Raw genomic sequence first — 72,089 nt, 5'->3', positions numbered from 1 at the left:
GAGCGAGCCCTGAGGCCTCCATCCATGATACTACAGGCAGTATTGCTACTGGAAGGAAGGCTGCACTGGCAACAAATCCACACTGTCTTTTTGCAAAAAAGGGACTCTATGAGGTTGCTTACTCCCCTATTTTGTAGCTACAGGGACTGATTTGGAGCCAGCACCCCAAAGGCTTCCTCCAAAGGGCTGCACATATGCGGCTGTGTCAGCCCCATGTCACAATGCCAGCACCTGGCAACGCAGTGGTCACGAGGCCCCACGCAGGATCCAGAGGAGCAGCCTCCCGTGTCCACTGCCAGAGCTGGCCCGGGGGCAGCCCCAGCACATCTGACAGGAAGCACTTGAGGAGCTGCTGGAATCACAGGCCAGGGGCTGAGGGAAGAAAACCTTGCATGAGGCTGCTGGAGGTTCTCCGCTGCAAGACAATCTGCTGGCAGGGCCACCTTCCAAGCTCGGCTCATGGATGCAAATCCTTTTCAACTGGATAGCAGTGGCAAGACCAAGGCAATTCCTTCTTGAGGAGCACTGCACAGCTCACCATCCTCATCTCCTACAGAGCAACGCTCAGGAGCCGTAAGAGATAGGATGTCGAGGGCTTGCAAGGGCTTGCAAGGGCTTGCAGTGCTTTGGAACACCCACTGGTGTCCTACCCAGGGACAGCAAGGATTCTTGCCCACAAGCTCCATCAGCTCAGAGGCACTTGGGCACTCTGGCAAGTCCGCGACATAGCTCCAGCTCAAGGGAGGATAGGGCTTGGGCAGCTCCTGGGAAGCATGAGCAGCCTGTGGGACATGGAGCCAGGTCTGGCTCACATGCTCAGGAAACAGCCCATGGCCAGCACTGGGCTCAGCAAGGAACTTTTTGCCCCGGGGCACATTGGCACTGGTCCCTGGCAGTTTTTTGCCTTCCTCTGCAGTTCTCAGCACCGTCCCTTGCCACCATTTCTTTGGGCCATTTGGCCTGGGAGCCGGCTGCTCATGCTCCACCATGCTGGCAGCCGCAGCTGCCACTTCTCAGCTCTCCCTGCAGGTAACACAAGCGCCTGGCAGGGACCAGAGCGCTTCTCATGCATCCCTGCCCAAGAAGCACAGCAGCCAAACAAGTTGTGGAAGGCAAAAAGTCTGCTCGTCATCGCTACATGTCACGCTTTGGAAGAGATGCCACGGTACCACTCACCTCTTCTTCCTCTTCTTCCTCTTCTTCCTCTTCTTCTTCTTCTTCTTCTTCTTCTTCTTCTTCCTCCTCTTTTGTGCATGGTCAGTCCCACAAGTCCTTGTCAAGGTTTCCCTCTGCAGGAACCGCGCACAGCTTGGCCTCTATTCCTGCTGCTGCTCTCTGCAGCTCTGGGACTTGCCTTTGCCAGCCTGCAAGGGATCTTTTCTCAGGCTAAACTGAAGCATGCCTCAGCCTACTCCTGGCTACACTTGGGCTTGAGCTAATGCTTGTGAGCCTGGGTTCTGAAACAGAGTCACAAAGGGAAAAAAAATGACACGAAGAAACATCAGATGAATTAACATCAAATCAAGAAAATTAATAAATTAACAACAAAATAAAATAAAATTCATTGTGTTATGTGTCCTTGAAATTGATTTTGGAACTGAAACCCCTCTGTCCTTTCAGGCAAACAGTCTCTTAGATATTGGACTGGCGGACAGGAGAGAAGAGGAGAGGAGAGGAGAGAAGAGGAGAGGAGAGGAGAGGAGAGGAGAGCAGTTCTGCTCTGTCAGGCCTGCAGTTCTGCGTGACAAGCCCTGAGCGAGCCCTGAGGCCTCCATCCATGATACTACAGGCAGTATTGCTACTGGAAGTAAGGCTGCACTGGCAACAAATCCACACTGTCTTTTTGCAAAAAAGGGACTCTATGAGGTTGCTAACTCCCCTATTTTGCAGCTACAGGGACTGATTTGGAGCCAGCACCCCAAAGGCTTCCTCCAAAGGGCTGCACATATGCGGCTGTGTCACCCCCATGTCACAATGCCAGCACCCGGCAACGCAGTGGTCACCAGGCCCCACGCAGGATCCACAGGAGCAGCCTCCCGTGTCCACTGCCAGAGCTGGCCCGGGGGCAGCCCCAGCACATCTGACAGGAAGCACTTGAGGAGCTGCTGGAATCACAGGCCAGGGGCTGAGGGAAGAAAACCTTGCATGAGGCTGCTGGAGGTTCTCCGCTGCAAGACAATCTGCTGGCAGGGCCACCTTCCAAGCTCGGCTCATGGATGCAAATCCTTTTCAACTGGATAGCAGTGGCAAGACCAAGGCAATTCCTTCTTGAGGAGCACTGCACAGCTCACCATCCTCATCTCCTACAGAGCAACGCTCAGGAGCCGTAAGAGATAGGATGTCGAGGGCTTGCAAGGGCTTGCAAGGGCTTGCAGTGCTTTGGAACACCCACTGGTGTCCTACACAGGGACAGCAAGGATTCTTGCCCACAAGGTCCATCAGCTCAGAGGCACTTGGACACTCTGGCAAGTCCGCGACATAGCTCCAGCTCAAGGGAGGATAGGGCTTGGGCAGCTCCTGGGAAGCATGAGCAGCCTGAGGGACAAGGAGCCAGGTCTGGCTCACATGCTCAGGGAACAGCCCATGGCCAGCACTGGGCTCAGCAAGGAACTTTTTCCCCCGGGGCACATTGGCACTGGTCCCCGGCGGTTTTTTGCCTTCCTCTGCAGTTCTCAGCACGGCCCCTTGCCACCATTTCTTTGGGCCATTTGGCCTGGGAGCCGGCTGCTCATGCTCCACCATGCTGGCAGCCGCAGCTGCCACTTCTCAGCTCTCCCTGTAGCTAACACAAGCGCCTGGCAGGGACCAGAGCGCTTCTCATGCATCCCTGGCCAAGAAGCACAGCAGCCAAACAAGTTGTGGAAGGCAAAAAGTCTGCTCGTCATTGCTACATGTCACGCTTTGGAAGAGATGCCACGGTACCACTCACCTCTTCTTCCTCTTCTTCCTCTTCTTCTTCTTCTTCTTCTTCTTCTTCTTCCTCCTCTTTTGTGCATGGTCAGTCCCACAACTCCTTGTAAAGGTTCTCCCTCTGCAGGAACCGCGGACAGCTTGGCCTCTATTCCTGCTGCTGCTCTCTGCAGCTCTGGGACTTGTCTTTGCCAGCCTGCAAGGGATCTTTTCTCAGGCTAAACTGAAGAATGCCTCAGCCTACTCCTGGCTACACTTGGGCTTGAGCTAATGCTTGTGAGCCTGGCTTCTGAAACAGAGTCACAAAGGGAAAAAAAATGACACGAAGAAACATCACATGAATTAACATAAAATCAAGAAAATTAATAAATTAACAACAAAATAAAATAAAATTCATTGTGTTATGTGTCCTTGAAATTGATTTTGGAACTGAAACCCCTCTGTCCTTTCAGGCAAACAGTCTCTTAGATATTGGACTGGCGGACAGGGGAGAAGAAGAGAGGAGAGGAGAGAAGAGGAGAGGAGAGGAGAGGAGAGGAGAGCAGTTCTGCTCTGTCAGGCCTGCAGTTCTGCGTGACAAGCCCTGAGCGAGCCCTGAGGCCTCCATACATGATACTACAGGCAGTATTGCTACTGGAAGGAAGGCTGCACTGGCAACAAATCCACACTGTCTTTTTGCAAAAAAGGGAGTCTATGAGGTTGCTAACTCCCCTATTTTGCAGCTACAGGGACTGATTTGGAGCCAGCACCCCAAAGGCTTCCTCCAAAGGGCTGCACATATGCGGCTGTGTCACCCCCATGTCACAATGCCAGCACCCGGCAACGCAGTGGTCACCAGGCCCCACGCAGGATCCACAGGAGCAGCCTCCCGTGTCCACTGCCAGAGCTGGCCCGGGGGCAGCCCCAGCACATCTGACAGGAAGCACTTGAGGAGCTGCTGGAATCACAGGCCAGGGGCTGAGGGAAGAAAACCTTGCATGAGGCTGCTGGAGGTTCTCCGCTGCAAGACAATCTGCTGGCAGGGCCACCTTCCAAGCTCGGCTCATGGATGCAAATCCTTTTCAACTGGATAGCAGTGGCAAGACCAAGGCAATTCCTTCTTGAGGAGTACTGCAGAGCTCACCATCCTCATCTCCTACAGTGCAACGCCCAGGAGCCATAAGAGACAGGATGTCGAGGGCTTGCAAGGGCTTGCAAGGGCTTGCAGTGCTTTGGAACACCCACTGGTGTCCTACACAGGGACAGCAAGGATTCTTGCCCACAAGGTCTATCAGCTCAGAGGCAGTTGGGCACTCTGGCAAGTCCGCGACATAGCTCCAGCTCAAGGGAGGATAGGGCTTGGGCAGCTCCTGGGAAGCATGAGCAGCCTGTGGGACAAGGAGCCAGGTCTGGCTCACATGCTCAGGGAACAGCCCATGGCCAGCACTGGGCTCAGCAAGGAACTTTTTCCCCCGGGGCACATTGGCACTGGTCCCCGGTGGTTTTTTGCCTTCCTCTGCAGTTCTCAGCACGGCCCCTTGCCACCATTTCTTTGGGCCATTTGGCCTGGGAGCCGGCTGCTCATGCTCCACCATGCTGGCAGCCGCAGCTGCCACTTCTCAGCTCTCCCTGTAGCTAACACAAGCGCCTGGCAGGGACCAGAGCGCTTCTCATGCATCCCTGCCCAAGAAGCACAGCAGCCAAACAAGTTGTGGAAGGCAAAAAGTCTGCTCGTCATCGCTACATGTCACGCTTTGGAAGAGATGCCACGGTACAACTCACCTCTTCTTCCTCTTCTTCCTCTTCTTCTTCTTCTTCTTCTTCTTCTTCTTCTTCTTCTTCCTCCTCTTTTGTGCATGGTCAGTCCCACAAGTCCTTGTCAAGTTTCTCCCTCTGCAGGAACCGTGGACAGCTTGGCCTCTATTCCTGCTGCTGCTCTCTGCAGCTCTGGGACTTGCCTTTGCCAGCCTGCAAGGGATCTTTTCTCAGGCTAAACTGAAGAATGCCTCAGCCTACTCCTGGCTACACTTGGGCTTGAGCTAATGCTTGTGAGCCTGGGTTCTGAAACAGAGTCACAAAGGGAAAAAAAATGACACGAACAAACATCACATGAATTAACATAAAATCAAGAAAATTAAAAAATTAACAACAAAATAAAATAAAATTCATTGTGTTATGTGTCCTTGAAATTGATTTTGGAACTGAAACCCCTCTGTCCTTTCAGGCAAACAGTCTCTTAGATACTGGACTGGCGGACAGGAGAGGAGAGGAGAGGAGAGGAGAGGAGAGGAGAGGAGAGGAGAGGAGAGGAGAGGAGAGCAGTTCTGCTCTGTCAGGCCTGCAGTTCTGCGTGACAAGCCCTGAGCGAGCCCTGAGGCCTCCATCCATGATACTACAGGCAGTATTGCTACTGGAAGGAAGGCTGCACTGGCAACAAATCCACACTGTCTTTTTGCAAAAAAGGGACTCTATGAGGTTGCTTACTCCCCTATTTTGTAGCTACAGGGACTGATTTGGAGCCAGCACCCCAAAGGCTTCCTCCAAAGGGCTGCACATATGCGGCTGTGTCAGCCCCATGTCACAATGCCAGCACCCGGCAACGCAGTGGTCACCAGGCCCCACGCAGGATCCACAGGAGCAGCCTCCCGTGTCCACTGCCAGAGCTGGCCCGGGGGCAGCCCCAGCACATCTGACAGGAAGCACTTGAGGAGCTGCTGGAATCACAGGCCAGGGGCTGAGGGAAGAAAACCTTGCATGAGGCTGCTGGAGGTTCTCCGCTGCAAGACAATCTGCTGGCAGGGCCACCTTCCAAGCTCGGCTCATGGATGCAAATCCTTTTCAACTGGATAGCAGTGGCAAGACCAAGGCAATTCCTTCTTGAGGAGCACTGCACAGCTCACCATCCTCATCTCCTACACAGCAACGCTCAGGAGCCGTAAGAGATAGGATGTCGAGGGCTTGCAAGGGCTTGCAGTGCTTTGGAACACCCACTGGTGTCCTACACAGGGACAGCAAGGATTCTTGCCCACAAGCTCCATCAGCTCAGAGGCACTTGGGCACTCTGGCAAGTCCGCGACATAGCTCCAGCTCAAGGGAGGATAGGGCTTGGGCTGCTCCTGGGAAGCATGAGCAGCCTGTGGGACAAGGAGCCAGGTCTGGCTCACATGCTCAGGGAACAGCCCATGGCCAGCACTGGGCTCAGCAAGGAACTTTTTCCCCCGGGGCACATTGGCACTGGTCCCCGGCGGTTTTTTGCCTTCCTCTGCAGTTCTCAGCACGGCCCCTTGCCACCATTTCTTTGGGCCATTTGGCCTGGGAGCCGGCTGCTCATGCTCCACCATGCTGGCAGCCGCAGCTGCCACTTCTCAGCTCTCCCTGCAGCTAACACAAGAGCCTGGCAGGGACCAGAGCGCTTCTCATGCATCCCTGGCCAAGAAGCACAGCAGCCAAACAAGTTGTGGAAGGCAAAAGTCTGCTCGTCATTGCTACATGTCACGCTTTGGAAGAGATGCCACGGTACCACTCACCTCTTCTTCCTCTTCTTCTTCTTCTTCTTCTTCTTCTTCTTCTTCCTCCTCTTTTGTGCATGGTCAGTCCCACAACTCCTTGTCAAGGTTCTCCCTCTGCAGGAACCGCGCACAGCTTGGCCTCTATTCCTGCTGCTGCTCTCTGCAGCTCTGGGACTTGCCTTTGCCAGCCTGCAAGGGATCTTTTCTCAGGCTAAACTGAAGAATGCCTCAGCCTACTCCTGGCTACACTTGGGCTTGAGCTAATGCTTGTGAGCCTGGGTTCTGAAACAGAGTCACAAAGGGAAAAAAAATGACACGAAGAAACATCACATGAATTAACATAAAATCAAGAAAATTAATAAATTAACAACAAAATAAAATAAAATTCATTGTGTTATGTGTCCTTGAAATTGATTTTGGAACTGAAACCCCTCTGTCCTTTCAGGCAAACAGTCTCTTAGATATTGGACTGGCGGACAGGAGAGAAGAGGAGAGGAGAGGAGAGGAGAGGAGAGGAGAGGAGAGCAGTTCTGCTCTGTCAGGCCTGCAGTTCTGCGTGACAAGCCCTGAGCGAGCCCTGAGGCCTCCAGACATGATACTACAGGCAGTATTGCTACTGGAAGGAAGGCTGCACTGGCAACAAATCCACACTGTCTTTTTGCAAAAAAGGGACTCTATGAGGTTGCTTACTCCCCTATTTTGTAGCTACAGGGACTGATTTGGAGCCAGCACCCCAAAGGCTTCCTCCAAAGGGCTGCACATATGCGGCTGTGTCACCCCCATGTCACAATGCCAGCACCCGGCAACGCAGTGGTCACCAGGCCCCACGCAGGATCCACAGGAGCAGCCTCCCGTGTCCACTGCCAGAGCTGGCCCGGGGGCAGCCCCAGCACATCTGACAAGAAGCACTTGAGGAGCTGCTGGAATCCCAGGCCAGGGGCTGAGGGAAGAAAACCTTGCATGAGGCTGCTGGAGGTTCTCCGCTGCAAGACAATCTGCTGGCAGGGCCACCTTCCAAGCTCGGCTCATGGATGCAAATCCTTTTCAACTGGATAGCAGTGGCAAGACCAAGGCAATTCCTTCTTGAGGAGCACTGCACAGCTCACCATCCTCATCTCCTACAGAGCAACGCTCAGGAGCCGTAAGAGATAGGATGTCGAGGGCTTGCAAGGGCTTGCAAGGGCTTGCAGTGCTTTGGAACACCCACTGGTGTCCTACACAGGGACAGCAAGGATTCTTGCCCACAAGGTCTATCAGCTCAGAGGCACTTGGGCACTCTGGCAAGTCCGCCAGATAGCTCCAGCTCAAGGGAGGATAGGGCTTGGGCAGCTCCTGGGAAGCATGAGCAGCCTGTGGGACAAGGAGCCAGGTCTGGCTCACATGCTCAGGGAACAGCCCATGGCCAGCACTGGGCTCAGCAAGGAACTTTTTCCCCCGGGGCACATTGGCACTGGTCCCCGGCGGTTTTTTGCCTTCCTCTGCAGTTCTCAGCACGGCCCCTTGCCACCATTTCTTTGGGCCATTTGGCCTGGGAGCCGGCTGCTCATGCTCCACCATGCTGGCAGCCGCAGCTGCCACTTCTCAGCTCTCCCTGCAGGTAACACAAGCGCCTGGCAGGGACCAGAGCGCTTCTCATGCATCCCTGGCCAAGAAGCACAGCAGCCAAACAAGTTGTGGAAGGCAAAAAGTCTGCTCGTCATCGCTACATGTCACGCTTAGGAAGAGATGCCACGGTACCACTCACCTCTTCTTCCTCTTCTTCCTCTTCTTCTTCTTCTTCTTCTTCTTCTTCTTCTTCTTCTTCCTCCTCTTTTGTGCATGGTCAGTCCCACAACTCCTTGTCAAGGTTCTCCCTCTGCAGGAACCGCGGACAGCTTGGCCTCTATTCCTGCTGCTGCTCTCTGCAGCTCTGGGATTTGTCTTTGCCAGCCTGCAAGGGATCTTTTCTCAGGCTAAACTGAAGAATGCCTCAGCCTACTCCTGGCTACACTTGGGCTTGAGCTAATGCTTGTGAGCCTGGCTTCTGAAACAGAGTCACAAAGGGAAAAAAAATGACACGAAGAAACATCACATGAATTAACATAAAATCAAGAAAATTACTAAATTAACAACAAAATAAAATAAAATTCATTGCGTTATGTGTCCTTGAAATTGATTTTGGAACTGAAACCCCTCTGTCCTTTCAGGCAAACAGTCTCTTAGATATTTATACTGGCGGACAGGAGAGAAGAGGAGAGGAGAGGAGAGGAGAGGAGAGGAGAGCAGTTCTGCTCTGTCAGGCCTGCAGTTCTGCGTGACAAGCCCTGAGCGAGCCCTGAGGCCTCCATCCATGATACTACAGGCAGTATTGCTACTGGAAGGAAGGCTGCACTGGCAACAAATCCACACTGTCTTTTTGCAAAAAAGGGACTCTATGAGGTTGCTTACTCCCCTATTTTGTAGGTACAGGGACTGATTTGGAGCCAGCACCCCAAAGGCTTCCTCCAAAGGGCTGCACATATGCGGCTGTGTCACCCCCATGTCACAATGCCAGCACCCGGCAACGCAGTGGTCACCAGGCCCCACGCAGGATCCAGAGGAGCAGCCTCCCGTGTCCACTGCCAGAGCTGGCCCGGGGGCAGCCCCAGCACATCTGACAGGAAGCACTTGAGGAGCTGCTGGAATCACAGGCCAGGGGCTGAGGGAAGAAAACCTTGCATGAGGCTGCTGGAGGTTCTCCGCTGCAAGACAATCTGCTGGCAGGGCCACCTTCCAAGCTCGGCTCATGGATGCAAATCCTTTTCAACTGGATAGCAGTGGCAAGACCAAGGCAATTCCTTCTTGAGGAGCACTGCACAGCTCACCATCCTCATCTCCTACACAGCAACGCTCAGGAGCCGTAAGAGATAGGATGTCGAGGGCTTGCAAGGGCTTGCAGTGCTTTGGAACACCCACTGGTGTCCTACACAGGGACAGCAAGGATTCTTGCCCACAAGCTCCATCAGCTCAGAGGCACTTGGGCACTCTGGCAAGTCCGCGACATAGCTCCAGCTCAAGGGAGGATAGGGCTTGGGCTGCTCCTGGGAAGCATGAGCAGCCTGTGGGACAAGGAGCCAGGTCTGGCTCACATGCTCAGGGAACAGCCCATGGCCAGCACTGGGCTCAGCAAGGAACTTTTTCCCCCGGGGCACATTGGCACTGGTCCCCGGCGGTTTTTTGCCTTCCTCTGCAGTTCTCAGCACGGCCCCTTGCCACCATTTCTTTGGGCCATTTGGCCTGGGAGCCGGCTGCTCATGCTCCACCATGCTGGCAGCCGCAGCTGCCACTTCTCAGCTCTCCCTGCAGCTAACACAAGAGCCTGGCAGGGACCAGAGCGCTTCTCATGCATCCCTGGCCAAGAAGCACAGCAGCCAAACAAGTTGTGGAAGGCAAAAGTCTGCTCGTCATTGCTACATGTCACGCTTTGGAAGAGATGCCACGGTACCACTCACCTCTTCTTCCTCTTCTTCTTCTTCTTCTTCTTCTTCTTCTTCTTCCTCCTCTTTTGTGCATGGTCAGTCCCACAACTCCTTGTCAAGGTTCTCCCTCTGCAGGAACCGCGCACAGCTTGGCCTCTATTCCTGCTGCTGCTCTCTGCAGCTCTGGGACTTGCCTTTGCCAGCCTGCAAGGGATCTTTTCTCAGGCTAAACTGAAGAATGCCTCAGCCTACTCCTGGCTACACTTGGGCTTGAGCTAATGCTTGTGAGCCTGGGTTCTGAAACAGAGTCACAAAGGGAAAAAAAATGACACGAAGAAACATCACATGAATTAACATAAAATCAAGAAAATTAATAAATTAACAACAAAATAAAATAAAATTCATTGTGTTATGTGTCCTTGAAATTGATTTTGGAACTGAAACCCCTCTGTCCTTTCAGGCAAACAGTCTCTTAGATATTGGACTGGCGGACAGGAGAGAAGAGGAGAGGAGAGGAGAGGAGAGGAGAGGAGAGGAGAGCAGTTCTGCTCTGTCAGGCCTGCAGTTCTGCGTGACAAGCCCTGAGCGAGCCCTGAGGCCTCCAGACATGATACTACAGGCAGTATTGCTACTGGAAGGAAGGCTGCACTGGCAACAAATCCACACTGTCTTTTTGCAAAAAAGGGACTCTATGAGGTTGCTTACTCCCCTATTTTGTAGCTACAGGGACTGATTTGGAGCCAGCACCCCAAAGGCTTCCTCCAAAGGGCTGCACATATGCGGCTGTGTCACCCCCATGTCACAATGCCAGCACCCGGCAACGCAGTGGTCACCAGGCCCCACGCAGGATCCACAGGAGCAGCCTCCCGTGTCCACTGCCAGAGCTGGCCCGGGGGCAGCCCCAGCACATCTGACAAGAAGCACTTGAGGAGCTGCTGGAATCCCAGGCCAGGGGCTGAGGGAAGAAAACCTTGCATGAGGCTGCTGGAGGTTCTCCGCTGCAAGACAATCTGCTGGCAGGGCCACCTTCCAAGCTCGGCTCATGGATGCAAATCCTTTTCAACCGGATAGCAGTGGCAAGACCAAGGCAATTCCTTCTTGAGGAGCACTGCACAGCTCACCATCCTCATCTCCTACAGAGCAACGCTCAGGAGCCGTAAGAGATAGGATGTCGAGGGCTTGCAAGGGCTTGCAAGGGCTTGCAGTGCTTTGGAACACCCACTGGTGTCCTACACAGGGACAGCAAGGATTCTTGCCCACAAGGTCTATCAGCTCAGAGGCACTTGGGCACTCTGGCAAGTCCGCCAGATAGCTCCAGCTCAAGGGAGGATAGGGCTTGGGCAGCTCCTGGGAAGCATGAGCAGCCTGTGGGACAAGGAGCCAGGTCTGGCTCACATGCTCAGGGAACAGCCCATGGCCAGCACTGGGCTCAGCAAGGAACTTTTTCCCCCGGGGCACATTGGCACTGGTCCCCGGCGGTTTTTTGCCTTCCTCTGCAGTTCTCAGCACGGCCCCTTGCCACCATTTCTTTGGGCCATTTGGCCTGGGAGCCGGCTGCTCATGCTCCACCATGCTGGCAGCCGCAGCTGCCACTTCTCAGCTCTCCCTGCAGGTAACACAAGCGCCTGGCAGGGACCAGAGCGCTTCTCATGCATCCCTGGCCAAGAAGCACAGCAGCCAAACAAGTTGTGGAAGGCAAAAAGTCTGCTCGTCATCGCTACATGTCACGCTTAGGAAGAGATGCCACGGTACCACTCACCTCTTCTTCCTCTTCTTCCTCTTCTTCTTCTTCTTCTTCTTCTTCTTCTTCTTCTTCTTCCTCCTCTTTTGTGCATGGTCAGTCCCACAACTCCTTGTCAAGGTTCTCCCTCTGCAGGAACCGCGGACAGCTTGGCCTCTATTCCTGCTGCTGCTCTCTGCAGCTCTGGGATTTGTCTTTGCCAGCCTGCAAGGGATCTTTTCTCAGGCTAAACTGAAGAATGCCTCAGCCTACTCCTGGCTACACTTGGGCTTGAGCTAATGCTTGTGAGCCTGGCTTCTGAAACAGAGTCACAAAGGGAAAAAAAATGACACGAAGAAACATCACATGAATTAACATAAAATCAAGAAAATTACTAAATTAACAACAAAATAAAATAAAATTCATTGCGTTATGTGTCCTTGAAATTGATTTTGGAACTGAAACCCCTCTGTCCTTTCAGGCAAACAGTCTCTTAGATATTTATACTGGCGGACAGGAGAGAAGAGGAGAGGAGAGGAGAGGAGAGGAGAGGAGAGGAGAGGAGAGGAGAGCAGTTCTGCTCTGTCAGGCCTGCAGTTCTGCGTGACAAGCCCTGAGCGAGCCCTGAGGCCTCCATCCATGATACTACAGGCAGTATTGCTACTGGAAGGAAGGCTGCACTGGCAACAAATCCACACTGTCTTTTTGCAAAAAAGGGACTCTATGAGGTTGCTTACTCCCCTATTTTGTAGCTACAGGGACTGATTTGGAGCCAGCACCCCAAAGGCTTCCTCCAAAGGGCTGCACATATGCGGCTGTGTCACCCCCATGTCACAATGCCAGCACCCGGCAACGCAGTGGTCACCAGGCCCCACGCAGGATCCACAGGAGCAGCCTCCCGTGTCCACTGCCAGAGCTGGCCCGGGGGCAGCCCCAGCACATCTGACAGGAAGCACTTGAGGAGCTGCTGGAATCACAGGCCAGGGGCTGAGGGAAGAAAACCTTGCATGAGGCTGCTGGAGGTTCTCCGCTGCAAGACAATCTGCTGGCAGGGCCACCTTCCAAGCTCGGCTCATGGATGCAAATCCTTTTCAACTGGATAGCAGTGGCAAGACCAAGGCAATTCCTTCTTGAGGAGCACTGCACAGCTCACCATCCTCATCTCCTACACAGCAACGCTCAGGAGCCGTAAGAGATAGGATGTCGAGGGCTTGCAAGGGCTTGCAGTGCTTTGGAACACCCACTGGTGTCCTACACAGGGACAGCAAGGATTCTTGCCCACAAGCTCCATCAGCTCAGAGGCACTTGGGCACTCTGGCAAGTCCGCGACATAGCTCCAGCTCAAGGGAGGATAGGGCTTGGGCTGCTCCTGGGAAGCATGAGCAGCCTGTGGGACAAGGAGCCAGGTCTGGCTCACATGCTCAGGGAACAGCCCATGGCCAGCACTGGGCTCAGCAAGGAACTTTTTCCCCCGGGGCACATTGGCACTGGTCCCCGGCGGTTTTTTGCCTTCCTCTGCAGTTCTCAGCACGGCCCCTTGCCACCATTTCTTTGGGCCATTTGGCCTGGGAGCCGGCTGCTCATGCTCCACCATGCTGGCAGCCGCAGCTGCCACTTCTCAGCTCTCCCTGCAGCTAACACAAGAGCCTGGCAGGGACCAGAGCGCTTCTCATGCATCCCTGGCCAAGAAGCACAGCAGCCAAACAAGTTGTGGAAGGCAAAAGTCTGCTCGTCATTGCTACATGTCACGCTTTGGAAGAGATGCCACGGTACCACTCACCTCTTCTTCCTCTTCTTCTTCTTCTTCTTCTTCTTCTTCTTCTTCCTCCTCTTTTGTGCATGGTCAGTCCCACAACTCCTTGTCAAGGTTCTCCCTCTGCAGGAACCGCGCACAGCTTGGCCTCTATTCCTGCTGCTGCTCTCTGCAGCTCTGGGACTTGCCTTTGCCAGCCTGCAAGGGATCTTTTCTCAGGCTAAACTGAAGAATGCCTCAGCCTACTCCTGGCTACACTTGGGCTTGAGCTAATGCTTGTGAGCCTGGGTTCTGAAACAGAGTCACAAAGGGAAAAAAAATGACACGAAGAAACATCACATGAATTAACATAAAATCAAGAAAATTAATAAATTAACAACAAAATAAAATAAAATTCATTGTGTTATGTGTCCTTGAAATTGATTTTGGAACTGAAACCCCTCTGTCCTTTCAGGCAAACAGTCTCTTAGATATTGGACTGGCGGACAGGAGAGAAGAGGAGAGGAGAGGAGAGGAGAGGAGAGGAGAGGAGAGCAGTTCTGCTCTGTCAGGCCTGCAGTTCTGCGTGACAAGCCCTGAGCGAGCCCTGAGGCCTCCAGACATGATACTACAGGCAGTATTGCTACTGGAAGGAAGGCTGCACTGGCAACAAATCCACACTGTCTTTTTGCAAAAAAGGGACTCTATGAGGTTGCTTACTCCCCTATTTTGTAGCTACAGGGACTGATTTGGAGCCAGCACCCCAAAGGCTTCCTCCAAAGGGCTGCACATATGCGGCTGTGTCACCCCCATGTCACAATGCCAGCACCCGGCAACGCAGTGGTCACCAGGCCCCACGCAGGATCCACAGGAGCAGCCTCCCGTGTCCACTGCCAGAGCTGGCCCGGGGGCAGCCCCAGCACATCTGACAAGAAGCACTTGAGGAGCTGCTGGAATCCCAGGCCAGGGGCTGAGGGAAGAAAACCTTGCATGAGGCTGCTGGAGGTTCTCCGCTGCAAGACAATCTGCTGGCAGGGCCACCTTCCAAGCTCGGCTCATGGATGCAAATCCTTTTCAACTGGATAGCAGTGGCAAGACCAAGGCAATTCCTTCTTGAGGAGCACTGCACAGCTCACCATCCTCATCTCCTACAGAGCAACGCTCAGGAGCCGTAAGAGATAGGATGTCGAGGGCTTGCAAGGGCTTGCAAGGGCTTGCAGTGCTTTGGAACACCCACTGGTGTCCTACACAGGGACAGCAAGGATTCTTGCCCACAAGGTCTATCAGCTCAGAGGCACTTGGGCACTCTGGCAAGTCCGCCAGATAGCTCCAGCTCAAGGGAGGATAGGGCTTGGGCAGCTCCTGGGAAGCATGAGCAGCCTGTGGGACAAGGAGCCAGGTCTGGCTCACATGCTCAGGGAACAGCCCATGGCCAGCACTGGGCTCAGCAAGGAACTTTTTCCCCCGGGGCACATTGGCACTGGTCCCCGGCGGTTTTTTGCCTTCCTCTGCAGTTCTCAGCACGGCCCCTTGCCACCATTTCTTTGGGCCATTTGGCCTGGGAGCCGGCTGCTCATGCTCCACCATGCTGGCAGCCGCAGCTGCCACTTCTCAGCTCTCCCTGCAGGTAACACAAGCGCCTGGCAGGGACCAGAGCGCTTCTCATGCATCCCTGGCCAAGAAGCACAGCAGCCAAACAAGTTGTGGAAGGCAAAAAGTCTGCTCGTCATCGCTACATGTCACGCTTAGGAAGAGATGCCACGGTACCACTCACCTCTTCTTCCTCTTCTTCCTCTTCTTCTTCTTCTTCTTCTTCTTCTTCTTCTTCTTCTTCCTCCTCTTTTGTGCATGGTCAGTCCCACAACTCCTTGTCAAGGTTCTCCCTCTGCAGGAACCGCGGACAGCTTGGCCTCTATTCCTGCTGCTGCTCTCTGCAGCTCTGGGATTTGTCTTTGCCAGCCTGCAAGGGATCTTTTCTCAGGCTAAACTGAAGAATGCCTCAGCCTACTCCTGGCTACACTTGGGCTTGAGCTAATGCTTGTGAGCCTGGCTTCTGAAACAGAGTCACAAAGGGAAAAAAAATGACACGAAGAAACATCACATGAATTAACATAAAATCAAGAAAATTACTAAATTAACAACAAAATAAAATAAAATTCATTGCGTTATGTGTCCTTGAAATTGATTTTGGAACTGAAACCCCTCTGTCCTTTCAGGCAAACAGTCTCTTAGATATTTATACTGGCGGACAGGAGAGAAGAGGAGAGGAGAGGAGAGGAGAGGAGAGGAGAGCAGTTCTGCTCTGTCAGGCCTGCAGTTCTGCATGACAAGCCCTGAGCGAGCCCTGAGGCCTCCATACATGATACTACAGGCAGTATTGCTACTGGAAGTAAGGCTGCACTGGCAACAAATCCACACTGTCTTTTTGCAAAAAAGGGACTCTATGAGGTTGCTTACTCCCCTATTTTGTAGCTACAGGGACTGATTTGGAGCCAGCACCCCAAAGGCTTCCTCCAAAGGGCTGCACATATGCGGCTGTGTCACCCCCATGTCACAATGCCAGCACCCGGCAACGCAGTGGTCATGAGGCCCCACGCAGGGTCCAGAGAAGCAGCCTCCCGTGTCCACTGCCAGAGCTGGCCCGGGGGCAGCCCCAGCACATCTCACAGGAAGCACTTGAGGAGCTGCTGGAATCACAGGCCAGGGGCTGAGGGAAGAAAACCTTGCATGAGGCTGCTGGAGGTTCTCCGCTGCAAGACAATCTGCTGGCAGGGCCACCTTCCAAGCTCGGCTCATGGATGCAAATCCTTTTCAACTGGATAGCAGTGGCAAGACCAAGGCAATTCCTTCTTGAGGAGCACTGCACAGCTCACCATCCTCATCTCCTACACAGCAACGCTCAGGAGCCGTAAGAGATAGGATGTCGAGGGCTTGCAAGGGCTTGCAGTGCTTTGGAACACCCACTGGTGTCCTACACAGGGACAGCAAGGATTCTTGCCCACAAGCTCCATCAGCTCAGAGGCACTTGGGCACTCTGGCAAGTCCGCCAGATAGTTCCAGCTCAAGGGAGGATAGGGCTTGGGCAGCTCCTGGGAAGCATGAGCAGCCTGTGGGACAAGGAGCCAGGTCTGGCTCACATGCTCAGGGAACAGCCCATGGCCAGCACTGGGCTCAGCAAGGAACTTTTTCCCCCGGGGCACATTGGCACTGGTCCCCGGTGGTTTTTTGCCTTCCTCTGCAGTTCTCAGCACGGCCCCTTGCCACCATTTCTTTGGGCCATTTGGCCTGGGAGCCGGCTGCTCATGCTCCACCATGCTGGCAGCCGCAGCTGCCACTTCTCAGCTCTCCCTGCAGGTAACACAAGCACCTGGCAGGGAACAGAGCGCTTCTCATGCATCCCTGCCCAAGAAGCACAGCAGCCAAACAAGTTGTGGAAGGCAAAAAGTCTGCTCGTCATCGCTACATGTCACGCTTTCGAAGAGATGCCACGGTACCACTCACCTCTTCTTCCTCTTCTTCCTCTTCTTCTTCTTCTTCTTCTTCTTCTTCTTCTTCTTCTTCTTCCTCCTCTTTTGTGCATGGACAGTCCCACAACTCCTTGTCAAGGTTTCCCTCTGCAGGAACCGCGGACAGCTTGGCCTCTATTCCTGCTGCTGCTCTCTGCAGCTCTGGGTCTTGCCTTTGCCAGCCTGCAAGGGATCTTTTCTCAGGCTAAACTGAAGAATGCCTCAGCCTACTCATGGCTACACTTGGGCGTGAGCTAATGCTTGTGAGCCTGGGTTCTGAAACAGAGTCACAAAGGGAAAAAAAATGACACGAAGAAACATCACATGAATTAACATCAAATCAAGAAAATTACTAAATTAACAACAAAATAAAATAAAATTCATTGTGTTATGTGTCCTTGAAATTGATTTTGGAACTGAAACCCCTCTGTCCTTTCAGGCAAACAGTCTCTTAGATATTGGACTGGCGGACATGAGAGGAGAGGAGAGGAGAGGAGAGGAGAGGAGAGGAGAGGAGAGCAGTTCTGCTCTGTCAGGCCTGCAGTTCTGCGTGACAAGCCCTGAGCGAGCCCTGAGGCCTCCATCCATGATACCACAGGCAGTATTGCTACTGGAAGTAAGGCTGCACTGGCAACAAATCCACACTGTCTTTTTGCAAAAAAGGGACTCTATGAGGTTGCTTACTCCCCTATTTTGTAGCTACAGGGACTGATTTGGAGCCAGCACCCCAAAGGCTTCCTCCAAAGGGCTGCACATATGCGGCTGTGTCACCCCCATGTCACAATGCCAGCACCCGGCAACGCAGTGGTCACCAGGCCCCACGCAGGATCCAGAGGAGCAGCCTCCCGTGTCCACTGCCAGAGCTGGCCCGGGGGCAGCCCCAGCACATCTGACAGGAAGCACTTGAGGAGCTGCTGGAATCACAGGCCAGGGGCTGAGGGAAGAAAACCTTGCATGAGGCTGCTGGAGGTTCTCCGCTGCAAGACAATCTGCTGGCAGGGCCACCTTCCAAGCTCGGCTCATGGATGCAAATCCTTTTCAACTGGATAGCAGTGGCAAGACCAAGGCAATTCCTTCTTGAGGAGCACTGCACAGCTCACCATCCTCATCTCCTACAGAGCAACGCTCAGGAGCCGTAAGAGATAGGATGTCGAGGGCTTGCAAGGGCTTGCAAGGGCTTGCAGTGCTTTGGAACACCCACTGGTGTCCTACACAGGGACAGCAAGGATTCTTGCCCACAATCTCCATCAGCTCAGAGGCACTTGGGCACTCTGGCAAGTCCACGACATAGCTCCAGCTCAAGGGAGGATAGGGCTTGGGCAGCTCCTGGGAAGCATGAGCAGCCTGTGGGACAAGGAGCCAGGTCTGGCTCACATGCTCAGGGAACAGCCCATGGCCAGCACTGGGCTCAGCAAGGATCTTTTTGCCCCGGGGCACATTGGCACTGGTCCCCGGTGGTTTTTTACCTTCCTCTGCAGTTCTCAGCACGGCCCCTTGCCACCATTTCTTTGGGCCATTTGGCCTGGGAGCCGGCTGCTCATGCTCCACCATGCTGGCAGCCGCAGCTGCCACTTCTCAGCTCTCCCTGCAGGTAACACAAGTGCCTGGCAGGGACCAGAGCGCTTCTCATGCATCCCTGCCCAAGAAGCACAGCAGCCAAACAAGTTGTGGAAGGCAAAAAGTCTGCTCGTCATCGCTACATGTCACGCTTTGGAAGAGATGCCACGGTACCACACACCTCTTCTTCCTCTTCTTCCTCTTCTTCTTCTTCTTCTTCTTCTTCTTCTTCTTCTTCCTCCTCTTTTGTGCATGGTCAGTCCCACAACTCCTTGTCAAGTTTCTCCCTCTGCAGGAACCGCGGACAGCTTGGCCTCTATTCCTGCTGCTGCTCTCTGCAGCTCTGGGATTTGTCTTTGCCAGCCTGCAAGGGATCTTTTCTCAGGCTAAACTGAAGAATGCCTCAGCCTACTCCTGGCTACACTTGGGCGTGAGCTAATGCTTGTGAGCCTGGGTTCTGAAACAGAGTCACAAAGGGAAAAAAAATGACACGAACAAACATCACATGAATTAACATAAAATCAAGAAAATTACTAAATTAACAACAAAATAAAATAAAATTCATTGTGTTATGTGTCCTTGAAATTGATTTTGGAACTGAAACCCCTCTGTCCTTTCAGGCAAACAGTCTCTTAGATATTGGACTGGCGGACCGGAGAGAAGAGAAGAGGAGAGGAGAGGAGAGGAGAGGAGAGAAGAGAAGAGGAGAGGAGAGGAGAGGAGAGGAGAGGAGAGGAGAGGAGAGGAGAGGAGAGGAGAGGAGAGGAGAGGAGAGCAGAGCAGTTCTGCTCTGTCAGGCCTGCAGTTCTGCGTGACAAGCCCTGAGCAAGCCCTGAGGCCTCCATACATGATACTACAGGCAGTGTTGCTACTGGAAGGAAGGCTGCACTGGCAACAAATCCACACTGTCTTTTTGCAAAAAAGGGACTCTATTAGGTTGCTTACTCCCCTATTTTGTAGCTACAGGGACTGATTTGGAGCCAGCACCCCAAAGGCTTCCTCCAAAGGGCTGCACATGTGCGGCTGTGTCACCCCCATGGCACAATGCCAGCACCCGGCAACACAGTGGTCACGAGGCCCCACGCAGGATCCAGAGGAGCAGCCTCCCGTGTCCACTGCCAGAGCTGGCCCGGGGGCAGCCCCAGCACATCTCACAGGAAGCACTTGAGGAGCTGCTGGAATCACAGGCCAGGGGCTGAGGGAAGAAAACCTTGCAGGAGGCTGCTGGAGGTTCTCCGCTGCAAGGCAATCTGCTGGCAGGGCCACCTTCCAAGCTCGGCTCATGGATGCAAATCCTTTTCAACTGGATAGCAGTGGCAAGACCAAGGCAATTCCTTCTTGAGGAGCACTGCACAGCTCACCATCCTCATCTCCTACACAGCAACGCTCAGGAGCCGTAAGAGATAGGATGTCGAGGGCTTGCAAGGCCTTGCAAGGGCTTGCAGTGCTTTGGAACACCCACTGGTGTCCTACACAGGGACAGCAAGGATTCTTGCCCACAAGCTCCATCAGCTCAGAGGCAGCTGGGCACTCTGGCAAGTCCGCCAGATAGCTCCAGCTCAAGGGAGGATAGGGCTTGGGCAGCTCCTGGGAAGCATGGGCAGCCTGTGGGACAAGGAGCCAGGTCTGGCTCACATGATCAGGGAACAGCCCATGGCCAGCACTGGGCTCAGCAAGGAACTTTTTCCCCTGGGGCACATTGGCACTGGTCCCCGGCGGTTTTTTGCCTTCCTCTGCAGTGCTCAGCACGGCCCCTTGCCACCATTTCTTTGGGCCATTTGGCCTGGGAGCCGGCTGCTCATGCTCCACCATGCTGGCAGCCGCAGCTGCCACTTCTCAGCTCTCGCTGCAGGTAACACAAGCGCCTGGCAGGGACCAGAGCGCTTCTCATGCATCCCTGGCCAAGAAGCACAGCAGCCAAACAAGTTGTGGAAGGCAAAAAGTCTGCTCGTCATCGCTACATGTCACGCTTTGGAAGAGATGCCACGGTACCACTCAACTCTTCTTCCTCTTCTTCCTCTTCTTCTTCTTCCTCTTCTTCTTCTTCTTCTTCTTCTTCTTCTTCCTCCTCTTTTGTGCATGGTCAGTCCCACAACTCCTTGTCAAGGTTCTCCCTCTGCAGGAACCGTGGACAGCTTGGCCTCTATTCCTGCTGCTGCTCTCTGCAGCTCTGGGACTTGCCTTTGCCAGCCTGCAAGGGATCTTTTCTCAGGCTAAACTGAAGAATGCCTCAGCCTACTCCTGGCTACACTTGGGCTTGAGCTAATGCTTGTGAAGCCTGGGTTCTGAAACAGAGTCACAAAGGGAAAAAAAATGACACGAAGAAACATCACATGAATTAACATAAAATCAAGAAAATTAATAAATTAACAACAAAATAAACTAAAATTCATTGTGTTATGTGTCCTTGAAATTGATTTTGGAACTGAAAGCCCTCTGTCCTTTCAGGCAAACAGTCTCTTAGATATTGGACTGGTGGACAGGTGAGGAGAGGACAGGAGAGGAGAGGAGAGGAGAGGAGAGTAGAGGAGAGCAGTTCTGCTCTGTCAGGCCTGCAGTTCTGCGTGACAAGCCCTGAGCGAGCCCTGAGGCCTCCATACATGATACTACAGGCAGTATTGCTACTGGAAGGAAGGCTGCACTGGCAACAAATCCACACTGTCTTTTTGCAAAAAAGGGGCTCTATTAGGTTGCTTACTCCCCTATTTTGTAGCTACAGGGACTGATTTGGAGCCAGCACCCCAAAGGCTTCCTCCAAAGGGCTGCACATATGCGGCTGTGTCAGCCCCATGTCACAATGCCAGCACCCGGCAACGCAGTGGTCACCAGGCCCCACGCAGGATCCAGAGGAGCAGCCTCCCGTGTCCACTGCCAGAACTGGCCCGGGGGCAGCCCCAGCACATCTGACAGGAAGCACTTGAGGAGCTGCTGGAATCACAGGCCAGGGGCTGAGGGAGGAAAACCTTGCATGAGGCTGCTGGAGGTTCTCCGCTGCAAGACAATCTGCTGGCAGGGCCACCTTCCAAGCTCGGCTCATGGATGCAAATCCTTTTCAACTGGATAGCAGTGGCAAGACCAAGGCAATTCCTTCTTGAGGAGCACTGCACAGCTCACCATCCTCATCTCCTACAGAGCAACGCTCAGGAGCCGTAAGAGATAGGATGTCGAGGGCTTGCAAGGGCTTGCAAGGGCTTGCAGTGCTTTGGAACACCCACTGGTGTCCTACACAGGGACAGCAAGGATTCTTGCCCACAAGGTCTAGCAGCTCAGAGGCACTTGGGCACTCTGGCAAGTCCGCCAGATAGCTCCAGCTCAAGGGAGGATAGGGCTTGGGCAGCTCCTGGGAAGCATGAGCAGCCTGTGGGACAAGGAGCCAGGTCTGGCTCACATGCTCAGGGAACAGCCCATGGCCAGCACTGGGCTCAGCAAGGAACTTTTTCCCCCGGGGCACATTGGCACTGGTCCCTGGCAGTTTTTTGCCTTCCTCTGCAGTTCTCAGCACCGCCCTTGCCACCATTTCTTTGGGCCATTTGGCCTGGGAGCCGGCTGCTCATGCTCCACCATGCTGGCAGCCGCAGCTGCCACTTCTCAGCTCTCCCTGCAGGTAACACAAGCGCCTGGCAGGGACCAGAGCGCTTCTCATGCATCCCTGCCCAAGAAGCACAGCAGCCAAACAAGTTGTGGAAGGCAAAAAGTCTGCTCGTCATCGCTACATGTCACGCTTTGGAAGAGATGCCACGGTACCACTCACCTCTTCTTCCTCTTCTTCCTCATCTTCTTCTTCTTCTTCTTCTTCTTCTTCTTCTTGTTCTTCCTCCCCTTTTGTGCATGGTCAGTCCCACAACTCCTTGTCAAGGTTCTCCCTCTGCAGGAACCGCGGACAGCTTGGCCTCTATTCCTGCTGCTGCTGTCTGCAGCTCTGGGACTTGCCTTTGCCAGCCTGCAAGGGATCTTTTCTCAGGCTAAACTGAAGAATGCCTCAGCCTACTCCTGGCTACACTTGGGCTTGAGCTAATGCTTGTGAGCCTGGCTTCTGAAACAGAGTCACAAAGGGAAAAAAAATGACACGAAGAAACATAACATGAATTAACATAAAATCAAGAAAATTACTAAACTAACAACAAAATAAAATAAAATTCATTTTGTTATGTGTCCTTGAAATTGATTTTGGAACTGAAAGCCCTCTGTCCTTTCAGGCAAACAGTCTCTTAGATATTGGACTGGTGGACAGGTGAGGAGAGGACAAGAGAGGAGAGGAGAGGAGAGGAGAGGAGAGGAGAGGAGAGGAGAGGAGAGGAGAGGAGAGGAGAGGAGAGGAGAGGAGAGGAGAGGAGAGGAGAGGAGAGCAGTTCTGCTCTGTCAGGCCTGCAGTTCTGCGTGACAAGCCCTGAGCGAGCCCTGAGGCCTCCAGACATGATACTACAGGCAGTATTGCTACTGGAAGGAAGGCTGCACTGGCAACAAATCCACACTGTCTTTTTGCAAAAAAGGGACTCTATTAGGTTGCTTACTCCCCTATTTTGTAGGTACAGGGACTGATTTGGAGCCAGCACCCCAAAGGCTTCCTCCAAAGGGCTGCACATATGCGGCTGGGTCACCCCCATGTCACAATGCCAGCACCCGGCAACGCAGTGTTCATGAGGCCCCACGCAGGATCCAGAGGAGCAGCCTCCTGTGTCCACTGCCAGAGCTGGCCCGGGGGCAGCCCCAGCACATCTGACAGGAAGCACTTGAGGAGCTGCTGGAATCACAGGCCAGGGGCTGAGGGAGGAAAACCTTGCATGAGGCTGCTGGAGGTTCTCCGCTGCAAGACAATCTGCTGGCAGGGCCACCTTCCAAGCTCGGCTCATGGATGCAAATCCTTTTCAACCGGATAGCAGTGGCAAGACCAAGGCAATTCCTTCTTGAGGAGCACTGCACAGCTCACCATCCTCATCTCCTACAGAGCAACGCTCAGGAGCCGTAAGAGATAGGATGTCGAGGGCTTGCAAGGCCTTGCAAGGGCTTGCAGTGCTTTGGAACACCCACTGGTGTCCTACACAGGGACAGCAAGGATTCTTGCCCACAAGCTCCATCAGCTCAGAGGCAGCTGGGCACTCTGGCAAGTCCGCCAGATAGCTCCAGCTCAAGGGAGGATAGGGCTTGGGCAGCTCCTGGGAAGCATGGGCAGCCTGTGGGACAAGGAGCCAGGTCTGGCTCACATGCTCAGGGAACAGCCCATGGCCAGCACTGGGCTCAGCAAGGAACTTTTTCCCCTGGGGCACATTGGCACTGGTCCCCGGCGGTTTTTTGCCTTCCTCTGCAGTGCTCAGCACGGCCCCTTGCCACCATTTCTTTGGGCCATTTGGCCTGGGAGCCGGCTGCTCATGCTCCACCATGCTGGCAGCCGCAGCTGCCACTTCTCAGCTCTCGCTGCAGGTAACACAAGCGCCTGGCAGGGACCAGAGCGCTTCTCATGCATCCCTGGCCAAGAAGCACAGCAGCCAAACAAGTTGTGGAAGGCAAAAAGTCTGCTCGTCATCGCTACATGTCACGCTTTGGAAGAGATGCCACGGTACCACTCACCTCTTCTTCCTCTTCTTCCTCTTCTTCTTCTTCCTCTTCTTCTTCTTCTTCTTCTTCTTCTTCTTCCTCCTCTTTTGTGCATGGTCAGTCCCACAACTCCTTGTCAAGGTTCTCCCTCTGCAGGAACCGTGGACAGCTTGGCCTCTATTCCTGCTGCTGCTCTCTGCAGCTCTGGGACTTGCCTTTGCCAGCCTGCAAGGGATCTTTTCTCAGGCTAAACTGAAGAATGCCTCGGCCTACTCCTGGCTACACTTGGGCTTGAGCTAATGCTTGTGAGCCTGGGTTCTGAAACAGAGTCACAAAGGGAAAAAAAATGACACGAAGAAACATCACATGAATTAACATAAAATCAAGAAAATTACTAAATTAACAACAAAATAAACTAAAATTCATTTTGTTATGTGTCCTTGAAATTGATTTTGGAACTGAAAGCCCTCTGTCCTTTCAGGCAAACAGTCTCTTAGATATTGGACTGGTGGACAGGTGAGGAGAGGACAGGAGAGGAGAGGAGAGGAGAGGAGAGGAGAGGAGAGCAGTTCTGCTCTGTCAGGCCTGCAGTTCTGCGTGACAAGCCCTGAGCGAGCCCTGAGGCCTCCATACATGATACTACAGGCAGTATTGCTACTGGAAGGAAGGCTGCACTGGCAACAAATCCACACTGTCTTTTTGCAAAAAAGGGGCTCTATTAGGTTGCTTACTCCCCTATTTTGTAGCTACAGGGACTGATTTGGAGCCAGCACCCCAAAGGCTTCCTCCAAAGGGCTGCACATATGCGGCTGTGTCAGCCCCATGTCACAATGCCAGCACCCGGCAACGCAGTGGTCACCAGGCCCCACGCAGGATCCAGAGGAGCAGCCTCCCGTGTCCACTGCCAGAACTGGCCCGGGGGCAGCCCCAGCACATCTGACAGGAAGCACTTGAGGAGCTGCTGGAATCACAGGCCAGGGGCTGAGGGAGGAAAACCTTGCATGAGGCTGCTGGAGGTTCTCCGCTGCAAGACAATCTGCTGGCAGGGCCACCTTCCAAGCTCGGCTCATGGATGCAAATCCTTTTCAACTGGATAGCAGTGGCAAGACCAAGGCAATTCCTTCTTGAGGAGCACTGCACAGCTCACCATCCTCATCTCCTACAGAGCAACGCTCAGGAGCCGTAAGAGATAGGATGTCGAGGGCTTGCAAGGGCTTGCAAGGGCTTGCAGTGCTTTGGAACACCCACTGGTGTCCTACACAGGGACAGCAAGGATTCTTGCCCACAAGGTCTAGCAGCTCAGAGGCACTTGGGCACTCTGGCAAGTCCGCCAGATAGCTCCAGCTCAAGGGAGGATAGGGCTTGGGCAGCTCCTGGGAAGCATGAGCAGCCTGTGGGACAAGGAGCCAGGTCTGGCTCACATGCTCAGGGAACAGCCCATGGCCAGCACTGGGCTCAGCAAGGAACTTTTTCCCCCGGGGCACATTGGCACTGGTCCCTGGCAGTTTTTTGCCTTCCTCTGCAGTTCTCAGCACCGCCCTTGCCACCATTTCTTTGGGCCATTTGGCCTGGGAGCCGGCTGCTCATGCTCCACCATGCTGGCAGCCGCAGCTGCCACTTCTCAGCTCTCCCTGCAGGTAACACAAGCGCCTGGCAGGGACCAGAGCGCTTCTCATGCATCCCTGCCCAAGAAGCACAGCAGCCAAACAAGTTGTGGAAGGCAAAAAGTCTGCTCGTCATCGCTACATGTCACGCTTTGGAAGAGATGCCACGGTACCACTCACCTCTTCTTCCTCTTCTTCCTCATCTTCTTCTTCTTCTTCTTCTTCTTCTTCTTCTTGTTCTTCCTCCCCTTTTGTGCATGGTCAGTCCCACAACTCCTTGTCAAGGTTCTCCCTCTGCAGGAACCGCGGACAGCTTGGCCTCTATTCCTGCTGCTGCTGTCTGCAGCTCTGGGACTTGCCTTTGCCAGCCTGCAAGGGATCTTTTCTCAGGCTAAACTGAAGAATGCCTCAGCCTACTCCTGGCTACACTTGGGCTTGAGCTAATGCTTGTGAGCCTGGGTTCTGAAACAGAGTCACAAAGGGAAAAAAAATGACACGAAGAAACATAACATGAATTAACATAAAATCAAGAAAATTACTAAACTAACAACAAAATAAAATAAAATTCATTTTGTTATGTGTCCTTGAAATTGATTTTGGAACTGAAAGCCCTCTGTCCTTTCAGGCAAACAGTCTCTTAGATATTGGACTGGTGGACAGGTGAGGAGAGGACAAGAGAGGAGAGGAGAGGAGAGGAGAGGAGAGGAGAGGAGAGGAGAGGAGAGGAGAGGAGAGGAGAGGAGAGGAGAGGAGAGGAGAGGAGAGGAGAGCAGTTCTGCTCTGTCAGGCCTGCAGTTCTGCGTGACAAGCCCTGAGCGAGCCCTGAGGCCTCCATACATGATACTACAGGCAGTATTGCTACTGGAAGGAAGGCTGCACTGGCAACAAATCCACACTGTCTTTTTGCAAAAAAGGGACTCTATTAGGTTGCTTACTCCCCTATTTTGTAGGTACAGGGACTGATTTGGAGCCAGCACCCCAAAGGCTTCCTCCAAAGGGCTGCACATATGCGGCTGGGTCACCCCCATGTCACAATGCCAGCACCCGGCAACGCAGTGTTCATGAGGCCCCACGCAGGATCCAGAGGAGCAGCCTCCTGTGTCCACTGCCAGAGCTGGCCCGGGGGCAGCCCCAGCACATCTGACAGGAAGCACTTGAGGAGCTGCTGGAATCACAGGCCAGGGGCTGAGGGAGGAAAACCTTGCATGAGGCTGCTGGAGGTTCTCCGCTGCAAGACAATCTGCTGGCAGGGCCACCTTCCAAGCTCGGCTCATGGATGCAAATCCTTTTCAACCGGATAGCAGTGGCAAGACCAAGGCAATTCCTTCTTGAGGAGCACTGCACAGCTCACCATCCTCATCTCCTACAGAGTAACGCTCAGGAGCCGTAAGAGATAGGATGTCGAGGGCTTGCAAGGCCTTGCAAGGGCTTGCAGTGCTTTGGAACACCCACTGGTGTCCTACACAGGGACAGCAAGGATTCTTGCCCACAAGCTCCATCAGCTCAGAGGCAGCTGGGCACTCTGGCAAGTCCGCCAGATAGCTCCAGCTCAAGGGAGGATAGGGCTTGGGCAGCTCCTGGGAAGCATGGGCAGCCTGTGGGACAAGGAGCCAGGTCTGGCTCACATGCTCAGGGAACAGCCCATGGCCAGCACTGGGCTCAGCAAGGAACTTTTTCCCCTGGGGCACATTGGCACTGGTCCCCGGCGGTTTTTTGCCTTCCTCTGCAGTGCTCAGCACGGCCCCTTGCCACCATTTCTTTGGGCCATTTGGCCTGGGAGCCGGCTGCTCATGCTCCACCATGCTGGCAGCCGCAGCTGCCACTTCTCAGCTCTCGCTGCAGGTAACACAAGCGCCTGGCAGGGACCAGAGCGCTTCTCATGCATCCCTGGCCAAGAAGCACAGCAGCCAAACAAGTTGTGGAAGGCAAAAAGTCTGCTCGTCATCGCTACATGTCACGCTTTGGAAGAGATGCCACGGTACCACTCACCTCTTCTTCCTCTTCTTCCTCTTCTTCTTCTTCCTCTTCTTCTTCTTCTTCTTCTTCTTCTTCTTCCTCCTCTTTTGTGCATGGTCAGTCCCACAACTCCTTGTCAAGGTTCTCCCTCTGCAGGAACCGTGGACAGCTTGGCCTCTATTCCTGCTGCTGCTCTCTGCAGCTCTGGGACTTGCCTTTGCCAGCCTGCAAGGGATCTTTTCTCAGGCTAAACTGAAGAATGCCTCGGCCTACTCCTGGCTACACTTGGGCTTGAGCTAATGCTTGTGAGCCTGGGTTCTGAAACAGAGTCACAAAGGGAAAAAAAATGACACGAAGAAACATCACATGAATTAACATAAAATCAAGAAAATTAATAAATTAACAACAAAATAAACTAAAATTCATTTTGTTATGTGTCCTTGAAATTGATTTTGGAACTGAAAGCCCTCTGTCCTTTCAGGCAAACAGTCTCTTAGATATTGGACTGGTGGACAGGTGAGGAGAGGACAGGAGAGGAGAGGAGAGGAGAGGAGAGGAGAGAAGAGCAGTTCTGCTCTGTCAGGCCTGCAGTTCTGCGTGACAAGCCCTGAGCGAGCCCTGAGGCCTCCATACATGATACTACAGGCAGTGTTGCTACTGGAAGGAAGGCTGCACTGGCAACAAATCCACACTGTCTTTTTGCAAAAAAGGGACTCTATTAGGTTGCTTACTCCCCTATTTTGTAGCTACAGGGACTGATTTGGAGCCAGCACCCCAAAGGCTTCCTCCAAAGGGCTGCACATATGCGGCTGTGTCAGCCCCATGTCACAATGCCAGCACCCGGCAACGCAGTGGTCACCAGGCCCCACGCAGGATCCAGAGGAGCAGCCTCCCGTGTCCACTGCCAGAGCTGGCCCGGGGGCAGCCCCAGCACATCTGACAGGAAGCACTTGAGGAGCTGCTGGAATCACAGGCCAGGGGCTGAGGGAAGAAAACCTTGCATGAGGCTGCTGGAGGTTCTCCGCTGCAAGACAATCTGCTGGCAGGGCCACCTTCCAAGCTCGGCTCATGGATGCAAATCCTTTTCAACTGGATAGCAGTGGCAAGACCAAGGCAATTCCTTCTTGAGGAGCACTGCAGAGCTCACCATCCTCATCTCCTACAGAGCAACGCTCAGGAGCCGTAAGAGATAGGATGTCGAGGGCTTGCAAGGCCTTGCAAGGGCTTGCAGTGCTTTGGAACACCCACTGGTGTCCTACACAGGGACAGCAAAGATTCTTGCCCACAAGGTCTATCAGCTCAGAGGCAGTTGGGCACTCTGGCAAGTCCGCCAGATAGCTCCAGCTCAAGGGAGGATAGGGCTTGGGCAGCTCCTGGGAAGCATGAGCAGCCTGTGGGACAAGGAGCCAGGTCTGGCTCACATGCTCAGGGAACAGCCCATGGCCAGCACTGGGCTCAGCAAGGAACTTTTTCCCCTGGGGCACATTGGCACTGGTCCCCGGCGGTTTTTTGCCTTCCTCTGCAGTTCTCAGCACCGCCCCTTGCCACCATTTCTTTGGGCCATTTGGCCTGGGAGCCGGCTGCTCATGCTCCACCATGCTGGCAGCCGCAGCTGCCACTTCTCAGCTCTCCCTGCAGCTAACACAAGCGCCTGGCAGGGACCAGAGCGCTTCTCATGCATCCCTGGCCAAGAAGCACAGCAGCCAAACAAGTTGTGGAAGGCAAAAAGTCTGCTCGTCATCGCTACATGTCACGCTTTGGAAGAGATCACAGAATCACAGAATCACAGAATGTTAGGGATTGGAAGGGACCTCGAAAGATCATCTAGTCCAATCCCCCTGCCAGAGAAGGAACACCTAGGTGAGGTTACACAGGAAGGCGTCCAGGCGGGTTTTGAATGTCTCCAGAGAAGGAGAATCCACAACCCCCCTGGGCAGCCTGTTCCAGTGTTCTGTCACCCTCACTGAGAAGAAGTTTCTTCTCACATTTAAGTGGAACCTCTTGTGTTCCAGCTTGAACCCATTACCCCTTGTCTTACTGTTGGTTGTCACCGAGAAGAGCCTGGCTCCATCCTCGTGACACCCACCCTTTATATATTTATAAACACTGATGAGGTCACCCCTCAGTCTCCTCTTCTCCAAGCTAAAGAGACCCAGCTCCCTCAGCCTTTCCTCATAAGGGAGATGCTCCACTCCCTTAATCGTCTTTGTGGCCCTGCGCTGGACTCTCTCCAGCAGTTCCCTGTCCTTCTTGAACTGAGGGGCCCAGAACTGGACACAATATTCCAGATGAGGTCTCACCAGGGCAGAGTAGAGGGGAAGGAGAACCTCTCTGGACCTACTAACCACTCCCCTTCTAATACACCCCAGGATGCCATTGGCCTTCTTGGCCACAAGGGCACAGTGCTGGCTCATGGTCATCCTGCTGTCCACCAGGACCCCCAGGTCCCTTTCCCCTACACTGCTCTCTAATAGGTCATTCCCCAACCTGTAGTGGAACCTGGGGTTGTTCCTGCCCAGATGCAAGACTCTACATTTCCCCTTGTTATATTTCATTAAATTTTTCCCCACCCAACTCTCCAGCCTGTCCAGATCTCGCTGGATGGCAGCACAGCCCTCTGGCGTGTCAGCCACTCCTCCCAGCTTGGTGTCATCAGCAAACTTGCTGACAGTGCACTCTATTCCCTCATCCAAGTCATTGATGAATATATTGAATAGTACTGGTCCCAGTACTGACCCTTGAGGGACTCCACTAGATACAGGCCTCCAATTAGACTCTGCCCCGCTGACCACAACTCTCTATCTTCTTACATTTTGTACATATGGACTCATACATCTAAGATATGGAAGACAACTACTAATAAATAACACAATAAAGTTCCCTAAGTGCACTGAGAGTATAGTTCATATGTTTTGCACTTTCTCCCATCAAAGACAGTGGAAATTTTCGTACTGACTTCAAAGGCAGAAGCATCAAGCTCTCTAAATGCTATCTGCAGATATTAAGGATCCTCAAAAGCTGAAAAGAACAAACCCAGGAAAGGGCTTTAGAGTCTCATTTTACAAGTGCCAAGATTAATGCTACACATCAAAATTAGCTTTCAGCCTGTTTCTTTAACATGTCTCTGTAGGCTATTTTGCATTATGATTTTGTCAAGCACATCCTCGGTCCTACCTTTTAAAGTTTCCATAATGAACTTTTTGAGATAGTAAATATATTTGGCATCATCTCTCTTGGTGCTACCAGAAACAAACCAGCTGTTCTCCACAATGAATATCTGGGGGTTGTTATATTCACTGCTTATCCAGTAAAGGAGCTGCCTCAGGCTTATTGATTCCAACTGCTGGAATTTCATGTGGGAGTCCAAGAGCTGGAAACTCAGGGTAGCTCCAAATGAAAGAGCAAAGAAATCTGCTGTTCCCTTGATATACTTCTTCTCAACTTCACTGAATTCAGGCAACAGAGATGAAAGGTTGCTCCTCATGCTCTCTGGATAGTCACCATCAATAAATATGGGCTTAGCAAACCAGCCAGGCACAAAATCAAGGGATTTTTGACATTCTTTTATGTTTTTTTCAGTCATACGTCGAGGTTTTATCCAGTGGGAGCTAAGGGCAATGGACACTTTTCCTCTTTGGGTTGGACGAAAATGTTCATTGTAGAGATGCCAGACTTTAGCATGGGCCTGTTGAAAAGACAGACTGTAATTAATGCACCTGAAATTCCATTTTAAGCAACACAGTCTCAAGTAATGACATGCAGTGTCATGTAGTAACCACATAAACATGGCATTTGAGGGCTCAGTCAGTCATTCATCAGCAGTTTACAACTCCTAAATTAACTTTTAATACTATATTAATATCATATATAACTAGAAATCACTAGTTGGTCAGAGAAAAGAGCATCTCCGTTTTCTATGAGTAACTATTCCAGGTAGTGAACACAGTTTTGGTAGCTGGCTAGACACCTTTATTAACTTTTATTATTGAGTTTAGACATATTTCCAGTATTTACAAAAATGAAAATGCATTTAACTAAATATGTTTCAAAGTATGTTCTCATTATAGGAATATCACTTCATCTGTAGATTCACATATATATAAAGAAGGAAGGTCTGTTTTTAAGAACTGCTCGGATTTCTCAAACAACACAATACAAACACCTTTGAACTTATTCCTCTTTGAACCAGAACACATAGTAAAGGAAAAAGTACCAATCTGTATTTTAAAAAGTCTGATGAAAAACAATCTACCACAGCTCCTGAAAAATTATTCCATTAATTCAACTTAATTTATTTTATTTAAATTTGCTATTTACATCTAGCCTCAGATTTCAACCACTTGTCCTGGCATAATTTTACCTGTTGCTGTGAGGAGATCTTTTCTACCAAATGCTTTCCCGTGATCTTACAGAATTAGTTGAAACAGCCTCTTCATGTTCCCTCTGAAAGCTAAATAGATTAAGTTCCTGGAGCCTCACATTATCTTCAGGCATAGCTTCAAGCTCTTTAACCGTTCTCACTGATCTCCTCTGATTCTCTTCCAATTTGTCATCATCTGTCTTAAACTGCAGAAGCAGAACTGGACATAATATGCCAGCGGTAGTCTTGCCAGCAGTAAAACCAGAAACAATTTAATACACTATTTCTGCTTTTACAGTCATAGCATTACACTGTGAGCATCATCTAAACTACTATATATCCAGAGCCCTTCACCATCTCAACCATTTTTTTTCTTTACACCTAGTTTATCAAAGAATTTTGACTGCTTTATGAATCAGCATCTCATCTTTTTGCCATCTACACACTAAGAGAAATTTAATGCTTTTTTTCTAAGTCAGTGATAAAAAAGTAAAAAAATATGAGATCTATTCATTAGAATAAACCCCACCTAACAACTATCTCAGTTTACATTTGCATTTTAAGACTTATCAGTTAGTATTTGTTCATACACACCGTGACGACATGAACCTCCATTCTTATCATACAAAGTCACAGGCACGATCAATATATATGACAGATTATTAATCAAATTGTCACATTTTTAGCCCTCCCTGGAATACAAGCCATATAGAAAGCTGGTATGTTGTTGGCAACTTATATCATTAAGGTATTGATAGCTGCAGTTCACAGTTTCCTTTTCATACACTCTTACCATTCAAGCTTTGAACCACAATGACTTCCAGTTGCCAGCATTACTAGGAACATTAAGCAATTAAAATTATTAATCATTTTTGACATAGAGACTGTTAATTACCCAGGAAAAATAATGAATTCTACTGTTCTTGCAGAATTTTAATTCTCACTGCTGGGAGAAAAACAATCGGAAGTGAAGGACAACTAAAGGTAAGATCAATAATCAAGGCTCAGTTCAGCTGCCCCCACACAGAAACCTGCTGCCTCTGAGTCACCATGAGGTATGTAAAACATCTGTGCAGGTCTGACACCAGCTCTAGAAGAGACCAGACCCATGTTCTCTTAGAGTGGTCACCAAAACCCGAAGAGAACAATCTTGGAAACTCTGAATCACAGTACACACCTGTGTGCATGCATCTAAATAAACCCTCAGTTGCAAACTTCAATGTACATGCTCTCATTGAAAATATATCAACACCTCAAATAAATGTGATGCAGTCCTACCATCTGTGTATATTAATACAAGCGATTTTGATGCTAGTGAGAAACTAAATATAGTAACCTCTTCAAAGTCTCATGTCAAAAAATGAGAGCTGAGTTAATTTTACTTCATGCTGAAGCTCCACTACACTGATGGAAGAACAAAAGACATCACATACCATGACCAAAATGCTACACACCCAGCACTTCAAAAATTATTTTAAAAATACCATAGGGAACGAATGTGCACCACTCGCGACCGAAATTTGCACACCCAAATTTTCCCTCATAAAGGTGCCATATATTAATTTTCTGTTGGACCCGACTCATCTCCAGACTTCCTGTCTCAGCTGTTAAGATACCACCAGGCATACTCTCAAACACACCATTTCACTTCTGCCATCTGCACTTGCCAGAGCACCTCGAGGACCATGGAGGACCTGTCCCATAACTCTCGGCCCTCCTTAGTCCTATCAGTGCAGAGAAATCTTCCAGCATTTTAGTATCCTTGATTCTACCACAGAGCAAGGAAACCGTGACAGACAAAACCTATTATTTAGTTTAGACATGTTCTACAGAAAGATGAAAGCAGGCAAGAAGAAGCCCACTGAAATGTCTGTCCTCTTGAGTGTGCATGAAGTGAAATTACACTATTTCCACAAAAAAACAGCTAAAAATAGAAAATGGTGCATCAAAGTCCCTAGACTCTGTGAACATAGATTAATGAAGTAGTTCAAAACCACAGAGAAGTAAAGCCAGAAGAAGCCAGTGACAAAGCAGAAAGTCTCTATGGAGATCTGGGACAGAATTAATTTGCCTAAAATTAGGTGTCTAATGCAGTTTTAGAGAATTCAGAGTATTCCAGCCTCTAACTGCAGTTTCAGAATGTCTCACATAAATCATAAGTCACATCTCTCAGCCCCAGAGAAACGCCCGAGATACTGCGGGATGTGTCAAATGATAATTTCCACTTATACCTATCTTCAGGCAACGGAATCCCACTGCTCAGGTGGGACCCATTTTGAGCTGACGACATCTTCTATTTCACTGTCCACATGTGAGCTGGGTGCCCAAGCTTCCACTGTAGGCACTGGAGACCTCAGACTCCTCTCAGCTGCCTGAACACAAGCATCTGGTTGCCAGTCCAGAAGGATATAGGCCTCTGTCACAGAATCACAGAATGGTTAGAGTTGGAAGGGACCTCTGGAGATCATCTAGTCCAACCCACCTGCTAAAGCACCTAGAGTAGATTGCACAGGAATGCGTCCAGGCAGGTCTTGAATGTCTCCAGAGGAGACTCCACAACCTCTCTGGGCAGCCTGTTCCAGTGCTCTGGCACCCTCAAAGTAAAGAAGTTTCTCCTCATGTTCAGATGAGTCCAGTGGGTTATTCCCCAGTACAGTATAGAAGCCATATGGTCGCACTGAGCAGGTCCACTGCCAAAGTCCTACTAACTGTATGGATTAAGTGGTAGGATTTTATGTTGGTGCCTTGACCTTTTTGAGATGTTTTACCTGAATGAGGCTGGCTGACATGATTCAGAACCCAATGGGAGACCTGGCTCTTCTGGACCAGCATATAGAAGCCAGGTAGTATAGAAGATCCTAGGGTAGCTCAAATGACACTGTACCTTTGCTGGGACAACTGAAGCCTCCTAGACGTCTAGGAACTAGATCACACACAGAGAATACAAGTAGAAACCAACCTACCACCAGTTTCTTTATATTTATGTGAAATCTTACTGCCTGATCTCAGTGACTTACCTATTGGTACCTAGTTTTAATTGACAACTAAGTACGATTAAGATCATGGCAATCTACACCTCACTGCTTTTACTCACACAGAGCACTGAGGGTGTCCTACTTAAACAGCATTTACCTTACCCTTAAAATCCTCACATTGCTAACAAAATCAATTTTGTATCACCATGAAAATGAAGAAAAGTCTCAGGATGTAGCTTGTCCTTAGCTAAGCCCATTTTGATGTCTGTATTTCACTCAGGTTTCAGGCTCCAGCACTGTCTTCTTTTCAAGCTGATAATTCCCTTTCCTTTTTCCCCTGACTTTCCCACCCAATATACCTATTTGGACCATGCCCTACCTATACTCAACTTGTGAAACTCTGATATTGTTCATGTTAGGTCAGCCTACCAGAGATCCCTGTGTGAGTCGAAGTCAATAATGCCAAAATTCAGCCTTGATGAAGTGTCAAACACATTTCCAAAGCAGAGAAGCTCCCTGCAATGCCATAGTGTGGGCTAGTCCAAATTCCTGCCATGACAGCAGAAATAATTCAACACAGGCAAACAGACTTCACAATCTGACGCAGTCATGTCCTACTCTATTGCAGGACAGATCTACATAGTCCAAGAATCATTAGCTAAAGTCAATTTAGTAATACACAGGTATTTGGTTGTCTGTTCCTCTAAATTCCTGCCCAAGATCATTAAGACCTTCCTGTGTCTGGCACTGATATTTATCATTCTGCAAATTCACAGTACTTACATCTATCATGATGCATAACCTTCACAAGAGCAAATAAGGAATTATAATTGGGAACATCATGATTCCATAATTTGTGTTCATTCCTCCAGAACAAGTTGTCTCAATTTTAAGTTGTGTGTCTTCCTAACCAATAATAATACCATTCATTTCACAAATAAATTGCAGAAATAACCTGCTCTCCACGCTCAGATGAACTATCCTGTATTAACTCTCTATTTGCATGTTAATGAAACTGAATAGGAAAGTGTTACTGAAACTCATTTAGTAATACAAAAGAGAAGAGTTAATTGGAAAAGATGTGCAAAGGCTTTTTGATTACTAGAAACAGGGCCAATGTACCTCCAACAAAAACGTCATTATTCAGTCCTACATCAAAAGCTCTTCTGAAATGGATATAATTATTGGAATTACATGGGAAAGTCTAGTATATGAATAGTCAGAATGTGCCTTGTACCAAGAAGGGGAAAATACGTGTTTTTTCCCCTGTATCATCAAAAGCAAGTATTTAAATCAAAAGCTACAACAAAGGAAGTCACATTTCATGTAATGTTTCACCCTTAGATCCAAAGTCAAGTAGGTTTTACTCACAGAATCTCTGGGCAAACATTCTCTTTCACAAGCTAATTATGTTCTTAACACTGAGTAACAGATTCAGCTATTTAGAAATTGCTACTGTCTTCCCATATTTCCAAACTGGTAATATAATACCTTAATGTATACAGTACAGGACTTTGCTATAGATAATAAATTAGTCATGTAATAACTGCATTTTTTCCTCTATAATTCCTTCCAAAATATGAATTTTTCCAGTTTTCTCCTTCAGAGTCTGTTGGTCAACAATACCACAGATGATCAATTCAATAAATTTGTTATTTTTGACCAATTTCAATCACCTGGGACAAGAATTAGAATTGTAAATGGTACACAGAATGACAGGTGAACATGCTTCAGTCTATAACCACTTAATGTAAAATTTCCTACAATTATAGCTTTAAGTATTGATCACACACCTAACTACACTGTTTTGTCCTGATTTCTTTCTCAGTACAATTGAGTCACTGTTTTTCACACTGTGCTGGTCACCAGAACATGTTTATGCCTCGTGAACATGAATGGCTTTATGCCTGCCATACATAAGGCAGGAAGCAACACCATTCCTATTTTAGGAATTGGGAACAGAGATATTATGACATGCGCAGAAGAAAAATTAAACCAGGCACTGTAAGTTGTAGAGCGGTGTGTCAGCTCCAGAACAATGCCTCTGCTTGGCACAATACTCACCTCTACAGAAAACCTCCAAAGATGTCATTAAATACTTGTTTGAAGGCACAGCAGCTACATAAAAAACCAGCATTTCTCCCCACCACGGGCAAAATAAAGGAGCTTTGCTAGCATGAGAATAAGAATGCAACCTGTAAGCATGAAGCTAAGCCTCAGGTATCAAGATGCATTGCAGGTACTACAAAAATATTAGAAGGAACAAAAAAAAAAAAACCAAAGAAAAAAGATAAGTAAGCAGATAAGAGTTATTTTTACACTTGGATTTTGAATGTTATAGCAGATGAAAGTCTGAGAAGGCTTGTACTTTCACATACTGTACATATAAGCATAAGTGAACATTATCACACATAGATACGCAAGGGAGAGACATAAAGTGACCGTGACGTGACAAAAGAAAACCAAAACCCCCTGATCTTACCGTATCAGGTAACTGCTATAGGAAACCTCTCCTTTGAAGTACAGAAGGCCCTAGAGGTTATGGCACGAGCCCTGCGTGAAGCCTCGCTCAGACTCACCCTGTCTCGAAAGGCCACTTGCCGGGCAGGTGCCCTGTGCGGCAGCAGCAGGACCGGGCAGCGCGCTCTGCAAATCCCCTGTCGCCACCAGAGCCTGTGCAAACACAGGCGAACACCTTCGCGGGGGAACCCGTCTCACCTCGTTTTTGTCATCTCCTGCATCTGAGCAATTCACATGCACGGCAAAGGGGAAAGCTTCCAGGCTTCAACTCGTCCAAACCGTTTTTGAAGCCCAGACGAGAGGGAGATGAAAAGCGCCTGTTCCCCCGCACTGAGCAGCCAGGCAGGTTGGCACGACCTCTGGAGTCGACATGCTGCCCAAATAAACCAAAGCGCCAAGAGACGAATGGGCTGGCAAAGCAGTTCGAAGTCTCCCAAGACGTAATGGTCTCTGCAAATATAAAGGTCATCCGCGAAAGAATTAAGCCGCATTCGACTTTGAGAAGCAATGAGAGATGAGATCAAAATAGCTTTATTTCTCACAACAAGTGCTTCTGAGACACTTGATGTGTTTAATCATTTTCCACTACCTCTGACAGAAAAGATTAATTACAGAACTGCACTAAAATAGTTCAAGGAATGTTGTGACCCATGTGAATATTAAAGATATGAGAGATTCTTAAACAGAGTACAAAAAGAAGATAAAAGTACAGAGCAGTTTGAGTGATTTAAAGCTGAGAGACAATCTTGCAGTACTGAAGGGAGCTAAAATAGTCCCTGATAAAAGACTTGACTGATTGGAAATCTGGGACACAACACCCAGGCAGTATTTAGGGGAAGACCAAGACATAATCATCGCTATTGAAATTGGTTTGGGCATGCTGGAGCTACGATTCTATGATTCTACACAAACATATAAAATCTCCAGAACTGAGACTGACCTGCAAAACTCTCTACCAGGGCATGAACCTCTTGGAGGACAGGCCAGGCTCCAATCATGCTGACATATTCGAGTATGCAAAATACCAACAAAAAAGATACAAGGGAAAAAGACATGGAGAACTTAGTTGCAATTTACCAAAGCAAGTGCACAGAAATGCACAAGCTGTAGTAAACAGCACAAACCAAGACAATGACACGACTTTGCAAGAGCTGATAATTGTCAGACAAATGTACTGAACAAGGAGGATGAAAAAAGCACCATGAATTTGGAGGAATCCTTAATGGGAACAGTCATAAAGGTTGTGGCAACTGAAGGCATTGTAAGTCCAAAAAGCAAAAGGAACACTAATGGATTTCAAGTCAAACTCTGGTTGGAAAGAAGTAACATGGTGCTAGAAATAGTGATGAGGAAAAAAAAAAGCATATAAAACTCTCATAAAACTCACATAAAACTGATATATCACATAAATATGTAAAATACAAAAAAAACAATAAAATCATGCCCAGTCTGAGCACTGAGATTAAATGAATGCTAAAAACTGGAAAAGACAATATTTATAATAGTACTGATAAGGAGAAGGAATCCATTATGGCTCCAAACCTTTGGTCTCATCAAGGTTTGTACAGACTGGATAGAGAAGGAAACAAAACAACTGAGGACACAGTTGCAGACGGCCTGCAGGAGGATCTCAAACTGCAGAACAGAGCTTCAAAAGCCCCTGAACTCACAGCTCTCCCCTGCGCTAAGGCAGAAGCCGCAAGAGAAGGCAGATAAACCTGTTGCTCTCAAAAGTCATACAGTGAGGAGGACAATCACAGTTACATACACACTCTTAATGACACCAGTATATAAAAAAAAATTGCTTATGTATACAATCAAAAGACGTAAATTAATATATAAAAGGGGGACATTTCCAGTACCTTTAAGGGGAAAAATTCTGGAAGAGGTGACTAACGCCAAGCATTTTTCTGTGTTTGATGCATCATCTGGTTTTCTGGTAGATGCATAGAGGGAAGTAAAAACCCATCTGTGCATAATCACCCCCTCAATTTACCACTTAGAAATACTTGTTCTGCACAATGCTGACCCATGTTTCCGATCCCATGTGTTTCACAGGGAGAATGTATTTCTGATGGTTTAGTGGGCACACAGAAAGGACAGTAACCTGCTACCAGGGAAAAATTGTGGAAGCGCATGCAAAGAATTGCTTTGGAAAGTGTCAGAGCTGCTGACAGAAGCTAAACAAGCAAAAAAGCCTGATTCCATATAATTAAAACACTGTGTTAGGAAGAAAAATTTTCTTAACGAGAGAGAGAGGTAAACACAAATAAAACTAAAGCCCATCATCAATATGTGTGCCAGATGGACAAGGAAGTAACAAAAATGCTGGGCCTAATCTAACTACCTAAATTAACAATGCAGCTTGCGAAGATGTTAAAGACAATCTATAATTTTGGGTGGAAATGACAGAATGAAGAATCCAGGTTACTCAATACCCCTAATCCCTGCATTTAAAGCACCCGGAGTAGAAGACCTGTGCTGTGGTGTTAATGATTAACTCAGAAACCCCAGAAATTCTTAAGTGACCTAGAGATAAATGGGTAGCGGTTTTTCCCCAACTGCGGTCCCAGAAGAAATTAGATTGCAGGAGCATTCATGCCAAAGTATTTATGAGTCCTGACTATCAGCCACAGAAGCAGTGAAAATATCCCCAAACCACAGAGAAAAGCTTATAGGAGCAACAAATAATTGCACAAATTCAGGCATTTCTGATGCTCCAATCTGGCCTATCATAAAAACAGACAGCAGGATTTACAGACTAACGGTTGATTTTTGAGCAATTAATGCTGTTGCACCATAAACCACACCTGTTGTAGCAAAAATGCTGGTTTGGCATAACAGATTTAGCATATGCTGTCTTTGTGATCTTGTTATCAGGGCAAGGCTGGGAAGAATTTCCTCCTACATTTACGGGGCAGCAATACTGCTTTACATGCACTCACCACCCAGGGATTTCACTGTGCTCCCAAGTTTTGCAATATTAATGTCATACAAACATGGGAAAAATTACCAGAGGCTGATCAAATCCATGTAATTTCACGAACAGATGATGTATTAACCCACAGCCAGACTCAAACGGAGCTGAAAGAGTTAATGAAACAAGCATAAGCCATAACTTTGGGAGCACAATTCTAAGTGAATTGATGAACAGGTCAAATAGTAAAAAGTAAAATACGATGATGATAACCTTATCAACAGTGAGCAAAATTAATAGGAAGCTCCTTGCTCTACATGTCTGCATGAGCTCAGATCTCTCCTGTTTATTTGCTCCCAGGATTTTATATCCATGTTTACAGATATGATTAAGCTTCTAACCAAGTTGTTAAAGAAGATGTAGCAATGGGAGTGGAGACCAGGACAAAACTTGACCTCTTCAGCATTCAAAAGAGAATGGCATAGGTACCCAGACTGGGGATGCTGTTCCAGCAACGGCCACCTTGTTTGCACTTTGTTACCCCTACAGAAGCAGCAGAGTCCATGCTATATCACAAAACCAAGGAATGTCAGTCAGTTCACTCTGTATGAAAAGGAGCATGTGGTGCTCCTGGGAGACTTGTCACGGTGACCCAGAAATTACAGAGTGAGTGAAAGGCATTATTACCAAGCTCAACATATTTAAGAGTATCAATAGAGCAGTGTGGGCTTGGCAGAGGAACAATTACAATATGTGGTTCCCAGAGAATACCATGAGGATCTCATCCAATTTGTTCACAAGGAAACTCACTTCAAAGAGGTTAGAACAACAGGAATGAAGCCCTCTCTGGGAGAAGACATTAAACAATCTGTACAGAATTATTTAATGTGAACTGTAGTAAACATTACTACTACATAAACTAGACTCCTCTCCCTTTTCAGCACCCAAAGACAATAGCTCCATGGTTGCACATTTAAATTGACAGGTCCCTTATCAATCTCGCAATGAAACAGTAACCACTGCAGTGCCCAGGTACATCACTCCAAGGCAATGACAGTCGCAGGTACGAGAACACCACGACAGTGGTGGTTTCACCAGGTGCTACCCCCCAAATGGCTCCAGAAGGTATTTCTGGACGAATGTGCTGGTGGATAACTCTTCCCATTGTGAGCTCCTCTGTTAGAAACAAGAGCCACTGGGCAGCAACAGCAAAGAAGGAATTCTAAGAAATCTCCACCAGTGGAGGGTACCCATGAGTAATATGGAGGGGTTTGGTCCTACATAGTTGGCACAGGAATTATAAATTCAGTTAATGTATATGCAAACAATATATTACAAGCTGTCAGAGATCATTCAACACAGCAACCCCAAATGAATGAGGATCAAACAAAAATAATGATCTAAAGTAAGCAACATTGTTTAACGACTGCAAAAACTTCAGGCGGTCAGGTAGACAATGGCATGAAACAAGACTTGTGTGTGTCCTGAGCATCATTAAGCGAGTTCAAAACAAAATGATTGTATCAGAGCTCTGTGCTATAACAGCAAATGCAACCCAAAATGAAGGTGACTTACTTGAGGTGATCTCTATTTTTTTTTTTTTAAACCAAACATTTGGGTTCTTCATGCTCAAGTCTAGCTCAGTCACTTCTATGATAACCTGAGTTTACTCGGCTATACCTTGGCTATTAAACTTAATCATTCTGAGATTAGAGATATGCATCAATAACAATGCACTATGGAATAAGATGGAAAGTTCCAGCCAGCCCTCTAGATGGATGCAAAAAAGCAATACATACGTGAAGGTACCAGTTTTCAATCTTCAGACAACTGTTGAGATTACAATTTGACTAGATGTGCATATGGAATTCTTCCTTCTTTTTCTAATCAGTCTGCAACCGTTTATGTGAGATCCAGCTGTTTGCATGCATACCCAATATAAAGCAATCACTACAAACTATCTCATTTTGTATAACCTGCCTGAAATGCTCCACTTTGTGCACATGTAACAGAAATGGCTGGAGGATGTGATTCCAGTTATACACCTTTACAAGTAATGCTCAAGTTGCAAAAATCACTGAAACTGTATACTAAATAAACTTTAATCCAGTAACTTTCGGAGTAGCTTTTGCATGATTGTTGCGGATAAAAAATCATTCAACTGTAACATCTGAAGTCCGGTTGTAAAACAAGCCACAAAAGCAATTATTACGGTGCACTGCAATAGCAAACAAATTTCTCACCAAGAACTGCAATAGAGAAGGCAGGGTGTCGTTGTTGGTGGGAATCCCTCTTGTGTGGTCCCATTCAGCTTCAGGAATTTTGAACTTGGCTCTACATCCTGTAGCTGTAATCCTACTTACATTTATGTATTTCATAATTTGCACGAAATAGAAGAATATTAAGTACTGAGCAAGTTGAGGAATAGCTGTACCCTGGCAGAAAGAACTATGGACTACCCTCAGACCTACACACCTTATCAGAAGGCTGGGCCAGGCAAGAAAGAGCTAACAGCTCCAAAAAGAACCATGGCTTAGTCCTGATCCATAGACACTGTAGGAAGATTCACAATATCTTTGCTAGATTCAAGAGTAACTGCTCAGTTTGCAGACTACTGAAAAAAGAGATTATAGCCCAGTGGCAACTGAATCCCAACACTAATTCCAGCTTAGGTCTGAGAGACATCCTGCATAACCTAGACCTGGTACTACAGAAGAGTGTGGGTCATCTGTGTATCTTGTGTCAAACCTGTGAGCCAGTGCAGATGGCATGGGCATTCCACAACATGAATGGCAGCAGATGTGTAAGCTCAAGCAACTGAATCCCGCTCCTAGAGAGCAGAAAGCAGCTCCGGATCCTGACGCATCACATTAGATGTCAGAAGTGTTAATGTCCACTTGAGACCTAAGATGTAGTTGCTTAAACAGAGGCATCTAGTACCACTTGCAATGTTCTGGGCTATCAAAACATCTGCATGGGCAGATACAAGACCTGTGGGAAACCTGAGTCTTTTGGACTAGCAGCAGAAGGCAAGGCAGGATACTCCAGCTTCTCAAATGGTGCCTGTTTGTCTATGTGTGCAACCTTATTAGCTCTAGTGGCTTCTAAAGAGGTAGGCAGCCTCACACTTGCATGAAGTTATGACTCTGAGAAGGATGTCTACTGTGGAACAGTGTATAAGGCTACTAAAATCCTGGGAAGATTTAGGGAATGCAAGAGGAGCTAAGCAAGACTTTTTCACTCCAGAAGTCTTACACCAGCAATAACTCTCGAAAGGCTGACACAGTGAATCATGGGACCATGTAGATGGACAAGGCAAGTAGAACTGAATAACTTACAACCTAGTGGTCTCGATGCCTTAGTTGTCTGCCCATCTTTGCAACAGCACAGGAAACTGTAAGGCTAACTGACAATTTTTAATTAATATGATGGCTATTACCAGCCGTAATTCTTCCTTAATGTTATTGCTTCCATGATGTCAGGCTATGAAAGGAAGATCTGGGAAGCTGTAGGAGGAATTAAGACCCATTCCTCAGCAAAGGCACATCTCATCAGTGGGGACAGTCACTGGAGGAGGCAGACTTTGGTCAGACACCTTTATTTTGAGGAATCATTAGACTCCTCAGCAGCCACCAAGAAGATAAAGTGCAGCTGTTCAAATCAGAACCCAGAAGAGGAGAGAGAAATTCCAGTGCAGGAAAACATGGAGGAAACAAGATTCATTGGGGGAAGAGAAACTCTTGGGGTACCACATTTTTAAAGACTCAACAGACTGATGACTTCAGCCAAGAGATGGAGGGACAAAATGTGGCATTCAGTTTTATGGTGGAAAAAATTTTGAATCTTTGCATTTCTTCAGGGGTAAGGTTGATTTATGTGTATTTATCGAGTCTTTTCTAAGAGCTTTTAGCTATACCTCAGCCACAGATTAAGCTGGATTCATTTTATATCTCCTTTGATTTGGGAAATACATGTAGAACCTCATCCAAAGTGTGCTGAAAGCATGAAAACACACTTCTGAGGTATGAATAAGTCCCTTTATGTCTGTTTCTAAATGCATGTTTAATGGTAAATATAAATTTGCTCTACTACAGAGATGAGTATTAACTCAAAAGTGTACAAATAAAAGTTTTCCTCCTTTATTCCTGTAGTCTGCAAACGTAATAAAAAGCACCATTTGAGCTTTTAAATTGGAATCTTGTAGAACAGAAAACTGCAACAAACAAAAAGGATTTAAAATTAAAGATCTAGTTCTTACTTTATAAACACAATCTTCATATTTTTGGTTACCTGTAGAAATTCAGCTGGGTTTCACCTGTTTGTATACAAGGAATCCAACTAGTTTAGTTGACATAATATTGAATGAATGTTTTAACGTAGTCACTTAGAAGATAAATGTTAATAAAGTTGATATAAAAATACCAGCTACAGTTTTCTTTTTGAAAGTATATCCTGTATTTTTATATGATGCAACATAGAATAGGGGGGTTTACTACAGTAATATACTGCAATCTAAGCCTGAACAATCAAGAAAAGAAAGCACAGCAAAAGACCTAAAGTACGTTTTATCCAATTCTTAGAGAAATAAACAGAAAAACTCAAAAAAAAAAAAAAGGGAAACAGCAAAAGAGAAGGAAGAGTGTTATCAGGGTAGTTGTGTAGTCTAAGCCCCATAGAAAAAGGCATGTGTTGGTTAACACACACAGTTGCAAACGCCAACTAACTACTCTTTTTTCAAGCAATCCTTGCTTCAGCTTCTGTGCTCTCACCACCATAGTACTAGACACTTTCTGATCAGAATTAACATCATATTAACAGACTGAGATATTCATAAATATTGTGTCAATTGGACAAATTTTAAACATACTTAGCACAGTTAGATTTAGACTGTACTCTAGCATCTGGTTTTTTAAAATAACAACTTAGTATGTTCCAGGTTTCATTAACCAGCTCTTTTCCAGTTTTCTGTTAATATTCTCTTTTGGAAAGAAAATAGCTGTCTCCTGAAGAAGAGACAGTAACTCTGATATTGGGCTTTCTTTACATCAGAAACGTACAACAGATAATTTTTACTGTGGCTAATACTGCTGAGTTGAAGGAACTGGCACAAGGGGAAACTGACAGAAGTCATCTTTTATGGACTATTTCAAAGTGCAACACTAAACTTCAAATTGCTCTAGAACAAAATATAAAGTCAGTGATGCGAAGACATTTGTATACATGAATGAGAGTCATCGTTGGACTATGAATATAAAAAATGAAATGCCTGTATATCCACCTTTTCTTTTTCCTACTGATTCCAGATATGGCTAAAAAATGTAATATTTTACGTGGCCATTTTAAATATAGATACAGAAACAAAAGGACAAATTAAAACCTTAAAAAAGTAGTCAACTCACAGCTTCAGATACACTCCTTAAGCATTTCTTCTGGGATTGGCTTTTGCTTCTGTATAACCATGTCTTTGGAAGTTCTGCCAGTACACTGTAATATGTAAATATCCAGTATCAAAGTACAATGATGTTTTCAATAATTTAAAGAAATCTTATTCTGGGAGAAATCCCAGTTCTAAGATCAAAATGTACCAGAACAACAGAAAAGCGAGTTCACGTACTTTGTGTAACAGCATCATTTCATCCTCCTATGTCGAGCTATAGATATGCCAGAAAGTAAAGTTGATCTGCTTCACCATTATCATGAGGACAGCAGTTGTCAGGAGGCCACATACAATTACAGTGATTAGGTCAGTATCTAACAGTGAGACAGATGCCTACCATTTTAAATAGTGCCTGTTTTAACAGAAGGCAGTTCAAAGTAAAGAGTTTGGAGAGATGCCTCATTTCTAAGTAATTGACCGAAGAGCTATACAGAGATAGCAAAAACTTACGACAGATTTCCATGAAGACGCCCATCAAAATGCTCTCAGAGCCACAGAGGCCTTTGTAAACTAGCTCAGTATTTGTTAAAGCCCCACTCCTAGACAACAGACTGATCAGAGACATCTCAAGCTTAAATGCAGGAGGACAGGAAGAGCAATAAATCCAGTGACTGATTCTTTTTTTTAAATATTGGATTTGATTTTTAGACCAGTACAAACTCATGTAAGCAGCTAGATGGCTTACATATATTCTGGGCTTGAGATTAAGTGTATCCCTGTGCCTAATACAATATGTAGCCAGTCATAATAATTTCGAGCCATAGTACCTACACCTTCTTTAGCAAACAGTAGAGCTAAGGACTCACTATCTACAACAACCCATGGACCAGAATCTGACGAGCAGCTGGATTACAATAGGTGTGCTCCTGCAGAGCAGTTTCCAGGTCACCTTCATCCAAAAACAACCCAGCTGGGTACTCCAAAACCACTTCAGGCTACAAAACACAGTACAGCAAATAGAGGCAATTAGGAGATTCACATTGCACACACACTCCTGATTTGTACTGTAATGCTATTGTAGATGCACGCTTAAACAGCCTAACACTACAAAAGCATGAAAAGCTTTGTATTTTTTATCAAATCGAACGGGAAAATAATCTTTCATTTCGAGAAATCCCACATGGTGCATAAGGTAGTGAGAGCTGCCCAGGCATGTTTGTGCTAGAGAAAAAGGTTTTCATTAGCCACAGCTATGCCAACACAACCTTCAACCAGTATGCAGTAAAAGGATATTGAAAAATGAAAAATTTAAGACGGGATACATTAAATCAGGGTGATGCTTCAGATATTAAGAAATTCACTGATTACACAGCTTACATGGAATCCTGGTTCAATCAATGATGCTACAGGAAGCAGAGCAGCTGGCGGTTCAATAATTAACTAGTTGCCCAAACACCAAAGAAAAGCAAATTGTTGGCCTGTCTCAGGCTGTGAAGGGCTTGAAGAGGCAGGCCTTTTGCTGAGATGGAGGCAGGGAGGAAGGCAGGCAGGAGGGAAGGAAGCAGAAGAGATTGCATTGCATTAACTGAACTTTGATTTTCACTGGAGGCTCCTTTATACACGAATGGTCTTACAGAAGATCTAAGATGCTAAGATGCAAGTTCTTATTGTCTTACTGGGAAGAAAAAAACCTCTGTAGAAATGAGCACTTGGGAAAAAAGGCTCCATTTATAGTAATCAAAACCCACTTTTCTCATACTAGTGAGACACAAGGAAGTAGAGATGTTGGAAATAAATACTGAAGAAAACAGTAGGGATTTTACGCACATATTTTTTAAACATAAAATCATTCAAGACTATTAGGGTCTGGGAAACTCTAGATTGCAATTTATCTTACCCTAATGTAGATGGGTAAAATTGGTCAGATTTATCATGCCTTAAAAGTCTTTCCACTGAGCAAACAGGGAGCATAATCTAACTACTTCAGACATATGTACAATACAAACACAAAAAGTGAGATAAACCACACCTTTTAAGTTTTTAATTGGTCTTTCCCAATTTAAAGTATATACTTGAACAGTTTAATTAAATATACTTAATAGATATATATAAAGTAAGAGAAGTCTATTGCTATTCTGAGAGTGCTGGCTCCATAATCTCTCCTTTCAGGGATGACTCTGCGCTGCAGGAGAAAAATGAGAATGAAAGCAGAGTCCTTCCACAAGCCTGATCTGCTGTAGACCAGAAGTTAGTCCTACTAATTGTGAATCTCCCTAATTTCCTATATCATGATGACTAATCAACTGCTATGTTTTCATTGTGGACCCAACAAAGGATTTCACATAAAAGTATGAAACATTCTGAGGCACTGGAAATGCGTTGTTAAATGATACAATATTCCAGAATGTGGTGATGAGTCATATTACTGTGCAAGAAGAATTCTGACTTCAGAGAATTTTTACAGAAATACAAAAAAAATACCTTGCTGAAAAAAGTCATTAACATCTTTCTGATCCCATGTCTACTATCTGACAGGGATTAGGAAAACTGGATCATAAAATTAAGAAGAGCTTCAAGGGCATCAGGGTCAAGCCCCTACTGCTATGGGCATATATATGACACATTCCTATTTATAATCTGATCCAGATTCACTTGAACATTGGCTAGGTATTCTGTTCATACTATCCTCTCTGGAAGACTACTACAGAATCACACTTCACAAATGGTTTCCTTTTTTCCTGATTTTCAGGTTAATTTTGGTCATATTCAGTCTAAACACTTTGGCTCTTGCATCAAAACTTTCCCTAGACTTAGTATTTTCCTTCACTTGTTTCTATCATTGATCTATTTATAGACAGCAAGTATATCCTCTCCCAGTATTCCTACTCAGGTAAATAAGCCCTGTTCTAGGAAGGTAATTCCTCATCTCTGCTGGAAACATCACCTGACACAGACTAGAAACAAATGCATCTTTGTCACAGCTGGATTATATTGGCATCTGATGGTCATGCTGTGATCAGCAAGTTCACATCTTCTGGAAAAAAATTTTTGAGTCTTTCTGTTCATCTCTTTATTTTCCTGATTACCCTTTGCATTGGCATTGTTTCCTCAAGTTTAGCTCATGCTCTAATAAGCACAGTCGTAGTCTGTGCCAAAGCACGGGAGTTAAAATACATTTAAAAGTTCAGCTAGTTACTGTCCTTGAGCCTGATGCTTCTAGTTTCAGTGCAACTTACTGTGATATTTGCTTTAGCAACTTCCTAGCTACTACTGAAAATTCCTTTCCTCCTGAATTGAAACAGTAATTTTCCACATGCCACCATTTCGCATGTCCTACTGAAAATACAGATTGATTGGGTTTATCATATTTTCTTTTTCTAGATAATCAGTTACACAGAAAGCTATCGGATGGGTCTGGCTTGACTTTGATATTGTAAATTCATAGTGTTTTGTGTCCCTTGCACCTGTAGTTATTTACATTCATCTAACCCTCATCCTCATTAACCTTTCCTGTCTATGAACCTCAGTGATCACCATGATCACCCTTCTTGATAGACCAGACAAAAAGTATTAATTGGTTTTGGAAGTACATTTTTTTTTAAATCCCATCTTCTTCCCCACTGCCGAACGTCTGTATGTCTTTCCTTATGCTACTTTTCTTTAGGTGATTGAAGGATGTCTTGTGATTTGTTTTAAAATAATGACGGTTTTTCTTTTTAAGACTTAATGCACATTTCACATTATCTGCTTATCGTAGTCAGTAAATACCTATTGTATATTTAAATTGAAATGAGGCTCAATAAACTCCTTGAAGAAAATAATAGGGCCCTAAAGGAAAGAGAGATCTTCTGTTTCCAGACAGCGGGAGACTATGACAATCAGCCTATGGTTTGCATTTGCGTATCAGTTCCAACTAGGGAGAAAAAGACTGTGTTAATTTTAAAGTTTTTAACTTTTTTTGATGTTTTAAACTACATTTTCCCAAAGACTGCCCTCCTCACGTTTCTGGAAAAGGCATTAAATTCTTTCATCATACTTCAACAGCCATGGTGGGTCAGTGGCAGCTGACCAGCAAAAGGGCGTGAAGAGCCACAGGATGGGGCTACTGAATGCCCGTGAGATCTCACATGGGACGCCAAGGCCATTTGCTTGCTCTGGCTTTACAGGACCAAGAAGGTGTTGCTGACCGCCCTTGCACGGCGGAACTGTGCTGACATGTATCAGCTGCTTCGGTCAGAAAACTCAGCTCAGTGCTCAGGAGAACTAGGTGAGAGCATGAGATACAGGATTTCCCCACAGATATCACATGCCTGAAATAGGGGAGACTCAGGTAAAATCTGCATATGATCCAGATCGTATGTCAGAGCCCATCATCTGACAAGTCACAGGAACACAAAGCATCTCAAGCCAATTTCTGAACTAGCCCTTCAGTACTCCCTTTCTTTGTCACCTACTTCACCTCTCCCTCTCTCATTTGACTAAGAGTCTGTTTACAAAAAGTCTGGTTTTATCACCACAGGTTTTGTCTGTACCTCACAGACAGAAATGGGACTTTTTTTTTTTTTGGTCTTCAGGTGAGAGACACCACGTTCACTTCTTTCCACCTGTAAAAAGACCCTAGGATGGTGAGCTCAAATGTAGATGTCTCTGTTGAATGCATCTAAAATTAGCTAGCGTGTGATTGCTCTCCCCTGTGTTTATTCCCACAGTCTGCAAGGGAGATGGCTCTACTGCGATGGAGCATCTACCTAGCAAAGTACATGTATTACATTCCTCCATCTTCATCCAGCCATCACCACACTTACACTTACTTCTAGCACTCACAGAACCATAGAATCATAGAATGCCCTGACTTGGAAGGGACCCACAAGGATCATCGAGTCCAACTTCTGTCCTTGCGTATGACAACCCCACAGTTCACAGCGTGTGTCTGAGGGTGTTGTCCAGTCTCTTCTTGAACACTGTCAGGTTGGGGCCGTGACACCTCCCTGGGGAGCCTGTTCCAGTGTCCACCACCCTCTGGGGGAAGAACCTTTTCCTAATATCTTCCACTCTTGAGCTCCTGGTCCTGCACGTCAAATTCTGCGGCTCTACACCACAGGCTTGCAGGCAGCCAAGGACAGTTTAGTCCATGCCTTCACTCGCTGGTTGTGGTGCAGAGCCAAAGTACACACAGCTACACCTCTGGTCAGACCATGGACAGCTGGCTCAGAGCTGGAGAACAAGTCCTAGCTGCTCTTCCCTGTGGGATCGCTGGGAATGCTGCCAAACCACTTTAAGAGAAATATCTTTACACTAGACCACATTTTATAATGGTTATTGAAAAGCCAACTATTGAAAGGCCAAGCAGATGCCAGACTGTGCCTCATAGAGCTGATGCAAATGCTGCCTGGAAGACGGCACGATGACGCTGCTGAACTGTGGGGAAGGAGCGATTTGCCATGCTACAGCCCCACTCAAAAGAGCAAAAAGCCCTGCTGCTGACAGCTGTAACTCGGGGTAAACATGAACCCCGGGTAGTTTAACATTGTTTTTTCAGCTCTTGGACAAATTTGATTTGTTATTGATAATCTTTGCAAGTTGATGTCTGTCCCAGTTGTACCCAGTGCCAATACCAACAAATTATTTTCATGCTATACACAAAGGTGAATACGGGGATTCTGCAGGCTATAATCCCCATCCAACTTTCCTATTAGCACCATGAAGTGGAGCTCAAGAGCTGACAGCCAACTGACACCGAAACAGACCATTTCTGTATCAGTTGCGTCCACTCCTGATTAGACACACTGGTTTTCCTTGCATGCTGTCCTGTGTCCTCCATCTGGAGGAGACAAACTGACAAAGAATTACTTGCACCATCTCACAGACCACTCTCCAGTTAACCCATCCATTTTACAGCCAGCAAAACAAAGACTTTTTTTTTCAACTAGAAGAGGTATTTATCTGTATTGAAAGTGCCACATTATGCTACAGTTCCAATAACCTACATTGCTTTCCAGCATTTAAATCAGCAGTGTCATTCCACCAATGCAGATCTGCAGTGGTTCCATTGGACACACTCCAGAATGACACCTACTGCCTATCTGTCTTCCGGACATATGGTGGCCTTTAAAGATTTTGAGACACAAAATTGAGGAGTTTGGCTGGTACTTTCCAAAACCTATGCGTAGTCACTGCACAAAACCAGTAGTGAATTATTCAGTGGTGGGGCTGATGATTAATCTTACCACAAACACATTGTGGAGACTGAGAAAGTAATATTTTCTTACACTTGCAGAAGAATAATAGTAAAATATGAGAATCACTGCAATAGGTCATGCTGTCCAACCCATCTCGTTATCATTGAAGCAGTTCCAGAATAAGATGCTTCAGAGAAAAATCTTCAGCTGCTTGCACCAGCAGCTCAAAAATCTAAAATGGCTTTATTACACAACCAGTGAGGTAAAAAAAAGCTGAGTCTATCTGGCAACTTCTGGGGCAGTTGTCATCGGTAATATTTCTTTCTTACGTCCAATGTCAATGTCTGTGTCACAGGAACCTTTGTTCTCTGATAGTTAACCATTCAGTTTGGTAAACTACTCTACAGATTTGACACGCCAATTGACTCCCTTGTTTTGTGTATCTCCCAGTATAACTTTTTCCCCTAGGTGTTTATTAAAAATAGCTCAGTCAGGCATTTCTATGTGGTCTTGGGTCTATGAAATGCTAGTGCCTCACAAGCCTCATTCGAGACCCTCTAGCTCCTTTCCAACATGGGGGACATGCTGCTCCAATGTATGTTTGACACTTTCCAGTTCCTCAGTCTCTTTGTTGTTCACTCTTCCATACTCACTTCATTCCTAAAAATATTCTCCCAGAAGAACTCCCACAAAATGAACCGTTCCTCAGCAAAAAAATGGAAAGGAGATACATAGATCATCAATTTTAGTTGCATATAATAGTGTAGCGAGCTTCTAGCCCCAAACACTACTGTGTATATCCACTGTATGTCCCCTTTTTCCCCATGGTCATGGCATTTTGAGCCACAAAACAAATCCCAAGACCTTTAACACAAGAAAAAACATCCAAATGCTCCAAGCATCACAATGATCCACAGGAATAAAACAGGAAATAACAAAGATTATTATCAGAATCCTAAACCCTTGCCACAGAAGGCAAATTATTTAGGTAAAATGCCCTAAAGAACCTGGACCCTGGCCACCTTCCATAGCGCAAAGAGCAGGAAAAACAAGGCCCAACAAGAAACATCAGGGTTCCTTGACCATATAAATTCCTTCCTGACCACCAGTCCAGAGCCCCCAAGACCAGATCCCATGGGCCAGTGCCAGTATCTCATTCATACCTACGCTCACCCTCTCTGGTTTCTACAAACCTATTCCAAGTTACCAGTTACGCAGGAAACATTCCTCTCTAGAAGAGTCCAACGTGGGTAAAGTGGGATCTGACTGGTGTAGTTCAGGGTTTTCGCCTTTCACATCTTAGCATTACAATGCTGTTCCTATAACTGTTGCACCACCAACCCTTTTTGAAGTGGTCTCTATTTCATTACCCTAAGCTATGCTATGGAAAAATGTTCTTTCTAAGCTGCTCTGTGCTACAGTTTGCTAGTTCTAACATCCAGATTCAGTATGATGGTGCCAATGCTTTTATTAGAATTTTTCCCCCTTTTAAGAAGCCACCTCCTTCAAGTACCACTTTTCTTTTTACCAGAAATAGGAAAGAGGAGTGAGATAAATGATGGAATAATTACAGTTTCTCACAAAAGTGGCACGAGCAGTCCACATACAATATGAGACACAGGGTAAGTACCACAGTGCAAGAATTCTGCACAGCTCTCAGACTCATTTCTTTCATCAAAGAATAAAAGGCATCAATCTGCAGCTTCAAGAAGTCAGTCATATTGCAGCAGGTTATGCAGCAATTTCACAAGGGTAAACTGACCCAATTTGAAGCAGTGGGCACTCATCCAGTGAAAGAATACAGAAGGCAGTGTCTGAAATAACTGACTGACTCACTATACCAAAATGAAATTTTTCAGTATCACATCAAAATGGAAAACACAAGATTTTCCACAGCAAAGTAAAAATAAAACGACTGATTTATTTCCCTTAGTTCTTAACTTCTTCTGGGAAAGTGAAGTATCTCTCTCAAATATTTTAATTTCAATGAACAGGCAAATTCCAGTTTCACAGGTTTTAGATCTTTCTGACTTGTTCTAATTACATTATATTACTTTGTGAGAACACGAGGTGTTAGGAATCTGAGAAAAAGCTAGCTGATATGACAGGGGGGTAGTAATCACAGCTGACTATGTAGAAGAAAAAGAGGGATGTCTTATGCTACCAAGCATATTATTAAGATGCAAAACTGTAACTGAATCATATTCCCACAGCTCTGTTCCTTGTCCTGCTTGGTATGCCGCAATATTCCCTTCTCACTCAAAACAAGAGGCACATTCACGGCTGGGAAGGAAAGCAGCAGGATCAGCTGAGTTCAAGAGCTGCTTCAGTGCATTTCCAAGGTCTCACGCTGCAGAGGTGCTACTTGAATATGGGAACGCACATTTTCTTCAAGTTAAGAGGAACACATCTGTTCATCTTGCTAATTTACTTAACTGCTTGAAAGTGACAGGATTCTCAAAAAAGCTTAAGGGAAATTCAATTATTGCTTATTTTCCTTAAACTCCTTTGAGAAACCTAGCCTGAATGCAGCATCTCTCCCTCTTTCTTTTGCAGGTTGCTCACTGCCCCCTGTTCCCAGTGCTGGTGGCAATGCGAGGACAGCAAGTGGAACACCATAAGCCAAGACAGACTCTCGGAATTAGGCTCCATCACCGTGAAGCATCATCTGCGACTTCATTAAATCACCAGTCAGGTTCCTCAAAAGAATTCATATGACATTTACAAACAAAAATGAACTAGAAAACAACACGTCTTTGGTAGACTCCAGGCCATCTCATTTCATGTCAAGTTTAATTTTCAGTGCTAAATATACAAAAAAAAATGCAGTATTATCTCATAAACCCAGCTTCTGCATTCCCACTCATGGCCAGTCACCCCCACATCTCACCAGCTCCTCATGCATTGTCCGTTTTCCTAGCACTCCTCTTTCCCATCACCCCATGTTTTGTTACGACTCTTTCTGGCCTGGGTTTTGCCTCCCGATGGAGTATGTAACTGGCCATTCGGCCGTGGCCGCTCTTCTCTCTCCAAACACCTGGTACTGTGCCAGGAAAAGAAATGAAGAGTGAAATAAGTGTATTACAAAAAACATGTCATCACTGTACAGTCAGGAGCCAGCTGAACTTTCATTTCAAACCTGAGGTCAGAATTATTGAATTGATTTTGAAGCAAAATGTTTTTATTTACAAAATACAAAACAAAAAAATAACCACTCAGCCTGACAATACAGTATATTCCCGACCTGCTTTCTCAAAGAGAAATAAATGTTGCATAATTCTACCATTTCCATAAATATTTGAGTTAAGAAACCATAGTTAGAATAATTAATCAATAACTATGTTCAGCATTTCCATGCCTGCAGCAAAAATGAGATTATTCGTTAAAATGCTGAAAGTTAAATAAACAAATTGGGTAAACTTTGCCCTCAGCTCTGAATAACAACTGATCCAGTGGAGCTACTACATATTCAAAAGAACAAGAAAAAAGCTGACTGAGAAATGGCATTGGAAAATCACAGTGAACTCTTACCAGAATGTGTGACCAACAGCTACAAGTCTGTCCCCTCTCCCTGCCAAACCATTTCATGTCTTTTCTACAAGCAGGATCAAAAAACCAGACACTACTATCTTCCCAACTGTAAAGCAAATAGCTTGTAAAATATAATCCCAGTGGTGCCAACATTTTCTAGCCTTTAGTAAGGGCATTAAACTGATTAACCTACAAAATGACTCCCGGGTTGACTTTTGGACTCGCAAAATAACAAGGCATTTCCATAGTATAATCTCTCCTGGCCAATTTTAAACCATTCAGCTGTCTTTAGAGATGACCTAAACTGACTAAAACAGAAGTCAAAGCTCAACTGTTATCATGCGACCTGAAGTGCAAGTAAGAAAATCATCATGTGCAGACTGAAGTGACCGTGCACTGGAAGAGTGGTGGCTCCCTGTCAGCCCAGGCTCTTGCACGTTGCAGGGTGTCATGCAGCATTCCTGGCCTTTCAGCATCCCAGGCTGGACCGAGCCTGCAAAAGCCCCTGTGCTTCCCATCATGAAGAAGTCACCGAGCCCCAGCTGCTTGATGGGACTGGAAACACCCGTGGTCCCAGTCCCTTGGCTCCTACACCAGCTGTTGTGAACAGCATCTCTAAATATTTCAGTAACTGGGAGAATTTAGAATATGTTTTTTTTCTTCAGAATCAAAACAAAGTTAAACTTTAAACTTTCGCAGTTCTCCAGAACACAGAATGCTATCTCTTCTCAGACTAAGCATACAGAAAAAAGAGGCAACACAACTGTGCTTCAATCTGTCCAAATCCAGAGATTCTTACTTACTCCAGTGTGCATTTAGAACCCTCCCTGACAAATCTCCAGGGACATATATCACAAACTTAACAGGCCAGGCTTCTTATGAGTGTTTTCTGCTCTCAGGGTAGTGTTGAAGCTGTCACAGCAAGCCAGAAGTTTCTATCACCGATACCCTCAACAAACTGTCTACTGCTCATTTTTTTCCATTGAACTACCCTCTCGGAGTTTCAATTATGCCAGGTATCATTGTGCTATGAATTTGCAAGCAAAGAGGAAGAATACAGGTTACCAGTCCTGCCACTCCACTGCCACCAAATGCATCAAGAGTCTTTTAAGGTGCTGCAGCTGTCCTAAATAAGATTTTTGTTCCTACCGTTAACACTGAAAGGCCATTCCAGAAACTTTTCTCCAAGGGCTATCGATCACTTCTAATAGCCAATCTAATTTTACTGATATTGAATTTTTATCCTTGTGTGTGTGCGCATATCGTCCTTTAAATTTTCTTCCTGTCCTTTATACTCGTAAGTATTTACAGAGAGCACTGGTGTGAATCTAATTCTTCCTCTTCCTTGATATCATTTGTCTCCTACTCATCCCATTTTACCAAAGGCTCCAGTTCCTTGCCACTGCCAATATCTCTTTCTCCTCTTGTGCTTAGGTAGTTACCCCTCCTTCCTGACAACCGACCTTTGGTTTCTGCTGGCACATGTTCTCTCAAGTGTTGTAATTCTGTTCTTCTTCCAGAAGTCAGTCTCTTCTTTCATGTTTTATTCATGGTCATATTCCATGGGTCGTCTTCTCCCTTGGAGATCTGTCCAGTCTTCACTTCAGTAACTTCCTAAACAACCTGACATGTTTTATACAACCTTATTCTTCTGTTCCATCATATTCTCAGACTTAATCTAAAATCAGCACTCACAGTTTTACTCGAGAAACTCTTCTATTATACAAGCTTTTGCAGGCATATATTCGAACATGAGTACTTTTAATTTCGTACTTAAAATAAATACTTATTCTAGAACTTCTACAACCTGTCATAATTGTATATGGAGGTCAGCTCCCCTGCTTCTTCAGAAGCACTTCTTCGTCATTTCCTTTTCTTTATTTTTACCATCATGGAAAGGAAGAAGAAAATATCTCTGTGTACTTTACTTACAAGTCTCTACAAGTAGACGACTTGGAATTGCTGGCTTCTTGGCTTTTTTACAACTTTTCCAAAATCAGCCTTGCACCTTCAGGTGAAGTTCAGCAGTTTCACAGCTCATCAGCCAACAACCAAACAGACAAATTACACACTCAGTTGCAAGGAGCCCTCAAACTTTGCCAACTACAAACTGTAAACCACAAGACACTACAAACTGGAGCCAGGCAAACTACAGAGCATCTACATGCACATGTCTGTCTGTCCTTTCCTGCTCCTCACAATGTAAGACATATATGTATCATGGTCACCAAAACCAGTCGAAATGCTGGCACCCTGCACTGTGCTCTATTCGCTGTCCTAATGGGAGCTGCTTGCCAACAGTACTACCAGCGATATATGCATGTTCACTGCTTCTGTCTAGTTGAAGAAATACTACAACACAGGGAAAAAATGTTTGTTTCCCAGGAAGAGGAAGGAAATGTTCCTGGGAAGCAGATGCTGTCATTCAAATAAAAAGTTAATAACTGCAAGGAACAAAGCTGGGGTAATTGCCCAAGCAACTGACAGAGCCCCACTTGATTTAATTTCTACCAAGACAAGTGAGATCAGAATTTGACCTTCTAGAAGGTGGGCATGTGGTGAGCAAAGCAACTTTCTCTTAGGTCACAGGGTGTTTTTTCCTCACAGAAGACAACACTTGCAGCAGAAAGACTGTCTCTGCACTTTGACCTGCTGATGGCTGCTGAATAGAGGCTTCTACTTGACCTATCATGGAAAAGCTCTACGGGCTCCTTGCCTTCAGCCAAAAGGGAAGGACAGGGACTGAAAAATGGTGAACTATCTTAAATTAAAATACACATTTCACTCTGCAAAACCTGAAGCTATGCTTTATTTTCCAGGTCCCAACGATACCCTTAAGTAAGGGCAGGAATTAAGCCCGTCAAGTACCTTAAGTACTAGAACCTTTCCACAGAAGCAAGATGAAACAGAAACTGGAGGAGTTCATCCTATGAAAGAATGCACGGGAGCACAAGACCTTGGAAACAACTTACTTCGGATTCCCCAAAACTGTAACAAATACAGGACCACTTCTGCTTGAGGAAAGAGGCTGAAGGGGGGAAGAACATCTCTTACTTAATGAGGTTTTATTACTGTAAAATGAAAAAGTATCAAGGAGCAGACAGCTTCACACTCACGTATCCAGTGAGGCTTTGTAAGATGTGAATTTTTCGTTGCCTATGTAAATGCCCTTATCTATATCAAACTGCTGTTATTCAGTAGTCATTATCTTTCTGGCACCGAGCAGAGCTCTGCCTAACATGTTAAATGAAAACTTTGATCTTAAATGAAAAGCACACTATTTAAAAAGGAAGCATATTAGATTACCTTGGATAGGAACCAGAAATATCACATGGGTACCTCCAGCAACAGCTACTGCAACACAAATCAGGCACATGGCACTTAAAAGGAGATATGAAAATACAGATTTTGGGCTGCATATAGAATTAAATATAGAGATTCACAGCTATAAAAACCACAACTACTAAGCACTAAAATCCTCATATTTAAAAGGGACCCTCAACGAATTGTCATTCTCATAATAAACAGCACAAGAGTTGAGGTGGGATTTCATATACCGATGGGCTTGACTTCATGCTCTTCCACACAGAGAATAAACAAATTCTGCTTCCATCCCACTTCAGTCATCAGTGTAGCATTTCCAGGTCCTGCCTGTTGAGTTTAATAAGATTTCCTATCATCTCTGAAAAGCTTTTCAAGTTATAGAACCCCTACACTTGAGGGAGGTCCACTCTTGCTTTTCCATAACACCTTAATCTCCAGGTAGTCCTGATATTTCTATAATTAAAGATCAAAGTATTCTGTAAAGATAACATACTGCTTTTTTGTTACAGTGGGCTATTTGAAAATGACAGCCCTTTTGCAAATGTGTATGCAATCAGGGAGAAATAGCGAGGGGAAAGTTATTATACATATTCTGTCTTTGGAGCTAATTTTAATAAAATGAGCACACTTGAAACCCAAACTCCTCTGTTTATCACATATTAAAATGAAACTCAATCCATTTTTTTTTATGATTAAAGCTCGAGAAAGGTATGCTATAGCTTTTAATATAATTTGTGAACATAATATAACTATACATGGCTACCTGACACGGAACACTGCGGCATCAGAGCTGAATCTGCTCTGTGGTTTGACTGCACTTGTTTGTCATCTCTGACATTTGAAATACACCTGATTCAAATGATTAGTGATTAGAATAATCACTACTGCAACACATTATTTGCAAATATATACTACCCAACTGACACTCAAAGCCAGAAACAGAATAGATTTCTTCTTTGTAATTAACTCTTAAGAAAGCAAGAACAGGGAAAAAAATTTAAATACTATTATTTAGAATTATTCCTTCTTTTTCTAAAAATTCTGTACATCTTCTCAACTTTAATGAGCCAGGTTACTTTCAGGAAAATCCAAAATCACTCCATTAGCACTGAGTGAAAGTTTGAAGGCTGTCTGAATTTTCAGAGAAACAATACACACTGAGGGAAGACCATTCTCCTATGCTGCAGTTACTGATACTTTATTAGGTTTAGCACTGAAGGTCCACAAAATAGTACCTACCTTTTGTTTTGGAATGGAAATCAGTCTGTTGCTATGTGACTGGTTCCCAGGCAGCAATTCCACTCACTTCTTCGGGGAAACGACATGTTCTTCTGTTTCTGCAAATGCTGTTTATATTGAGTAAATCCAAGTATGTTCAACTCAGGCAATATACTGTGAACCAGTAATGAAAAAATGCATTTGCAAAAACCAGAACATAATACAATGACCTCTCTCAACTCCTATTCAGAGAAAGACATGCATCATAGACGTGACACATTTCTGGCATTACATTTTCTGGCTGTTGACTCGAAAGAATGCCAACTTTTATAAACTATACTTGATCCATTCAATTTATTTGGTGAACAAACGCATATAGCTTCCTCCATTTCTCACCATGTTTGAAGGGCTTAGACATATCAAAAGCGACAAGTGTCAGTGGAAATACTATAAAAGGGCAAAGTTTTCACTGACTATTTATCAACATCCCTCAATAACAAACCAAGGATGCATCCATAAAATTTTTTTTCTTACATTTTTTTTTACACTATTTTTATTTGCTCTATACAAAAAGTGTCTCTTACTCTGTCCATTTAGCATCTGTTATGACTCACTTGTGGAAGTTCAGAAAAGTGCGAGGTAATTAAAAAATTCAGTACAATAGGTTTAAATCCATTCAAGCTAAATTTGAACATAGTCATTCAGATCAAACTTCATTGGCCTGTTTTCATCAACCCTGAATTAGACAACTTGAATTGAATCAAACTCTTATTTGATTACTTATTCAGATAATAAATAACTGGGAAAGACAGAGCCCAAAATCCACATTCATATCTGTCGGGTTTTAAAGAACCTAAAGGAAATTATTTAGTCTTTTAATGTAATTAGCATCCAGTAAAATAAATTAGTAGAAATCAGCTTTCACTAGCTATTAAGCTTTCCACTTATGAGGTTCTTTGGTTTGAAGAAATGCAGAAAGAAGATGCTTAAACTGCACATTTTAAGTATGGGGAAAAAAGACAAAAAATACACATATTAACAGTTAGTCTGCTCATTTGCTAAGAAACAAACATTTATGACACCACGTTTTATCCTTTGAAAAACAAACATGTTCTACAAGCTCAATTTCCCTGGGGACAAAGGAAAAAAAAAGCTACAAGAATAACGTAGAGAAGGAAAAAGTATTAAGAAGAAACCTGGGACCAGACCTTTTGGCTAATGATGTAAGACATCATTAGATCGTTAGGCAGCTGAAAGGTTGTTTGGGGTTGTTTGTTTGTTTGTTGGGGGTGGGGAAGGGGCAAGAATAATACAACCACATCTTTTCCGATGGGGCTGCGAGGGACGTATCTCCCAGCAGCACCATCTGGTGCTACACAGGTTCTCCATGTCATGAGAACTGACCAAACTCACCTACAAAATTATATGTGACCCACAGACACACATTAAAGAACATTATTCAAGTTGCAAGGTCAATCACTCAGGAATTATATAAGAATTTAATTTGCACATGGAAATGTAATTCACTTCTTACCATATGCAGTATGACTTAATCTTTCATTGCACAATTACACACACTTTCTCAATGGGTATCAGGCTATGTAGTCAAAGAAGCCATACTCTGGAGCTTCCTACATCATTGTTTGCACAAGTTAAAAGGTTTAACATCAATAAGTTATGGAGATGTAAGAAGGAAAAGGAGGATCTCAGTGTTGAAGCTGTTTGCTTCTCTGTCCTGAAGAATCAGGCTCTATCTCTGCATCTATGGAAGAGTCCCATCTGGAGGAGTCAGGGATGGGAGCTCTTCTGCATAAACTGCACATCCCTTATTTTCTCTGTGATTTAGGATTTGGGGATCTGACCTGTAGAAGAGCTGAAAGCATAACTGACCAATATTCTAAAAACATCACATAGGAAAATGGCACTAAAAATCAGTGGACACTCGTGGTCTTAATTGCATCTGTGCTTCAGTTTCTCATTCATGACGTGGAAAAAATCACACCTTGCTGCCTTACACTGTTGTCCACTAATTGTGAAAAACCTCAACTAGTCACTAGGACAAAACTAATCCTGAGGTTCTGTCACTAAACCAAGTATTTCTAGACTTCCCTGGTTTAATTATACTTTTTACATGGTGAAGGCAGGTCTATGCCTCAGTTTCTCATCTGTTAAATAGAAAAGCACCTTCCTCCTCCATAGGGCTTTTATGACAAGGTTATGAGGGACTCGGATTCTACAGTAATGTGGGATATAAATAGTCAAGACAGGCAGCACTGTGTAAAAGCCAAGGACAAAAGTGGTGTTCGTCTTTATTTGTCTGTTCTCAGAGCCCTATATTAATTCAGGTCTGAAGCAACAAATTCAACAAAGCGCAGGGGGAAGAAACACACAGAATATGAACTGACTCATTAACTGCTCATTTTGCACAGCAAAGGAGGGGGGCTTTGGAAAAAAAAATAAAGTGACAGTCAACATTGCAACTCCACCTCAGTGAGCCTATGACCCTTGGAGTCGAACGATTCCAAGGTCTGACAACCTGAGTGTTCATATTTGCAGCTTTAATTAATTACTTTGCATGGTGTCTGTAGGAAGACAGAGAAACAGAGCTTCTGCTCCCCAGGTCCTGTGCCCCAGACACTGAGCTGGCAGCTCATCCCCTTGTGTGCAGCCCCACTGCCTTCAGAATAACTACGCGAAGTCTAGCAAACAACTTACCACCAACTATTCGGTGACCGTATGAAAAGCATAACGGCCACTGATAGGTGATGAAACCTTGCTTCAAAATTTGGTGCTAATCCTGCAAGTGCTGAAATGTAGGAATAACTTTACCCATAAGCAGACTCACTTCAGCAAACTGTACAATCACAGTGTGAAACATGGTCAAGTACACCCCAAGGTACTAAATGAAGAGCTCAAAGGTTTCAGGACTAGGAATTTAATCCTAATTTTCACCTACATCTTCCCTACCTGTGTCTTCTCTTGACTTATTTGTAGCATTAAACAATTCAAAGGTAGTGCAGGAAAGAGGTAAAAAGTAGAATAAGACATGCGTCAAATGTTTTCTCAGTGCTCACGTCCCATATATTATATTAATAGTCACTAGGATATAACTCCTGCCGGTAAGTGTACACTGAGCAGATGGGCATTAGCAGCTTGTGAACACGTATTAAGGTACAATGCATCACACCTTAATGGCCACACTATTCCAGTTAGACAGGCTGGATCTTTTCCCCTGTCACTGAAGGGACAAGTACACACACCATAGATGCGCTGCATAAAAATAATGTATAGCAAAGTATTTATGCAACTTACTAGACTAGCATAGGAGCAGGGTCTCTTTTTTCCCAACAAGTGTTCACATTGCCAAAAAAACCCATCATGCGTCAAGAAAATTCCTCAGTATGACATTACAGCTACCTCTGCCATCTCCATTAACTCAGCAAGATTTTTTTACCGGATGCATGAATTCTCTCTACAATTGCAATAAGCATCTCCACGTAACCTCAGTAAACCAGCGCTGGACTGGCACAGCTGAACACATCCACTCACCCACTCAGAACGGCATTCGCAAGGACTGGGGTTAGGATTGAACATTTCTTCAGAACACAGAGAGCTCTTCACCTCGGCATGTTTGCTAAGTTGAAGTAACCTCAGACAGCAAGTTCCTGCGTCCCACCTATGACCCTCACTCACTGCCCTCAGCCCCTAAGTTGCCTGCCCGTACTCCATCGGGCACGTCAATTTGGTTTCCACTCCAGCGGCCGGCCGAGGATTGGGGCTGCACAACGGGGCAGGCCGAGGACGGCCCCCGCACCCTTCCCCGTGGCACCAGCTCGGGCTGAGGAGCCACGGGGCCCCTTCCCCTTCACCCGCCATTACCTGCAGCAAGTGGTGGGCTGCCCGGTAGCCGAGGCGCGGGCCTCCCCGCACGCCGGGCGGCAGCCGCCCGGTGCCGTAGCCATGCCAGGCCACCACGTAGGGGTTGTCCATGGTCAGCCAGTAGCGCACCTGCCCGCCAAAGTGTCGGAAGCAGAGCTCGGCGTAGTCGCGGAAGAGCTGGGGCAGGACGGGGCTGGTCCAGCCGCCGAAGGCATCCTGCAGGCCCTGCGGCAGGTCCCAGTGGTACAGGGTGACGACGGGCTCGACGCCCAGCTCCCGCAGGTGTCCCAGCAGCCGGCGGTAGTGCGCCAGCCCGGCGGGGTTGAGGGGCGCCGTGCCGTTGGGCAGCAGCCGGGCCCAGGACAGCGAGAAGCGGTAGTGGGAGACCCCCAGGCGCCGCAGCCCCTCGGCATCGCGGAAGAGGTTGTTGTAGCTGTCGCTGGCGACGTCGCCGCCCCCCGGCCCCGGCGGGGCGGACCCCGGCGGCGTGGCCGGGCGGTGGGCGAAGGTGCCCCAGACCGAGGCGCCTTTGCCGCCCTGGCGCCAGCCGCCCTCCGTCTGGTAGGCGGCGCTGCCCGCCCCCCAGAGGAAGCCGTCGGGGAAGGTGTCGTGGAGGAAGAGCTGGTCCTGCGGGTAGGGCAGCCGGGCGAAGCGGGACCAGGTGCCCGCGCCCTGTCCCGGCCACCCGAGCAGCGGCCGCCCGAGCAGCAGCAAGAGCAGCGGCAGCGGCGCGGCGGGGGCCATGCTCCCGGCGGGGCTCCGCGATGGCGGCTCCCTCCGCACAGCCCCCCGCCGCCCCCTTTTATCTCGCTTCGCCCCTTCCCCCCTCCCGCCCCGGTGGGCACGGCTATGAATAATGACCTCGGAGCTGCCGACTGCATCCTTCCCGCCGGCTCCCTCGGGGAGAGCTGCCTCCGGGGGCGGGATCCAGGGGGTGACACGGGGCGGGCAGGGAGGAGAGCGCGGCAGCGGGCGGGGGCTCCTCGGGGGAGAAGTGGACCCTGTCCCCCCATCGGGGTCGCCCCTGTTGCCCCCCCCTCCCCACGACCCTTTGGGGCGGAGATCCCCGTCCGCGGGCGGCAAGGGCGGCCCCCGCAGCCCGCTCCGCCGGGTACCCGCACCTCGCCGCGGCTCCGGTGCCCCCCCTCGGAGGCGGGACCCCCGCCGCTGCCCAGCACCCTTTCCCCGAAACGGCTTTTCTGAGGAGCCCACGGAGAGACCCGACGGCTGGATCCGTCCCCTCCGAGGAGCCGCACGTAGCCCCCTACCCGCTCCCCCGGTGCCGCCGGCGGGGAGCCCGGGGGCCGGCAGGCAGCGGCCCTTGCGGCGGGGCCGGGGGCAGGCAGCGATCCGAGGGGCGGGGGTGAGGGGAGCCGAGGAAATACAAACGTTTTTCCTTCAGCCAGTATTTCCTTCATGTTACCTTGGCAAGAGACTCTGCAGCTGCGATCTCTCATGTGAGAGTAACTACGGAGAAACTCATTGTCCGAGACATCGTACACTCACCCCGCCTAGTAATTCACGGACTGTCACCTCCCAGTAACAACGCTTTTATTTTCTGGAGTAGGAGGTTGGTATATTTGGTTGTTTATTGCATTGAAAACAAGTTCCAATTAAAAATGCCTCACAGATCTTTATGGAAAGGAAACAAACTGAGCTAAGTTTGATTACCGAGTTACACTTTCTAACAGAGTGTGTGGGCACAATGCATGGACCTCTCTTTAAAGGCAGAGTTTGGGCTGCTGTTCTTGTCTCCTTCGGACAAAACCATTTGACCAGGGCTGCGGAGCAAGAACTGGCTCAACACATTGCAAAAATCTGGTATTCAATTGTGTGGACTCTAACATGAGTTGGGAAGTTGAAGAATAAAACACATCTACTAGTCAGGCTGCTAAGGACAGGAAGATGTTCCCGGGAGATGAAGTTGTTTAACCATAGAATGAAGGCATTTAGATAATTTCATTTTATATTTAGAAAATAAACTTCCTCGGGGGAAGACTAGAGGTAATCACTAATAATGAGTTGATGGATTTAAGTGCCAACTGTGAGCTGCTGAAGGTTTCTTCTAGCAGGCAGGATGGGCTCTTACAGGTGCAGGCAGGGGGGTTGCTTCGCTTGTTTCTAAAATTTCCAACTACCACCTTTTCTGCACTGATTAGCTTTGGTTTTGGGCATTGTTTTGTGGTGTTTTTATAGAAAAGACAAAAGATGTAGAGTACAGGATTGCAGTTGGTCTTCTGTTAGTGGTGATTAATTTCTTCCCCTGTTAGAGGGATGAAGCTCTCAACAGCCCAGGGGACCAGTGACAACCCTTTCCTAAGGAGGGAAGTTTGTGGGGTGGGAGTTGGGGATGGCAGGCCCAGAACCATGCTGGTCTTTGGCTGCCAGGAGTTTGCTGTGCAGTCTGACAAGCTGCTGAAATTTGATTACAGTGTAAGTAAATGACAGCTTGATCTGCAGCAAGAGAGCTAGGTGTTCACATCACCTGGTAGTTACCTGCAGAAACTGGAGCTTAGTTGTTCAGTGCACGGCAGCATTGCTGTAGTTGTCCCTGTGCAAGGAGTGAAGGGCCAGGTGCCAGCTCAGCACTGACCTGACTTCAGTGGAAGTGTAATGCCTTCACTGAAGCTCACTGCTTAAGTATTTTGAACATTGGGATGTAGAGACATAGCTCAGAAATACCTTAGCCTAAACCAGGGTATTAGTGATGCCAAGTCCATTGCTGACATTTAAGGTGGGGAGAGTGGGGGGCGCCACAAACAAACAAAAGCAAACAAACAACAGCAAAACAAACAAACAACAAACCAACAAAAAAAGAACACCCCCCTCCCCCCACGTCCTTGGGTATCTGGGGACACAAGAGATTTTAAAATATATTTTGATACACTTTCTTTTCATTTGCTAATTATCAACGGAAACCGAGATCAATCCTGTTTACACTTAGGCAACCTATAAGAAGGCACTTAACTGAAACTCCTTCATTAGGAGCTTGTTTCTTCCAGAACCTCTCAACAGTCAAAGAAAAGAAAGAGCCTCATGCTGTTGGTGTTAAGTCAGCCTAGCTAACATCTTTGTTAACTTCTGGAGGTGGCTGCCTTCTCCTAGAACTATCCAGGAAGCCTACAGTGACTGTGCCCCTGAAGCAAGCAGCCCAATTTTGAGGGAAGACATCTGACCAAAAGTTGCTGGCACAAAGCTGTCACTTCATCTGTATGCCTGTCAGATGAATTTTATTTTTTTTTTTAATTTGTGTGTATGTGTGTGTGTAACTGTCAGAAAATGTGCACTGTGGCCTCCAGTTGCTTGTTTTCTTCTTGCAGAGAAAGCTTGTTTTCATGGTTTTGGGCAACACAATCACCCAGTGCTCTGAGCCAATATATTTTTTTGGTAACAGACAGTCTAACAAACTCTGTGCAATATTAACCATGCAGAAAGGTCAGCCAAACACTTGCAGACGTTCAGGTCTCCCTCACTGCTCCTTGAGATCAAAACATGGCTCCATCATGTCTGTGTTGCTGAGCAAGCACATTTCCAACTCTGCCCCAGTGCAGCAGATCAGGACTTACCTTTCAGTCTCTTTGTATTCGTAATTATGGAACGTTCAACTTTTAATGATGTGCATAATGGATACTCTATTTTCATTAGGCTGTGCATGCAATCAAACTCAACAGCATTCTGATGGAGCATTTCTGTTTCAGCCCAAAGAGGATGAATCTTCTGGCATCGCTAATTTTAGGTAAAGTAATACTTCTACTGCTTTAGATTCATTTAACAGCTTTCCCTGAAGTCACATCATACATTGACTTCAACGCAGCAAACTCCTTCCTCATTTCAAAGTCTCCCCAGCAGAGCTAGCAGTCTTACACTCGCAAAATCTGTGCTCCTCACTTGTGGCAGAACAAGCGGCCTCCGTGCCTGAAACAGCCGTCTTCTGTTTTGATGCCCCTTCTCTGTTCACAAGCATACTTCCAAACATATACAAGCATACAGTCCGTTGAAAATAGCCTTGTGTAATAGATTTACACCCTCGGCATTTCATCTCAAGACATGAAAGTACTTGCTACCCGTTGGGGACACTGCTTAAAAAAAATCTCCACCTGAATTAGACTTGAGCATTTTCTCTACTGCTTCCATTGCTGTATAACAATACTTACTTCTTTATTCTGTCTGTTAAATGCAAACTCCTAAGTTGTCAAATTTTACTTCCACTTGCTGATGAATAGCTGTTCCCAGTGGAAAGCATTCTAGATTTACCTTCTTCATCCCTGCCAGAACATCACAGCCTGCCAGGCAAATAAGCTCTTCCTCACTTTTCTCAGAGAATTTGCAAGTCAAATTTTCTTTAAAAAATGCAGCCTTCCATACCTATTCCTTCTTTCTTCTCTCTTGGTCACACTAGTTATATGCATTCACTGTACATTCGGAATAACTTTAAAGACAGCTAGCAACTGACTGTATTGAAATTAGAAACACAATGTTGTCAGGTCCAAAATATGCCTGTTCATGTAATGAATTAGCATAGGGCTGAGTAATGCTTGGGGAAATGTCAAATCCTCCTCTAATGTAGCTGTAAGTACCAAATCATTCTCATCTCCACTTTTTTTTTGTAGTTGGAAAGGGTGGTAGAGAACCTGAAATGCCTTTTTTTGAATCTTGGGGACTCTAGTCATCTCCTGTTTCAAGTGTGACAAATTCTTTTTATCCCATAAAGGACTGTCCTTTATTCTGTAGTAGGATCTAGTGTGAGGTAGGAAACTACAAACCTAAACTCCAGCTGTTCTCTCTTTACGCTTTTGTAACTGTATCTCCAAGAAGTGGGCAAATCCTGAACATCCGCTTGTAGGAAAAGTGGAATTCCAAATTCTTTGGCCCTTCTTACTTTAGAGGGTGACAGTGGGTAACTTCAAGGCAAGTCTAGAAATGTATATTTGTGCGGGTTTTGTCTAGGATGGGGCTCTGGTTTGGATTTTTGCTGGAAACAGTGTTGACAATACAGGGATGTTTTAGTTATCACTGAACAGCCTTATACAGTGTCAAGGCCTTTTCTGCTTCTCACCCCACCAGCAAGTGGGCTGGGGGTGCACAAGAAGCTGTGAGGGGACACAGCAGGAACAGCTGACCCCAACTGACCAAAGGGATATTCCACACCATACGATGTCGTGCTCAGCAGTAAAATTAGGGGGAAAAAAGGGAGAGACGTTCAGAGTTATGGCTTTTTGTCTTCCCAAGTAACCATTACGTGTGATGGAGCCCTATTGTCCTGGAGATGGCTGAACACCACCCTGCCGATGACAAGTGATGAATGAATTCCTTGCTTTACTTTGCTTGCGTGCACAGCTTTTTTTTTTTTTTTTTTTTCTCACTTATTAAGCTGTCCTTATCACAACCCACAAGTTTTCTCACTTTTACCCTTCAGATTCTTTCTCCCATCCCACCAAGGGAGAGAGGATGAGCAAGTGGCTGTGTGGGGCTTAGTTGCCAGCTGAGATTAAACCACAGTATTTTATTCACATGGAGCAGGGATGACAATCCCGTTGTAACCTAGGAAGGGATATGTGGTATCTGGGTGCTTCCTCATACCTGGATGGTGGGGGCTGCAAAGACTTCCCAGTCTTGCAAATCCTCCTTCAGGGGAACCAATAAATCCATTTCAAACCGCAAACCACAGAAGGTGATGAGGACAGGAAGAAAGGTGAAACCCCATCTTGGAATGCCATTTCATTGGAAATGACATCTCGGAAATGCTCTCTCTTGCTTCCGGTAGGCCACAAACACCTCCCCGTTATCCAGATGATGAGACAAGAGTTTGTAGATGAACTCCTTGTCTTCAAAAAGTGCCTTCTGAATTGGTGGAAGAAGGGATGGGCAGAAGGGAAAAGAAGTTGCGTCTCTCCTGAGAGGGGAGATGGTGAAGAGGTGGAGACAGCCTTGCTCTTCTTGTCCTGGGCAGGGGACAGGGGTTTGGCTGGCAAGAAGGGTCCAGAGCTCAGTGAGAAGAGTCAGGGGTGTTGGAGAGAGGACAGAAGGGTGCTCCTTGCCAACTCCAGCCATGCAGCTCATGAGCCACAGGCCTCGACTCTGTTTTAGGCAGGACCTGAACTTTGGTTGCAGTGGTTGAAGAAATAGGCCTGTCTCCCCAGGGTCTGCTGATCCTCTGTGAACAAGTGAATGTGGGTGTCCAGGAAAGTTACAGACCAAACAGGGAGTTGACTCCTGAGTTTTGGCACTTTTAGGGTAGAAAATCCTGGAAAACAGAGGGACTGCAACACTCACAGGGGTGAAATAGATTTAGCAATTTAGATGGGATCTGGATAGACTGAATCTCAAGCCTAAGAGGTACATGCCTGTGAAAATCCCAGTTCGCAGTCTCTGGTGCTGTATAAAAAAGGAGCAGAAACACAATTTCGCTGTTCTTGCTTCTATTTTAATTTCTATTTGTGATACGCTGTTATCATTTTGAAACCAATTTTATTCAGTCTCCAAAGGATGGGTCGAAAGCTTGAATCCTGTGTCTTAGTCTAGAGCTGACAGCACTCTAGAGACACATATGGTGACTTTACGTGTACAGTCATCCTATCTCTTCAGTTCAGGCACAGCTGAAGCGTTTCCCTTCACTCTTCAAATTCCTACTATTTAAAAACCTTTGGCAAAATGCCACATCTTCTGTGAAAAGAAAGATCCACAGGGGCTTAAATGAAGAAATAGAAAGTACTACTATTAAAAAATGAAAATGCAATGCTGAGTTCTATGTACATGAAAGCCGAATTTTAAATGCATTAAATTCAGTCAGGGAAGAATATCCTGTAAAATTACTTCTATCATCATATCTTTAGATCAGTTTCTGTAAGTAAATGGATAAGAATTATGCCTACTAAAATCATACAGCAGGACAAGTTAGTGCTTATTAAATCTGTATTTCAAGAAGCAGTTGAATGACAACTCTAGTTCAGATCTTTATTTCTTGTTGGTTTCAGCTCATGCCAGTATTGGTCTCCCTTACTGCAAGGCAAAGACTGGCTCACCATGAAATAGTATCAGTTTTAAGAACTATTGTAGTGTGCTAATTCTTTTTAAGATTTTCTGCCCAAATGACTCTTCTGCAGTTAACAGTTACATTATTTTAAATTGAACTGAGCTGAAACTTTATAAACTAGTAATTTAAACTGTATTGCACTATGCTGCTATGTTACTAAATGTACATGCAACACTGGGTGAAAACACAAACATTTTTCAGGGCTACAGGCATATGATACTCTTTAATAAACACAACATTATACATTATACAAAATCAATTTTGACTGAATAGCAAAAACGCAATCTCTGCACTGTGTGAGCTGTGTAGTACTGAAATGTGATTTATAGTCAACTGAGAAGCCATTTAGTCTTTTAGTGCTGCTTCATACTCAAATAAATGTACTTGGGAGCTATTCCCAGGTACTCTAGCAAGGCTTTAGTCCTGTGTTTCCAAGATTGGCTCAAAACCATTGGGAAGTCAAGACGTTTATTACCGAAAGAGTTAGAGAGCACAGTTGAGGGTCTACCTCTTCAAATGAGGTTGAGGAGTTGAACCAGATTAGGCCAAGATAGACTATGCTGCAACAGTCCAGTCTTGAAAAGTAGACCTCTCTAATAAAAGAAAAAAACTCTCGAGGATTATTGCAAGGAATTTGCCCTCTGAGACAAGAAGGAACAGATGCATGGCCAGCAGCCAAAGCATTTTGCATTAAGCATTTCATCACAGCTGCTATCCAGAAGAATCGGCGAACTACTTCAAAAAGTGAAAATCGGAGAATTTCTGTAGTAAGTTTTGGGTTATTTTCTGGTGTTTTGTTTTGTCATTGTTGTTGCTTGTTTGTTTGTTTGTTCCTGTACTTTTCCCACAATTTTTGAACAATTTTTGAAGAAACAGCTGTTTGCCTATTTACACTGGAAAGTGGTAGTCACCGGCCTGTAGGCTTCTGAAAGCAACAGTATCCAAGTGATCTGGCTCCATGGAAAGACTGGAGGAATATCTGCAGGTTCTTGCAAGGTCCTGTATGCGGGTCAGCAGCAGAGACTAAAGCACTTCTATCAAGGTTGGCAGTTATGAAATTTAAAGCTGGTAGCTTGGCAGCTAAGTAATGAGAGGCCCGAGGCTGTCTGATAGGTGATCAGATACTAGATTAACACATGGGATGTCTGTAGTCTATCAGTAAATTAAGCAGCTTATACAGGATATGTGCTGTCAAGGTTAACCCCAGCTAGCAATTGAAACCACAATAGCCACTTGCTCACTCCCCCAGCCCTCCTCCAACCCCAAATAGGGGAGAGAATCAAAAGGGAAGGGAGAAAACTCATGGACTGAGATAAAAACAGCTTAATAAAATA

General features: G+C 46.6%; 1 protein-coding gene across 1 annotated transcript; it reads right to left on the bottom strand.

The window, feature by feature from the left end:
• Positions 1-30,443: 30,443 nt before the first annotated feature.
• LOC136002969 (klotho-like) lies at positions 30,444-64,514 on the bottom strand. The gene is made up of 3 exons (XM_065658207.1): positions 63,723-64,514; positions 30,617-31,127; positions 30,444-30,460 (listed from the first exon to the last, which is right to left on the bottom strand). Exons 1-3 carry the CDS (start codon positions 64,464-64,466, stop codon positions 30,444-30,446), a joined length of 1,272 nt encoding a protein of 423 aa, XP_065514279.1. The 5' UTR covers positions 64,467-64,514.
• Positions 64,515-72,089: the final 7,575 nt, after the last annotated feature.

This window comes from Caloenas nicobarica, unplaced genomic scaffold (genome assembly GCF_036013445.1).
Source record: "Caloenas nicobarica isolate bCalNic1 unplaced genomic scaffold, bCalNic1.hap1 Scaffold_93, whole genome shotgun sequence".
In the NCBI taxonomy this organism is placed as follows: Eukaryota; Metazoa; Chordata; class Aves; order Columbiformes; family Columbidae; genus Caloenas; species Caloenas nicobarica.
The sequence above is the reverse complement of the archived record's forward strand: the minus strand, read 5'-3'. Positions and strand labels throughout refer to the sequence as shown.

Coding starts and splice junctions, on each gene's coding strand:
- LOC136002969 (XM_065658207.1), bottom strand. CDS start 64,466: ATGGCCCCCGCCGCGCCGCTGCCGCTGCTCTTGCTGCTGCTCGGGCGG. Junction 31,128..63,722: donor CAGCCCACCACTTGCTGCAG/GTAATGGCGGGT, acceptor TCTTTTCAACAG/GCCCATGCTAAAGTCTGGCA.